Consider the following 72,089-nt stretch of genomic DNA (forward strand, 5'->3'; position numbering starts at 1 on the left):
GTCATACATCTAGGCTTACTACCAGACAAGAAACAGGAAGTGGGCTGTATAGTGGCAGAAGAAAATGTTTTATTAACCAAAGTTAAAACAAGGGCAGAAGATTTAATAGATGGAAAGATGAAAAAAATGACTGAAGTTCCACTTTAAATATCTAAAAATATCCCATAGTTTGTAGATGCTATAACTTTTGCGTAAACCAATCAATATACGCTTATTGGGATTTTTCTTACCAAAAGCATGTAGCAGAATACATATTGGCCTAAACGTATGAAGATTTTTTTTTTTTAATTGTATTGTATATGGATATGTTTTATAGCAGAAAGTAAAAAAAAAAAAAATATTTTTTTTTCAAAGTTGTCGGCCTTTTTTTGTTTATAGCGCAAAGAAATAAAAACCGCAGAGGTGATCAAATACCACCAAAAGCTCTATTTGTGGGAAAAAAATTACATCAATTTTGTTTGGGTGCAACGTTGCACGGCCAACCAGTTGTCAGTTAAAGGAACGCAGTCCCGTATCGCAAAAAAGTAGCCTGGTCATGAAGGGGGTCATCTTCTGGAGGTCATGTGGTTAAAGCGAAACTTCCCCTTTTGGGTGGCGCTCTCCTTGAAAGTAGCGCAGTGCTGAATAACAACAATGGTCTGGTCGTGAAGGGGGTAAAACCTTTCTGAGTGCAAGTAGTTAATATTTATATTAGTCTTACTATACTTTAGAAAGAGGGACAGAGAAAACAGCCAGAGAAGTTTGGTTGTAAAAGAGGGGCAGTTGGAAGTTAGAGATTTAGGTTATACACACATTATTCTAAACTATTTCTAAATTATTCTAAATCTATTTGAACTAAAAGATCACATTTCTCCTGGAATTTATACAGAATACTGGCAAATACTAAACTGTCACTTGTATGGGTCCTCGGTTTCAGTGTGAGCACCAGACTAGTACTTGTAGAATAACTTGCCCCCGGAAATAGCTGATGAGTAAAAGTGCCGTTCAGCATGCGGAACCCAGGCTTGGCGGCTGTTTTCCGGCGGAATATTTAGTTGGCGCACAGTTTCCGGAAGTGCTCAGGGGACGTCCTGTCCTAAGATGGCGGCGCTGACAGGTAAGAAGGTTATGGGATTGTTGTGTTTGGGTTATGAAGGACGTCAGTGCGGTGTGTATTGGTGGGCAGTACGAGGATGACTGCTGTTCGGCGTCTCCTTATTCCTCGCTTGTCTGGTGCTATAAACGAGTATATAGGTGACAATGGTTTCTGTGTGTTCCAGCTCCCCGACTGTCTCTGCTCTCCTTCCAAGCTTTTCGGTGAGTATTATGCTCGGATATTTCTCATTTGTGATCTATGGAACTGTGCACACTAATAGTATACTTCTCTATCTACATCATACAGATCGGCCTGCCTGGCAGCTCTTCATACTCGGGTCTGGCAACCAACAGCAGACAATGAAAATAGCATCAGGTGACTACTCTATATCTATTATAGCTAGCTATATATATATATATATATATAAATATATAAATTTATTTGGGCACACAGCAACAGACGTATGTTACCTTTTTAAAGCTGCATTCATGTGTTACTGTCACAGGGGTGTACAGGTATTGCATGCATCCCCCTGCAGGCAGTCCTATTCATGTTTATTGGGACATAGAGGCTGCATGCATACAGCTGCTGTGTCCCAAAATGACATTCGTGTGGGTGCAGGGCCCTGAACGCACCCTTGGTGCAATTTGGAGCATGTACCCACACGGATGTCATATTGGAACTAGGGATGAGCTTCGAGTTCGACTCGAACATCGGCTTTTCGCCCGTTCGCCGAACAGCGAACAATTTGGGGTGTTCGTGGCAAATTCGTGGAACACCCTTTAAAAGTCTATGGGAGAAATCAAAAGTGCTAATTTTAAAGGCTTATATTCATGGTATCTGGGTCCTGCCCCAGGGGACATGTATCAATGCAAAAGAAGTTTTAAAAACGGCTGTTTTTTCAGGAGCAGTGATTTTAATAATGCTTAAAGTGAAACAATAAAAGTGTAATATCCCTTTTAAATTTCATACCTGGGGGGGTGTCTATAGTATGCCTGTAAATGGGCGCATGTTTCCCGTGTTTAGAACAGTCTGACAGCAAAATGACATTTCAAAGGAAAAAAAAAGTCATTTAAAACTACTCGCGGCTAATAATGAATTGTCGGTCCGACAATACACATAAAAGTTCATTGATAAAAACGGCATGGGAATTCCCCTCAGGGGAACCCCGAACCAAAATGTAAAAAAAAAAAATGGCGTGGGGTTCCCCCTAAATTCCATACCAGGCCCTTCCGGTCTGGTATGGATATTAAGGGGAACCCCGCGCCAAAATAAAAAAAAAAAAAAATGGCGTGGGGTCCCGCCAAAAATCCATACCAGACCCTTATCCGAGCACGCAACCTGGCAGGCCGCAGGAAAAGGGGGTGGGGGGGCGAGAGAGCGCCCCCCCTCCTGGACCGTACCAGGTCACATGCCCTCAACATTGGGAGGGTGCTTTGGGTTGCCCCCCAAAGCACCTTGTCCCCATGTTGATGGGAAGAAGGGCCTCATCCCCACAACCCTTGCCCGGTGGTTGTTGGGGTCTGCGGGTGGGGGGCTTATCGGGAATCTGGAAGCCCCCTTTAACAAGGGGACCCCTAGATCCCGCCCCCCCGTGTGAATTGGTAATGGGGTACAAATGTACCCCTACCATTTCACAAAAAAAGTGTCAGGTTAAAAAACACGAGACGGTTTTTGACAAGTCCTTTATTAATTTCTTCTTCTTTCGGCTTCTTCTTTCATCATCTGTTCTTTTGGTGTTGTTCTTCTTCCTTCATCTTTTTCTTCGTCCGCTCTTCTCATCCCGCATCTTCCTCCAGGCTTCTTCTCCGCTCCGCCCGCACGATCCGCCTCAGTGTGACGCTTCGCTTCTTCTGACACTTCTTATCTAATGGAGGGCGGGGTCACGTAACCGCACCCCGGCTCATCCCTAATTGGGACACAGCAGCTGTAGCCATGGATCCCTATAAACATAAATAGGACTGCCTGCACGGGGATGCATGCAACACCTGTACATCCCTGTGACGTAAAACACAGCCCTGTATGGGGCACAGATGTAATCGCTCTGTGTGAACAAGTCCAAATAAAGCAAATGTTACTTTAACCTCTTCAGCCCCAGAAGAATTTACCCCCTTCCTGACCAGAGTGTTTTTTTTGTGATTCGGCACTGCGTTGCTTTAACTGACAATTGCGTGGTCATGCGACATTGTACCCAAACGAAATTGACGTCCTTTTTTTTTTTTCCCCACAAATAGAGCTTTCTTTTGGTGGTATTTGATCGCCTCTGTATTTTTTTACTTTTTGCTATTATAAATATCCCCCAAAAATATAGAAAAAAAACATTTTTTTTCCTCAGTTTAGGCCGATACGTATTCTTCTACATATTTTTGGTAAAAAAAAATCGCAATAAAATTTATTGATTGGTTTGCGCAAAAGCGTCTACAAAATAGGGGATAGATTTATAGCATTTTTATTATTGTGGGTTTTTTTTTTTTAACTAGTAATGGTGGCGATCTGCGATTTTTATCATGACTGTGACATTATGGCGGACACATAGGACAAATATGACACATTTTTGGAACCATTGGCAATAATACAGCGATCAGTGCGATTAAAAATGTAAAAAGGCAAAAATGTCATTGGCAGTGAAGGGGTTAACACTAGGGGGCAGTGAAGGGGTTAAATGTGTTTCCTGGGAGGTGATTCCAACTGAAGGGGGAGGGACTAACTACAGGAAGTTACAGATCGTGGTTCCTAGCTAATAGGAGCACACAATCTGTCACTCCTGTCAGAACAGGAACGTGTGTGTGTTTACACACACACACTCGTCCCTGTTCTGTGTCTCCTGGTTACGATCGCTCGTGGCCGGCGGTCATCGCGATCGTCGGCCACGAGCATCGGCACCCCCGCTGTACAGCGCGCTCCTGCTATCCGGACCCCGCAAGATCGTGTACAGTAACGTGATTTCGCACAGGGGAGCCAGCCTGCTGCAGTAAAACTGCGGCGGATGGTCTGGAAGCGTTTAAAGCAGAACTAAACCCATCAGTTTAAAATGGAAATTCTCGAAATAAACTGTGAACTGCTTAAATTTCAATAAAAATTGGGATGTTCTAAAACTTTTGACAGGTAGTGTACCTGCTCACTGTCTTCTTGACAATGTGCACAGAGCTGCCCGTGAGCACAGGTCTTGTATGCCTGGATGACTAAACTCCTGCACGTGCGCAGGTGTGACATCATCCTATGCTGGCTGATGAAGTCACAGCCCAGTACCCGGAAGAACCTCGGACCATTGGAGAGGTAAGCATTGCAGACTTTAGTTTCCACGTTACCTGTTGCAGGGATGAGCTCAGGCATGTTCGTTTCCTTCTCCAAACCCACCTGAGCTATCCCATCAGGAAGCTGTCGCTGCACAACGCCAGTCATAAGCAGCCGAGACATTCCCCACCCCAAACATGCCTGAATTTATCCATAAACTGTTTTCCAAAATGGTTACATTCAAAGCATGCTGTGAATAACTGTCGCAGTTGCTTGTGCTCTCAGCCAAACACAAGCTAAACAGGCACAGATGTAAAAAAAAAAAAAAAGAGGGCCATCTGTTTCGTTTGGCACCAATTCAGCAGGGGATCTGCTCAGGGATCCCCTGCTTATCAGAGTGGCCTGTACTCTATCAGAAAGTGTCCTAATAAGTTTTGAGGTAGCATTTGTAAGGGGAATATTTAATTCAAGAATTCTGATCCCCATTGAATAGACAAATACTTCGTTTTTATAATGATTAAAAAAAAAAAAAAAAAAAAAGCAGAAAGCAATATCTTGTAATGTGATGTGTAGTTCTAGTGCAGGGGTAGGCAACTTTTCAGTGGCTGAGATCTACCGGTGGGAGGGGCGTTGGCGGTGTCCTTTTAAAAAAAAAAAAAAAAAAAGGCATTCAATAAAAACACTAAGGGCCGGTTCCCACTGCTGCGATGTCAGACATCGCATGTGATTCGAACTGCACTGCTGTGCAAATCACATGTGATGTCTGTGCGATGCAAATTCCGCCATACAAATTGTATGGCTGCATTCAAACCAAACCTGTGCAGGACCCTTTTTTTGGTCCGCACCAGAATCTGATTGCAAAAGTGTTCACACCCATGTGATCCGATTCCTGTCTGAATTGACAGTTTGCACCGCGATATTCGACCCGATCGGGGGTGTCATGGTTCGCATAGGGCAGTGTAAACCGCCAGCGAGAGACATGCGTGAACCGAGCTATAGAGTGTCACAGTAGTGTCTTCTGCCCCACTTCAAATCACTCACTCCACCACAGTAGTATCCTCTGCCATCCCCTCCTCCACAGCGGTATCCTCTGCCTCCTTTCACATCACCCCCCTCCCCCAGTGATATACTATGCCATCCCTCCCCACGCACAGTGTCTTCTGACCCCCCCCCCCCCAACAGTAGTGTCCTTCCCCCCCCCCCGATAGCAGTGCCATCCCCCTCCACTGTAGTGCCCTCTTCCCCTCTTCCCGCCTATAGTAGTGTCCTCTGCACCCCATAGCAATGTCCTCTGTACCAACCCCCCCCCCCTTCTGTAGTAACCTCCCCCAGTTTCAGGTAGCTTGAGATCGACAGGTTGCCGACCCCGGGTCTAGTGTATCCAAAAGAGGGAGTAATGCATGAAGTCTGATTGCTTTGGGCATCAGTTTTATTTTTGTTTAACTTTTATCAGCCAACCATTTCCTATGTGTCAGGATAGTTTGACATGGACCTCTGTGTGAACCCTCAAGCATATCTGTCATGAAGTATCGATTGGGAAAACTGCTGCTCCAAATGAACTCTGTTAACTGGATCAATGTAAATCTAGCATTCGTATATGAAAGTGTCATAGTTTAAAGCTGAACTTCAGGCTGATATAAAAAAAAAAAAAAAAAAAGATTATTGCAGTTACATACATACATACATACATACACATTCAGTAAAAGGTCATGATGAGTATTTTTATATGCAACCAATGTAAGTACCTGCATATGTCTTGGTGTCAGCTTCTTGCAGTTCCTTGTATAGTAGAAGTCAGAGAGGGAGAGGAAGGGGTATCGCTATGAATCAATCAAGCATGCTGCATTCACGTTTTGACAAAGGAAGTAAAGGGCAGTGGAGAGGGTTTGTCAGTGTGCTGCTGCTCTTCATTGTCCAGTTACACACACTGGGATGGGAGGTAACCAAGCTGTGTTGCTCACTGTGATGGAGAAAAATTTGGGTCACCAACCTGTCTCTGTTGTCTGGCAGGGCAGTCATTTTAAGACTGGGTGTACAGAACTGCACATCCTATTGCAGGTAAAATGGCTCCAATAAATGCAATTCAGCTGTGTATTTTAAATATTTGCCTTGGGTTCATTTTTAGCTTGACAATTTTTAAAGATTTATTTTTTTATTTCATAATACATTTATCGGCTGATATATATTATGTTTTTGTCTGTTACAGCGCTTCACTAGTGAGACAGAAAAGTAGCGCTGTCCCTGCAACAAAATCGTCAGTACCAAGTGGCAAAGGGGAATTTATCGTAACCAAACTCGATGATCTGGTGAACTGGGCTCGAAGGGTAGTATTGTGTGTGTGTGTGTGGTGTGGTTTTTTTTTGTAATTCTCTATCTCGTTTATTTTTGAGGATACGCTTTCTGTTTAACATTTTGAAATAGTGAGGGGGGATGGTTGAAAACGTTATGTGACAGCTCTCTGAGGCTCAAAGGAGCAGCAGGAAATTGAAGAAAAGGGGGAGTATGTGCAGCTGGGGGGGGGGGGGGGGACATTAGAGCAAGCCTGTTGCTTTCTTTGTCTTATACTTTAAAGCAAACCTGTGCTTTGACTATATAAGTGTAGGCAGACAGAAAAACACACTTTTAAAATACACTACCTGAGCTTTCTTACCTAGCAAAAAAATTGTAATTATGTTAGGGCTTTTTTTTTTTTTTTTTAAACCCAGACACCATAGTCATAGTTACTGACAACTGATATTTCTCCACTGCTGCCAAAGTAATAAGTTTGAGAGAGGTTGTGATAAAGAGCAGCAGTTCACCAATAAGTTTATCCCTCTAGTCAGCGTTATCCATTTACAAGACTGTGCAATGCAGCAAAGCCTGAATGGCTTACTATTCTGTACTTTCCTTTTTCCGCTGTAAATGCTGATTTACAGACTGTTACAGGAGTTGGGTGTATATACAGTTTTTCTATCTGTCTACTCTACGTGGTAAAACCATAGGTTTTCCATGTTGGGTGTTTGCAGTGACATTTACTGTGTGATCAACAGGCAGGGAGAGTGTATATAAACATAAGATTGTTCTTTAGAAATGTTCATTGGAGACACACTATTTATAATAAATGAACTGTAACTGTTTTATTTTACATTTTGGCTAATGCTGAGGGGCAAATTCCTGGTTGAAATATCATTGCTGTCTGTAACCCAGAGATATTGCTTCACTTGCTGTCCCGTTGACCACTGCCACTTTGACAGGGATTTTGGGGAGTCTCCTTGCATTGGGAAAGGTGTCACGGACAACATTAAAACAGTTCTAACCCATCACCACCAAGAAAAAATGTATTTTTCCCTGTTGGGGAGGAAAATGCAAATAAAATATCGGTACACAAGACAACTGGCAAGTAATGAAGACTTTCTTTGTTGACTTGAAAACCACAGATAACTAAGAAGTTTTAGTTGGAGTTGAATTTTAAAGTTATTTAAAATAGGAAACAGATTTTAAGACTGGCTCCCTGCATTAAGTAAAAGCTGCATTTGGTCAACCTTAGAGGTCTCCCTCTGGACTAGACAGGCCCTTTCATTTCTCTCTACTTTCTGCGTTCTCAATGTCCTGAAAGTGGGAGAAACCGAGGTACTGATCTGTGTTTGGGGAGAATTGGGGTAGGCAGAGAGAATTTGTCATTTTACAAATATACACCTGTTACACTGCTTTATGAACTGTGTAGCCGATATAATGGTGTGAAGTGATGTGGATGAACATCTAATGTAAATGCTTCCTTTTGTTTTTTTTTTTCTCCCCATAGAGTTCTCTGTGGCCCATGACCTTTGGGTTGGCATGCTGTGCTGTAGAAATGATGCACATGGCTGCTCCACGTTATGACATGGACAGGTTTGGAGTGGTTTTTCGTGCTAGTCCGAGGCAAGCGGATGTTATGATTGTAGCTGGAACACTTACAAATAAAATGGCTCCTGCGCTAAGAAAGGTGATAATACTCTCTGTAGACCAAGCAGTGTTTTCAACTATGTATGTTTCTGAAAAGCAAATTACACTGGTTAATAGTTGAAGAAAATGTTGGTGTATGCTGTGAATATTGAGTTTTTAGATGCTACTGGATAAGGGCTAAATGGCTTGGCTATAGATGACCGATTCTTTTATGTATCTGGGATGTATACTGTCATGTCTAGGGTATGTGGGACAGTATATGGGTTTTCTGTAGATGGACGTTCAAAACAGACCTGACCAGTCAAGGTATGGAAGCCACTAGACCTCCTGAAGGTATGCTGCGGTAACTGGCACCAAGCTATCAGTAGCCCTTTTAAGTTGCGAGTTGGGGCCTCCATGGTTCGGATTTCCTGCACATCCCACAGATGCTTGCTTGTATTGAGATCTGGAGAATTTAAAGGTATTGGAGTCGCTACAAACTGTCATCTGATCTGCCGGATGGGGAACCGATCCCCATCCGTCTGTTTTTAGCAGATCAGACCGAATGCTGGCAGGTGTCGGATACATTTCGGCTGACATCCGCCTTTCTTTAGAGTGCAATGGATGGTCCAATCGGGTTCACCTAAAAAACTGACAGGCAGACCCAATTGGTCTGTCAGTGTGAAAGGGGCCTTAGAGATAAATGGGTCATGGAGCTCTTGTGAGTGCATGCATGATGTGGAACACTGGGAGAGCACTTTACTGATTGAATCTGGACATTGAGCATTGGATAATTAAGGATTGGAGATATTATCATTAAAGTTAACCCCAATACTAAAATCTCTGAATCTACTGGCATCAATAATCTAAGACTAACCTATCTAGCCCTGTAAAGAAGGAATTGCTGATTGTTTATGCCAGGTTTTTTTTTTTTTTTGTTTTTTTTTTTAACCAATTTGTTTATATACATACTTGATAAAATGTAGTCAATGACACTATTATAGATGGAGATGATGGAGGAGGGAGATAGTCTTACTCGATGACTGTTGTTCCAGAAAGTTTGTAGGATGACTTTGGTCTTATAACCACTTTAGGAACAAGTTTTTGTATCAAAAAAGAACCTACCTGCCACCATGCATATCCTTCCCCTTTAAATTCTAAAAAGGTAACAAAAAAACAAAATGCTCTGGAATCCCACAGCAGCCATGACCAACTATAAGAATTTGCCCATGTGAACTCTGCCTCAAATCTGATTTTTCTGATTTCCCTTTAAGTTGAGATCAAGTATCAAAAAATGAGACCCTTTGTTATATGGTTGGCTGACTTGGGTTCTCAGGGCAGTTTCTCCTTGCAAGGCAAGTGGAAGGTAATAGTGTTACCACTATTTATTGGAGCAGGGAATCTTATTTTGATAGGTCCACGTTATAAAGTTCTTGTTTTGTTTCCTGATTGGTGGGGTGGGGGGTGTGACTAATCCTGCTATGCTGTTCTGGTAGTTTCTTGAATATGGTCATCGGCTAAAACTAAGTCATCCTTGCTGTCTTCGGGAACAGGTAGCTTAGAACTATTACTCTTATGATTTATGATATGCACAACACTAAACTATGATATGTTGTAAGAATTGATTTTTGTATCGAATTGTATTTGGCAGCAATATAAAGGGTAACCTCTGATTGAAAATACCTAAGTTTGAGCTTGACTGAAGTTGTTCGGAGTGTGAATGAATATGTATTCTAAGTCATATATTTACTCTTGCAGTGCTCCTGTTTGCTCTAAATTTAATTCATAAATAAAATCATGGCAATGGAGACATTATGGATTATTATTATTATACAGGATTACAGGATTTATATAATACCAACAGTTTACGCAGTGCTTTACAATATAAAAGGGAGACAATACAGTTATAATACAAGAGGATTAAGAGGGCCCTGCTCAGAAGAGCTTACAATCTAAAAAGGTTGGGGCAGGTGGTACAAAAGGTTGTAACTGTGGGGAATGAGCTGATGGAAGTGGTAAAAGATTAGTTGGAGACATGATGGGCTTCCCTGAAGAGATGAGTTTTCAGGGATCGCCTGCAGGTAGCCAGAGTAGGAGATAGCCGGACAGGTTGAGGTAGCGAGTTCCAAAGGATGGGAAAGGCTCTGGAGAAATCGTGGAGATGAGCACGGGAGGAGGGCTTGAGAAGAGCGGAGAGGACCATTTGGGTGATATTTGGAGACAAGATTGGTGATGTAGCTCGGGGCAGAGTTGTGAATGGCTTTGTATGTTGTGGTTAGTATTTTGAATTTGATTCGCTGGGTGATTGGGAGCCAGTGTAGGGATTGGAGGAGAGGGTTGGCAGACACTGAGCGGTTGGTAAGGTGGATAAGTCTGGCAGCAGCATTCATGATAGACTGAAGAGGGGATAGCCTATGGAGAGGCAGGCCAATGAGAAGGGAGTTGAAATAGTCAAGGCGAGAGATAACAGGGGAGTGAATGAGGAAGCTTGGTGGTTTAATTTGTTAAAAAGGGGCGAATTTTATAGATGTTACGGAGGTGAATTCTACAAACTTTTGACAACGATTGGATTTGAGGCTGAAATGACAGTCTGGGATTACACCTAGTACCCTGGCGTGAGGGGAGGGACTGATGGTTGCATTGTTGATTTTGATGGAGAAGTCAGGGAGGGGGGCACGTGCGGGGGGAATATTAATAGCTCAGTTTTGGAGAGATTTAGTTTAAGGAAGTGGTGTGACATCCATGCTGATATGTAAGTTAGTAATGCAAGAGGAGACTGAAGGAGTGAGGTGAGGAGTAGACAGATTTGGGTGTCATCGGTGTATAAGTGGTGTTGGAAGCTGTGGGCAGTAATCAAGTGACCAAGGTAGGAGGTGTAGAAAGAAGGGGTCCAAGAACAGAGCCTTGGGGGACCCCCACAGAAAGAGGCAATGGAGAGGAGGAGACAGAGTTGTAGGTAACGCTGAAGGAGCGCTATGATGGGAAGGCAGAGAACCAGGATAGAGCAGAATCTTGGAGGCCAAGGGAATGGAGTTTAAGAAGGAGCAGGTGGTCAACAGTATCAAAGATAATTAGTTCTAATACAAGTTCCTCATTCTCTTAAGTGTAAATCTGTTATCTTTGTATACATTGTTGACAAAGTTGGTTTTCAGATTGTAATCTGTATGTCTTCTACTGTCCACAGGTTTATGATCAGATGCCTGAGCCACGTTATGTAGTATCCATGGGCAGGTATATTTCCTTCACTACTTTTTTCTCTCTGCCCTCTGTATTTTACTGTACTCTAATGTTCTGGGACCCCCTACTCCTCATTTTACCATGGTCTTGGCAGATGATGCAGAATGCTTTCAGCTCCTGTACTCTGCCACTATCTCATGTTTCTGACTGTCTGCAGAATCTGCTTTCTTGTCCTGTCATTTCTGTTAACAGTAGCTCAGCTCTACAAGCTTATATTGGGGTTTATGTAACAGAGCATTTAAGTTTATTAATTGCAGCATTGTGAAAAGCATGTTATACCATGGGTTACGGCAACGTATGCATTAGGGTGCCATTAGTTCTGAATGCTGTTACAGTATAAGGGAATTCACTCACAAACTGCAGCACAGCAGAATGATCTATTGTTGGCTGGAATTGCATTCCTTTTATACAGGCTGGTATGAGAGGGAGGATACAGTGGTAGTACACAGGCGAGCGGAAGGGCCCCTGAGGAAGGAGCTTCCTAGAAGGAGGGCTGTCCCTGTGGTATGCATGTCTTTACTAGTTTTATTACTATATTTATGGCTGTCGCCTAATATTTATGAATCTAAAATTGTAAATGGGTTGATATAAATGCGTCTCTGGATACAAATATTTAAGTTGAACACTACTGCTTTGATTAAAATTCATGTTGACTGGGTGCTCTGTTTTATTATTATTATTATTATACAATATTTATATAGCGCCAACAGTTTACGTAGCGCTTTACAACTTGAGGGTAGACAGTACAAATACAATACAATTTGATACAGTAGGAATCAGAGGGCCCTGCTCCTTGGAGCTTACAATCTAAGAGGGAAGGTCAAGAGATACAAGAGGTAATAACTGTGGGTGATGTGCTGATTGAGAAGATAAATGTACAGTTGTTAGGTGGGGGCCAGATAGGCTTCTCTGAAGAGATGAGTTTTCAGGGATCGTCTGAAAGTGGATAAGGTAGGAGAAAATCGGACGGATTGGGGAAGAGCATTCCAGAGGATGGGGGAGGCTCTGGAGAAGTCCTGAAGGCGAGCATGGGATGAGGTGACAAGGGAGTTTGAGAGCAGGAGGTCTTGGGAGGAGCGAAGAGAACGATTTGGTTGGTATTTTGTGACTAGGTTAGAGATGTAGCTAGGGGCCAGGTTGTGGATGGCTTTGTAAGTTATAGTTAGTATCTTGAATTTAATTCGGTGACTGAGTGGCAGCCAATGGAGGGATTGGCAGAGGGGTGTAGCAGACGCTGAGCGGTTTGTGTGGTGGATGAGCCTGGCCGCAGCGTTCATGATGGACTGAAGTGGGGATAGCCTATTTAGAGGTAAACCAATGAGGAGGGAGTTGCAGTAGTCAAGGCGGGAGATGACCAGGGAGTGGATTAGAAGCTTTGTGGTGTCATTGGTTAGGAAGGGGCGTATCTTGGAGATGTTGCGAAGACAGAGGCGGCAAGCTTTGGATAGTGATAGAATGTGGGGTCGAAAGGTTAGTTCAGAGTCCAGGATTACACCTAGGACCTTGGCGTGGGGAGATGGGTTGATAGTTGAGCCGTTGATCTTGACAGGGAGATCAGGGGAAGTGGCACCTGAGGGAGGAAATATCATGAGCTCGGTTTTGGATAGGTTGAGTTTGAGAAAGTGATGTGACATCCAGGCTGATATGTCTGCTAATAAGTTGGTAATGCGTGAGGAGACAGATGGAGAGAGCTGGGGGGTGGAGAGATAGATTTGTGTGTCATCAGCGTAGAGATGATATTTAAAGCCGTGGGAGGCAATCAACTGACCCAAGGAGGTGGTGTAGATTGAGAAAAGGAGAGGTCCGAGAACAGAACCTTGGGGGACCCCGACGGAAAAAGGAAGAGGAGAGGAGGAAGTAGAGTTGTAAGTGACACTGAAGGAGCGGTGGGATAGGTAGGATGAGAACCAGCGAAGAGTACAGTCACGGAGACCAAAGGAGTGGAGTTTTTTGAGGAGGAGGGGGTGGTCCACTGTGTCAAAGGCAGCAGAGAGATCCAGGAGAAGTAGTACAGAATAGTGTCCATTGGCTTTAGCCATTAGTAGGTCATTTGAGAGTTTAAGGAGAGCAGTTTCCGTGGAGTGTTGAGGGCGAAAACCGGACTGAAGGGGATCAAGAAGTTTATTCATGGTCAGATGGTCGCTTAGTCGGTTGTAGACCAGTCTTTCAAGAAGTTTGGAGGAGAAGGAGAGTAAGGAGATGGGACGTAAGTTGTTGAGATTGGTGGGATCCAGTGAGGGCTTTTTTAGTATGGGGGTGACTAGCGCATGTTTTAGAGCATTTGGGAAGATGCCACAAGAGAGGGAGAGGTTGAAAATGTGAGTTAGAGAGCGTAGAATCGAGTCAGAGGGTGAGCGTAGCATTTGCGAGGGAACAGGATCCAGGGGGCAAGTGGTTAGATGAGTGCTAGATAAAAGTTTAGCAACCTCAGTAGTAGTAGCAGGGTTGAATGAGGGAAGTAATGATTGTATCTGTGGACATGGGGTGTTGCATGGGGGAGGTTTTTGCGCATTGGCGATCTCCTCATGAATTGTATCAATCTTAGTTTTGAAGTGATTGGCAATCTCCTGGGCAGTGAGTGAGTTGGTGGGTGGAGGCAGTGGAGGACAGAGTAGAGTGTTGAAGGTAGAGAAGAGTTGACGTGGACTGGATGAGTAGGTGTTGATGAGTGTGATAAAGTAGGTCTGTTTGGCAGTGTGAAGGCAGGAGTAGTATTTTAGGAGGGCAGATTTATATTGTGTGAAGTCTTCCTGGGTCTTAGTCTTATGCCACAGGCGCTCAAGAGCGCGGCTACGTTTTCTGAGACTTCTGGTGTCATCTGTTTGCCAGGGTTGTAGCAGTCGGGGCCTAATTCTGCGTGTAGTGAGGGGGGCGAGCTTGTCTAGGGAGGAAGATAGTGAGCTGTTGTAAACGAAGGTAGCTAGGTTGGGGCAGGACAGGGGGGAGATTTTGTCATAGAGGTGATCAGTAGCAGAGTAGAGAAGAGAAGGGTTGAGGTGGCGAAGGTTTCTGCGTGTAACTGTTAGGCGGTTGGAGGGAGAAGAGGTGGAAGACAAGGAGAGAGCAAAACTAATAAGGTGGTGATCAGAGAGTGGGAGTGGATTGTTGGAAAGGTTGCACGGAGTGCACAGATAGGAGAAGGCAAGGTCAAGGGTGTTGCCATTGGAGTGGGTAGGAGCCTGTATCCATTGCTTCAGGTCAAGCGATGAGGTTAGACTGAGAAGTTTAGAAGTAATAGTAGTGTTAGTGTTGACAGGGATGTTGAAGTCCCCAAGAATAATTGTGGGGATTTCAGAAGAGAGAAAGTAGGGTAGCCAGGCAGAGAAGTCGTCAAGAAAGGCTGATACCGGTCCAGGGGGCCGGTAGATGACAGCAATTCTTAGAGAAATGGGAGAGAAAAGACGAATGCAGTGTGCCTCAAAAGAGGAGAGTATCAGAGAGGGAGGTGGGTGAAGAACCTGATAGGTGCTGCATGGAGCTAGAAGGATTCCCACTCCACCTCCCTTCCGTCCACTTGGTCTGGGGGAGTGAGTCCAGAGAAGGCCCCCATGGGAGAGGGAAGCAGGAGAAATAGTATCCGATTCATGAAGCCAGGTTTCAGTAATGGCAAGTAGGTTAAAGGAATTTGCGATGAAGAGGTCGTGGAGGGCGGTGAGTTTGTTGCAGACAGAACGTGCATTCCACAGGGCACAGGAAAAGGGGGGGCTGGTATTGGAAAGAGGAATAGAGACCAAGTTCTGTGGGTTGCGGCTCCTGCCAGAGGGTGTGGGGGGATGGGAGCATTGGGCAAGGACAGATGATGGTGGCCCAGGGTTTGGGGATATGTCACCAGAGATTAGGAGAAGCAGGAGGGTGAGGGAGGTAATGTGGGACTGTGATTTATGTGAAGGGGCATGTCTCAGAGTACTGGAGGTTTTATCAGTGTATGGATGTAGAATGAGCGAGAGTTGGTAAGAGCAGTAGTAGGGGGAAGACAGAAGGCAGGGTGATATGTATAAGCAGGCGGGTGGAGAGGGGGGCTGAAGGTAAGAGAGTTTGAGGAGAGAGGACAGGAGTGTCAGAAGTAGTGGTAGAGAGTGCATGTTACAGAGTGGAAAGAGAGCTTAATAGAGAGACAGGGTCACCTGCAGTCTGTTAGCAGCTTTCCAGTGCAGATTGCTGTATTTGTTTGCTTCGTGCAATCGCTGAAGTGCAGAGATTGAAGTGCATATCACTTGTAGAAAGAATCACTTAGAGATAGAAGCCCCTGCAATGTGCACCCCCCAGCAATGTGCTGACCCCTTAAGGATGCTCAAATATATACTGTTATAAGGGTGGGGTTGAAGTTCGTTAATTAATCATGAGTGACTATAAGAGTGCCTAGCAATCAAAGTGAACTTTTTGCTTCAAAAGTCAGAATAGCAAGAGGCCAAGACAAGATCAACACATAAAACTTTGGTAAGACAGTTCAGAAAAACAAATAATGTCATGGTTGTTCGCACAGGGCAGCAGATAGAGAAGGCCACATACCAGAGACACACACACAGAGACAGCAGGCAGATCCCAATTGCAGTTAACGGTGGAGGATGTGGATGAGCTGACACATACCAGAGACACACACACAGAGACAGCAGGCAGATCCCAATTGCAGTTAACGGTGGAAGATGTGGATGAGCTGACACATACCAGAGACACACACACAGAGACAGCAGGCAGATCCCAATTGCAGTTAACGGTGGAAGATGTGGATGAGCTGACACATACCAGAGACACACACACAGAGACAGCAGGCAGATCCCAATTGCAGTTAACGGTGGAAGATGTGGATGAGCTGACACATACCAGAGACACACACACGGAGACAGCAGGCAGATCCCAATTGCAGTTAACGGTGGAAGATGTGGATGAGCTGACACATACCAGAGACACACACACAGAGACAGCAGGCAGATCCCAATTGCAGTTAACGGTGGAAGATGTGGATGAGCTGACACATACCAGAGACACACACACAGAGACAGTTTTATTCTTCTTATTGCCCTGTTTTGCTAAACCACTGTGTGTACGATAATGTGGGATATTTTGAATTAACAGTAGAACACCATCTTTGCATGCGTGGTCATATCGGGGAAAACATCCTCTAGTTGTTGCTTCTGCAGACATGAACATGTTCAACTGGATGGATGCTGAGTTGGCTCTCATTCACACAACCATTATTGCAGACTGTCTGCTTTTTTAGATATCCTTGTATCAACTATTCAGCCCTGATTTCCACTTCTAAGATGTTTTTGGATATAGGAGAGACCAAGAAGTTAATTTTTTTTTTTTTTTTTGTTATAGAAGTTTGCTTGTTTTGTAATGGGAATGTTTTAAGTGTAATAGAAACTTTGGTTATTATATGGTGAATATTTGGTGATTTGAAATTCAGGGAGGTATGCAAACTCGATAAAAGATATAATCAAATCACTTTGTCTCTCCCACAGCTGTGCCAATGGAGGAGGCTACTATCATTATTCATATTCAGTGGTCAGAGGCTGTGACAGAATTGTTCCTGTCGATATCTATGTTCCAGGTGACTACATCCTATCAGACCCCCACTTCCCCCTATTGGCTAAAAATCGGGTTATCGGTATTTTGCCGATAGAAGGGGGTGAAAATAATGGCAAGCTGCGTCTCGGTGCCGACCATAATGGCAAGCTGCGTCCCATCTCCTTTAATGGCGAAACGCCAGCCACATTAAAGTTGTTGTTTGTGTTTTTTTTTTTTTTTGTTTTTTTTTTAACTGTCCATTTCGGTTTTCAGCCAAGTTCATCCTGAATTCTGTTTTGGCACAGGGATTTTCATTTTGGTGCACCACTAAGCACAGCCCTTGAAGATTTCCAATTAGTATTAGTAAGGTACCTTTTTATCCTTAAAGTGGTTGTTACCTCAACAATGGAATTCACTGCCAGCCCTTGTATTATATCTAGGCATACCACACTGTATAACTGTTTTAATAAAACGTAGCATGTAAATACCTTTTACAGCAATCTTCAGACCGATCACGTGACTCCCAGTCCGTCTCCTACTCCGATCCAGGACTACAGGGGGAGGGGCCGGGATCTCCCTCTGATGTCAGGTGGGGAGGTCACATGGCCGCACAGCCCCTCCCGCTGTAGCCCTGGGTCAGAGTAGGAGACAGGCCGGGAGTCACGTGACCGGCCTGAAGAAGCTTAGTTTTAATAAAACGCTTATATAGTATGGTATGCTTGGATATAATAGAGGGGCTACCAATGATAATTTGTAACCTTTTATAGTGGCGGGGGGTGGTTGGAGACACAGATCTGACTGGCAGGGATGGGTGAGGGTGACAAGAGAGCTGCGGATGACAGAGGGACGTAAACTGACCACGTTAGTCAGGGCTCAGCAGCCATGATTATCGTGGTCAGGTCACAGGAAGTGGCAGGGTCAGCCAGGTTTTTTACAGCTTAGAGAGGGGCAGATTAGACAGCATACACACTGTGCTTTTTATTCTGCTACAAGGAAACAGGATCCATTATTTTTTATGGGTTACTTTTAAAAAGCAATTGTTTAGCCTCAGTCAAGTGACCGTGCCCCAGGCATGAGAGGAAAATCTTGGAAGGATGATATAATTATTAAAAGTAGGGGGAGCTTTTCCTAAAGCTAGCCATACACCTGTAGACTTTTTCTGTTCAGCCTGCAAGCTACACAGTGTGGATGGACAAATCTCCCGCTGTGGCTATTGTATTTTGAAAGCCAGCCCCACCAGCTGTCAAAATACCTGAACAGTGTCTCCATCTGATTAGGCACAGGCACTGTTCAGTTGACAATATTCCACCCAGCTTGATTCTAGAGATGTTGAGCAAGACATGGCCAACAGGGCCACCCACAGGGGGAATTTTGGATGGTTCATCAAGAACTGGACAAAACTAGCTATGAATATGGCCAGATTTAGGCCTCCTCTCCCCAGTGATAATTTGCTGGAACTTCAGTAAAACTAAAAAATTTTGGCATGTAGCATAGATAGCATGGGGCTGATATGTGTAAGAAATAAGTAATCAAAGTCTGGATACTGCACAGTCACTTGAGTGTGCATGGTTCTTATCTATAGGCAAGCATATTGGTCCACAAGTTGGATGCTTAAACAAAGCCAGCTTTCTGGGGAGAAGAGTCGAGGTGTAAAAGTTTCTAAAAGTGCAGTGTACACATTTCTTAGCATGCCTGTATTTAACAGAAAAAAAATGAGGCTAGATATTTTCACGCTCAGTGATCTGTCACTTTTTTTTTATTGCTTATTTAGAAAAAAGCGAATGTAGAGATGGTTATATCGGTGTGAAAATCTTTTGGAATGTATTAATAGATCTAATAAGCCTCATTTAGAGCTCCACATTCAATATTGAAAATTACTTTTACTTCACACAGATATAATTTAAGACAACATCATGATTTATAGATCATAGCATGATGACTGTTGGGAAGTTGCAATTCTCCTTCTCGCCCTTTTTTTTTTTCTCTCTTTAAAAATGCTGCAAGTGCAGAAAAATATCTGTAGGTCTGCCAGAAATCCAGATTGCCAGTCCTGTCCATTTTCCCCTTCTGGTCTACAGAACAGTGTCCTGTCTCCTCATCTCCATAAGATAAGTAGGTGGGGCTCTTAAAGAAAAAACTCCATGGCTTTCAATCAATGATGCTTAGGCCCCTTTCACACGGGCCAGATCCGGTTTTGCTCAGAAGGGGGATCTGTCCACTGATCCTCTGCTGAGCTGAGTGGCTGCATGACAGGTCTGGTGCAGAACAGACACAGCCCGCTCTGCTCTATGGGCAGCTGTTTACACTCGACTGTCCTCCGATCCGGCCAGACAGCTGGGAATGGATCCCCCTTCCGTTTGCTTTTGCCAGATAGGAGGTAGCCACGTGTAAATGGACACAAGTTGCACATGAAGGGTCCGATCAGGTCTGCCTGAAAAACATATGTGCACCTGATCGTATGGCCAATGTGAAAGGAGCCTTAGGATTTTAGTGCAGCAAGGAAAGTTGTCAGCTGAAAAAGATTAGGACCTTACCAGATTTCTGGCAGGATCAGCAGGTATTTTTCTGTACTTCCAGTGTTTTAAAAAAAAAAAAAAAAAAAAGACAAAACATGGGTATATGATGTACTGAATGTTTGTGGGCGCCCCCCCCCCCCCCCCCCCCAATTTAGTTTAGACATATATACAGTGAAGGGTAAAAAGTATTTGATCCCCTGCTGATTTTCTACATTTGCCCACTGACAAATGATTGGTCTATAATTTTAATGGTAGGTTTATTTTAACAGTGATACAGAATAACAAAAATATCCAGAAAAACGCATTTCAAAAAAGTTGTATAAATTGATGTGCATTTTAACCACTTACCTACCAGCTCCTGTACATATACGTCGGCAGTTTGAAGATGGATATCTCGGTAACGGCAGCAGCTGCTGCCACAACCAAGGTATCCATCTTTAGAGCTGGTGGTTCTGTTTACGATAATGGTGGTCTCTGCGGTGGATTCACCGCGAGATCACCATTATCTGCGCCGGGAGAGGTGCCACCCCCCTCCCGATGCTCTCCCTTACCCTCCGCCGCTTACTGGAGCCGTTGGTAGCAGTGGAGGCGATCGGGTTCTTTCACGTCTGTGGTATGGAGATGAGTGAGGCTAAGATGGCCCCCACCTGTCTCCATACCATAGGAGGGCGGAAGCGACGTCAAAATGTCACTTCCGCCCATACGTCTTAAAGGCACATTTTTCTGTTGTCATTTTTTCAAATGACTTTTTTTTTTTTTTTGCGCATTTTAGTCCAAATATGAGATCTGAGGTCTTTTTGACCCCAGATCTCATATTTAAGAGGTCCTGTCATGCTTTTTTTTCTATTACAAGGGATGTTTACATTCCTTGTAATAGGAATAAAAATTACCCAATATTATTTTTTTTTAATTTTTTTTTTTATAACAAAAACAGTGAAAAAATTAAAATCAAGTAAAAATAAGAAAAAAAAAAAATTTTCTTTAACCACTTGAGCCCCGGACCATTATGCTGCCTAAGGACCAGAGGTCTTTTTCCAATTCGGCACTGCGTCGCTTTAACTGCTAATTGCGCAGTCATGCAATGCTGTACCCAAACGAAATTTGCATCCTTTTCTTCCCACAAATAGAGCTTTCTTTTGATGGTATTTGATCACCTCTGCAGTTTTTATTTTTTGCGCTATATACGGAAAAAGACCGAAAATTTTGAAAAAAAATGATATTTTCTACTTTTTGTTATAAAAAAAATCCAATAAACTAAATTTTAGTCATACATTTAGGCCAAAATGTATTCGGCCACATGTCTTTGGTAAAAAAAATGTCAATAAGCATATATTTATTGGTTTGCGCAAAAGTTATAGCGTCTACAAACTAGGGTATATTTTCTGTAATTTACACAGCTTTTAGTTTATGACTGCCTATGTCATTTCTTGAGGTGCTAAAATGGCAGGGCAGTACAAAACCCCCCCAAATGACCCCATTTTGGAAAGTAGACACCCCAAGGAAATTGCTGAGAGGCATGTTGAACCCATTGAATATTTATTTTTTTTGTCCCAAGTGATTGAATAATGACAAAAAAAAAAAAAAAATTTACAAAAAGTTGTCACTAAATGATATATTGCTCACACAGGCCATGGGCATATGTGGAATTGCACCCCAAAATACATTCAGCTGCTTCTCCTGAGTACGGGGATACCACATGTGTGGGACTTTTTGGGAGCTTAGCCGCGTACGGGGCCCCGAAAACCAAGCACCGCCTTCAGGATTTCTAAGGGTGTAAATTTTTTATTTCACTCTTCACTGCCTATCACAGTTTCGGAGGCCATGGAATGCCCAGGTGGCACAAAACCCCCCCAAATGACCCCATTTTGGAAAGTAGACACCCCAAGCTATTTGCTGAGAGGCATGGTGAGTATTTTGCAGCTCTCATTTGTTTTTGAAAATGAAGAAAGACAATTTTCAAAACTTTGTGACAAAAAGTGAGGTCTGCAAAATACTCACTATACCTCTCAGCAAATAGCTTGGGGTGTCTACTTTCCAAAATGGGGTCATTTGGGGGGGGGGGGGGTTTGTGCCACCTGGGCTTTCCATGGCCTCCGAAACTGTGATAGGCAGTGAAGAGTGAAATCAAAAATTTACACCCTTAGAAAGCCTGAAGGCAGTGCTTGGTTTTCGGGGTCCCGTACGCGGCTAGGCTCCCAAAAAGTCTCACACATGTGGTATCCCCGTACTCAGGAGAAGCAGCAGAATGTATTTTGGGGTGTAATTTCACATATTCCCATGGCATGTTTGAGCAATATATCATTTAGTGACAACTTTGTGCAAAAAAAAAAAATTTGTCTCTCTTTCCCGCAACTTGTGTCGCAATATAAAATATTCCATGGACTCGACATGCCTCTCAGCAAATAGCTTGGGGTGTCTACTTTCCAAAATGGGGTCATTTGGGGGGGTTTTGAACTGTCCTGGCATTTTATGCACAACATTTAGAAGCTTATGTCACACATCACCAACTCTTCTAACCACTTGAATACAAAGCCCTTTCTGACACTCATTGTTTACATGAAAAAGTTATTTTTTTTTGCAAAAAAATTACTTTGAACCCCCAAACATTATATATTTTTTTAAAGCAAATGCCCTACAGATTAAAATGGTGGGTGTTTCATTTTTTTTTTTTTCACACAGTATTTGCGCAGCGATTTTTCAAACGCATTTTTTGGGGAAAAAACACACTTTTTTAAATTTTAATGCACTAAAACACACTATATTGCCCAAATGTTTGATGAAATAAAAAAGATGATCTTAGGCCGAGTACATGGATACCAAACATGACATGCTTTAAAATTGCGCACAAACGTGCAGTGGCAACAAAATAAATACATTTTTAAAAGCCTTTACAGGTTACCACTTTAGATTTACAGAGGAGGTCTACTGCAAAAATTACTGCCCTCGATCTGACCTTCGCGGCGATACCTCACATGCATGGTGCAATTGCTGTTTACGTTTGACGACAGACCGCCGCTTGCGTTCGCCTTAGCGCGAGAGCAGGGGGCGACGGGTGCTTTTTTTTTTTTTTTTTTTTTTTTTTTTCTTTATTATTTTTTTTGCTTTTTTATCTTAATTTTAAACTGTTCCTTTTTCACATTTTTTTTTTTTTTTTTTTAATCATTTTTATTGTTATCTCGGGGAATGTAAATATCCCCTATGATAGCAATAGGTAGTGACAGGTACTCTTTTTTTTGAAAAAATTGGGGTCTATTGGACCCTAGATCTCTCCTCTGCCCTCAAAGCATCTGATGACACCAAGATCAGTGTGATAAAATGCTTCCCCAATTTCCCAATGGCGCTATTTACATCCGGCGAAATCTAAGTCATAAAATGCTCGTAGCTTCCGGTTTCTTAGGCCATAGAGATGTTTGGAGCCACTCTGGTCTCTGATCAGCTCTATGGTCAGCTGGCTGAATCACCGGCTGCATTCTCAGGTTCCCTGTTGAGACAGGAGAGCCAGAAAAAAACACGGAAGACGGTGGGGGGGGGGGGGGGGGGGGCTTTCCCTCCCACGGCTTGTAAAAGCAGTCTAGAGGCTAATTAGCCACTAGGATTGCTTTTACATGAAAGCCGACCGCTGGCTGAAAAGAATGATACCAAGATGATACCTAAACCTGCAGGCATCATTCTGGTATAACCATTCAAAGTTGTGAATGGCGTACCTGAAGACAAAAAAATGGTTAACAATAAAGCACAGTAAACGGTAAAGTATAAAAAATTGCATACCTGAAAAGCAAACATGATAAAACATAATAACAATAAAACATTGCAGAATAGAATACAGTAAAAAAGAGCAGAACAAGAGAGAGAGAATAGAGAGAGAGAGAACAATAAAACGACAACTATTTTTTTTTTATTTTATATATATTTTTTTTTTTTTTACACTTTTTTTGTAACTAACTTTTATAACGGTAACCGGTTCCAGGTTCGGGTCTCTCAAAATGCGATGGCATCTTGGGAGACCCTGTGAAAGTGTGTCTAGTCTGTGCAATGCTGTACCCTACGCTAATACTCAACTAGTGAATGGTAGCGTTCAAAACATTCACCAATGCAAAGACCAGGATTGTCAGGACAGGAGGGACAATAATAGCGGGTGTCACGCCTATATCCGCGCTTGCTGCAGACATGACATCTTTTTTGGGGGGTTCGCTGGGTAGGGGTACTCGGGAGGACATAAAGAAAATGCCTCTCATGCAGCCGACTGCATTTGGTTGGGGATGTGAATGGGGGAAGTACGGGCGCTGCAGAAGCGGTGGGTTCCCAATTAGGATTGGAGAATGCAGCAGGAAGGGCACTATGGGCACGACGGGCCTGTGTTTGTCTTCTTGGTGGCAGCGGGACACTACTTGTGCTTGCCACCTCACCAGCTTGAACTGCACTTATGGGACTCGCCACGTCACCAAGTGTTACTGCAGTGCTGGTTTGACTACAACCGGGGTGTACTAGGCTGCTGGTGCTTGCCAGTTCAATAAAAAGCTACCAAAAAAACTGTTAGCGATCGCAGAGATCAGGCCTGACTCTGCGAATGCTGCAGTTATGCGTTAAGTGTTTTGTAAGTGACAGTGATCGATCGATACTGCACTTGGGTGGGCTGGGCCGGGCGGAGGGGCAAAATGCAGGTGCTAGCAGGTATCTGGGCTGATCCCACTAACACTGCGTTTTTGGGAACCCTAAACTGCTGGGGACGCCAGTATAGATCTGATCGGATCAGATATTGATCCGTTCAGATACTATACCACTAAGGGAGGTGTACGGTGCGTGCGTGGGTGTTAGCGCTACTGGCGCTAACCTGACGCTGCCTGGGGCTGGTGCTTGCCAGTTCACCAAAATGCTACCAAAAAAACTGTTAGCGATCGCAGGGATCAGGCCTGACTCTGCGAACGCTGCAGTTATGCGTTTAGTGTTTTGTAAGTGACAGTGATCGATCGATACTGCACTTGGGCTGGGCCGGGCGGAGGGGCAAAACGCAGGTGCTAGCAGGTATCTGGGCTGATCCCGCTAACACTGTTTTTGGGAACCCTAAACTGCTGGGGACGCTAGTATAGATCTGATCGGATCAGATATTGATCCGATCAGATACTATACCACTAAGGGAGGCGTATGCTGCGTGCGTGGGTGTTAGCAGTACTGGCGCTAATCTGACGCTGCCTGGGGCGACGCACATCACCTCCGGGCGATCAGGGGGCTAAACCTTTATTAGGTAATAAACGGCGGGTGCCCTGACACTATAAAAAATAAACAAACTAACCAGCGTCACCCGTAACAGTTATACGGTGATTAGTGGTGAAAGGGTTAACTAGGGGGCAATCAAGGGGTTAAAACATTTATTAGGTAGTATATGGGGGTCCCTGTCGCTATAAAACGCTGACGGCGAACCTAAATATTTAGGTCCCTAACTAGCGTCACCAGCGACACTAATACAGCGATCAGAAAAATGATCGCTTAGCGACACTGGTGACGGGGTGATCAAGGGGTTAAAACTTTATTAGGGGGGGTTAGGGGGGTATCCTAGACCTAAAGGGGGGTAATACTAACTGTCCCAACACTGTAACTGTCACAAACTGACACCAATGCAGTAATCAGAAAAAAAAAAAAAAAAAAACTGCTGGTGTCAGTTTGTGACAGGGGGGGGGGGTGATTGGGGGGGAATCGGGGGCCGATCGGGGGGGGGATCGGGGTGTAATGTGTGCCTGGCATGTTCTACTCTGTGTGTGTGTGTGTTGTGCACTCACATACCTGTCTTCTCTCCTCGGGCCGGAACGGAAATTACCGAGCCGAGGAGAGATGACATCATTTCCTTTGCTGCTGTTTAGCATACAGCAGCAAAGGAATGATGTGATTGGCCGGCGGCGATCGCGAGGGGGGGGCCACGAACGGATGGCCTCCCCCTCGCCTCTGATCGCCGCTGGACAAAAGACGACTGCCTCGGGCACCGGGGGGGGGTCCGATCAGACCCCCCACCCGCGGAAGGCAAATCACGTATATGTACGTGATTTTGCCTGTCCGTGCCACCTTGCCGACGTAAATCGGCGTGAGGCGGTCGTCAAGTGGTTAAAGTGCCCCGTCCCGATGAGCTCGTGCGCAGAAGCGAACGCATACGTGAGTAGCGCCCACATATGAAAACGGTGGTCAAACCACACATGTGAGTTATCGCTGCGATCGGTAGAGCGAGAGCAATAATTTTAGCCCTAGACCTCCTCTCTAACGCAAAACATGCAACCTGCAGAATTTAAACATCGCCTATGGAGATTTTTGAGAGTAAAAGTTCCACGAGCGGGCGCAATTTCGAAGCGTGACATGTTGGGTATCAATTTACTCGGCGTAACATTATCTTTCACAATATAAAAAAAATTGGACTAACTTTTACTGTTGTCATTATTTTTTTTTTTTTATTCAAAAAAGTGAATTTTTTTCCAAAAAAAGTGCGCTTGTAAAACCGCTGCACAAATGCGTTGCGAAAAAAAGTATTGCAATGACCGCCATTTTATTCTCTAGGGTGTTAGAAAAAAAAAAAACAATATATAATGGTTGGGGGTTCCAAGTGATTTTCTAGCAAAAAATTTTTTTTTAAACATGTAAACACCAAAATGTCAAAACGAGGCTATTCCTTAAGTGGTTAATGAGTGAAATAAGTATTTGATCCCCTATCAATCAGCAGGATTTCTGGCTCCCAGATGTCTTCTATGCAGGAAACAAGCTAAAATTAGAAGCAGTCTCTTGAAGGGAGTGTTCATAATCTCAGCTTGTTACCTGTATAAAAGACGCCTGTCCACAAAAGCAATCAAATTCCAATCTGTCCATCATGGCCAAGACCAAAGAGCTGTCCAAGGATATCAGGGACAAGACTTGGAGAGGATATACAAAGAGGAGTGGGACAAAACCCCTCCTGAGATGTGGGCAAACCTGGTGGCCAACTACAAGAAACGTCTGACCTCTGTGATTGCCACCAAGTCATGTTTTGTGAAGGGGTCAAATACGGTACTTAGTTCACTCAATAAAATGCAAATCAGTTTATAACGTTTTTGAAATACGTTTTTTAGGATTTTTTTGCTCTCTCACTGTTAAAATAAACCTACCATTTAAAATTATAGACTGATTATTTCTTGGTCATTTGGCAAACGTACAAAATCAGAGGGGATCAAATACTTTTTTCCCTCACTGTACTTTTACCTTTTCATTGAACATCTGTAGGGTAGAATTTTTTTTTTTTTTTCTTCTGTGAAAGATACACCATTGTGTTCACAAAAATAATAGCACATAACCCCTAGCTTCCCACTTTCTTTGGTAAACATTATTAGTATAAGATCCTGTATAAGGCAGGCCATAAACGGCGCAAATTTCTTTCCTGCAACCACAGGTTGCAGGAAAGAAATTTGGCCAATTCCCCCATCAACACACAGTGCTGACAGGAATCCCTAGTGCCAAGCAATAGTCTGCTCCTGGTGGTGGGGGGCGGGAGACAAGCATGTTTATCGCTAGCGGCTATAGCAGCCACTAGTGATCATCACAAGAGCATTCAGCAGGCTGGTTGTACCCAAGTTTATCGATCAACATGGTACATTTAGCCTGCCCATTAACGGTTCGAATCCGAGATTCGAATCGTGTATGGCTGGCCTAATGCTTGTGACTGTGCTTACCACCTTCATGTGTTTTCTCTCTAGGCTGCCCACCCACCGCTGAGGCTCTCCTGTATGGTATCCTGCAACTCCAAAAGAAGATTAAAAGAGAAAAGAAAATTCGACTCTGGTATCGAAAATAAATGTTTTTTTAAGCTTATTTAAAAGTGGTGGTTCAGATGGGTTTCTAAATCCTTGATGCAGTGGTAATTGTGCTCCTACTTCTGCCACAAAGCAACGTTTGCTCTGAAATAGCTACATTATGATGGAACCTAAATCACTGGCTTGTGTATATATCATACATTTAATAAAGCATTAAAGCTGTTATACACTGTAGTGTTTTTCCATTTCTTTCATGGCTCACATTCCTTGTAGTATATTTGTACACCTGCACCGATTCACATGCCATATTAAGAACAGAAAGCACCACAGGTGAAAAAAAAAAAAAAACTTGAAACACCTGTTTCTCTGTGTCGCTAGTATAACCATTTTGCAAGTGCTTTATGCCCCAAGCGTTGGGGTTTTGTTTTCTCATCTGCTCTACTTTACCATCTGTTAAAGAGCAGTGTAAGCTTGGGATGCATGCCAGTGGTAGTACCTGTGGTGTGTGGGTGGAATGTTGCCTCAGGAGTTAAAGTGATTTCATACTTTCCTCTACTGTGCAGCTCGTTTTGCACAGAGTGGCCCCGAACACCGAATTCTGGGGTCCCTCAGTGGCTCTCGCGGCTCTTCCCCACATCATATAACCCCCTAGGAGAAGCGCTCTCCCAGGGGGTTACCTTGCGGGCGTGCTCCCGAGTCCATCATTCGGGGTCCATAGCCGACAAATGACGGGGCCTGCGTCATTTGAATGACAGCAATAGGAGCCAATGGCTGTGCTGCTATCAATCTATCCAATCAACAGCCGAGATAACCCCGGGCAGAATAAGAGCATGTCCCCACCGGATGAAAAATGGGGGGCTAGTCACTGCCAGGTGTTTTTTCACCTTAATGCATAGGATGCATTAAGGTGAAAAAACACAAGGGTTTACAACCCCTTTAAAATCCTATCAATATGAACACTTTTTTGTTCTACGGTTTAAAACAACTTGTTCCCTCTAGTATTTAACAGCTGTAACTGTGGCAGAACATTCTAGTTATTGCAGTTTTCACTTCCCTTTTTTTATTTTTTTTGTATTGACTGCTAGATCCTGAATGGCTTTAAAATGATCTGTCAGTTTTGAGCAGATCTTGTCAGATCGGATGGCAGGCAATTGTCAGCAGACACCTCTCCACTGACATCCATCTGCCCATTAGAAGTCAATGGGTGGCACGCTCGGATCTGCCTGAAAAACGGACAGGCGGATCTGAGTGGGCCGATCATGTGAAAGGGGCCTTAGTGAATTGGGTAAAAAAAAAATATGATGTAAGAATGTGATTACTTTACGTCTGTCTGCTGTAACTCAACAGCTGGATGGTGCCCTTCCTAGGATGGGCGGATGTATTTATACATATTTGTTTACCACTGTGTACATGCCTGGTGTGTACACACAGCCTATGTTCCTGCTGTCATTAGACAGGGGAGAATACCATAATGCATCACTCGCGAAATGTAGCGGGTTAGTTCTCTCTTTAGATGTGTTTAAAAGCTTTTGACACTGTGCGTTGGTCCTTTTTACATTTGAAAAAAAAACTGGCACGAATGGTTTTTGGTCCACACTTTGTCCAGTGGGTTCAGTTGCTATATGCTGATCCACGGGCCAGAGTCCGCACCAATAGGGATATCTCCATGTCATCCTCCTTGAAGAGGGGTACAAGTCAGTCTCTCTCTCTCTCTCTCTCTCTCTCTCTCTCTCTCTCTCTCTCTCTCTCTCTCTCTCTCTCGTCAGCGATAGGGGGGTATCTGCTGTAGTCCAGTGGAGAAGATCTCTCTCTACGTGGACGATGCCCTTACATACTTGGAGGGTAGAGAGAGTTCCTTTACCAAGCTGATGCAGGTGGTTTGACAGCGGTTATGTCTGCAATTAACATCATCCTTTAAATACCTGGGCATTCAAATACACAGTGATCTCTCTAGATATGAAGAACTTAATATTACTCCCATAGTCAAGTGGACAGGCTTCATCCATTGCCCCTTAATATAATTGGTCGTATAAATCTCTATAAGATCTTCTTTCCAAAATTTTTATATTGTTTTAAAGTTGCCCCAGTTTTTCTCCCAAAGAGACTCTTGTACTGGTGAAAGCTACTCTCCTCTTTTCTTTGGAATGACAATTGGGCCCTGTATAGCCAAGTCCTCATTACGGGTGGCTAAAGCCATGGGAGGGCTGGCATGCCCAAATCTACGGAATTACTTTATTGCTTCCCAACTCACCTATGTTTATGCTTGGTTACACTCTGACTCCCTCCACTGTGCTTTTGTCGGCTATCTTTGAACTTTCCACTTCTCTCAAGGATGAGCTCCATAGATCAAAAAAGTCTGGGGGCTCACGATTCTCTCCTGTTGATGTTGGTTTTATGGCTTGGTGGGGGGATTCTGACGCAGTCATCTCTGGGTATGTCGCCACAGACCCCTTTGTGAAGGAATCCTAATATCCCTGAGCTCTTTGGTCACCCGGACTCGCCCTGGTGGGGTCAGTTTGGTGTTCCTCACTTCCCTCATAGTTGAGGATAATAATTTTGTGACCTTTGACACCAAGATGTAAACATTGCATTGAAAATTAAGTTCTTCTTTGAGTATGTCTTGATTTCAGCATGCCATTCGAGTGCAGTTTGGGTTATTGACCATTGAGCTCACGGAATCATCCATTGAAGATCTCTTGTCGTATCCAGAAATCTCCAAACTGGTGATGACCTTTTATGGTCGCCTCCAGTTGATGGGGGCTGATCCTTTTTGGAACTCTCATCGCAAATGGCTATTGCTGATGCCTGAGCTTTCTGAGAAGGACTGGGAAGAGGCTACTGAGGTATGCTTTCAGGATATAATCAGCACTGCTGATCAGTTGATTCAGTTTTGAGTTTGTACATCAGTTACACTACACCCCAGCCAAGCTGGTTCGTATGGGATTGGGTTCAGATATTGCTTGTTCTAGATGTGACTTGATTGCTGCAAATTTTTTTTCATATGTTTTGGAACTGTCTTGAGCTCTTGTCCTTCTGGAAGGATTTATTTGCTTTTTTCGAAACACAAGCTTCCCCTGCCAATACCTTTCACTCTGGAAGTCGGACTTTTAGGTGTTCTCAATTATTTTGTTTCTTGTACACATGCTAGGACTCTGTTTATATATACTGTTATTTTACGCATGTAAAACTATTTTATTGCATTGGAAGGATGCTGGCCCCCTTTCGACTCATGCTTTTCTTTTGTATTATTCATGGTGTTCTATGCAAATTTAAGTTGCTATATAAAAGTAAGGCATACCCTAAGAAATTTACCAAAATATGGCAGCCATGGTTGGATGTCTGAGGCCTTCTGGGGGGGATGTCCTATCATAACAGCTTATTCAATGTGTTTTTTTTTTTTTTTCCCCACTACTGTAACTTAGGAATACTGGTCTGACGGACAAGAGCTAATTGGTCAAGTATTGGTTCGTGCGGAATTCCCCGCCAAGTAGGGGGCCTCTGGAAATGTGCTGACTTGGGATCGTATGTGGTGCCGGTACGAATGTGTATGTTGGTTGGGGTTTTCTAGCACGATGTATTCTCCATATTCTGGCTTTCGACAATCCCATATGTTCATTGAATGTTTGAGAATCAGTCGGTACCTGAATGTGTATTTTCTTATGTGCCAGTATTGTTTTTAATAATTTAATAAATACCTTTAAGAAAAAAAAAAAAAGACAGCAGAGAGTATTGGCTAATGGCACAGAGCCGATTGGACTGGTTCTTCGACATCTGACCACTGTGATGAGTGATCACAGTTGTAACCCATATAGTAGTAGTTTTAAATCCCTTAATTACCACGTGTGTGTGTGTGTGTGTGTATGTATAACATATGTTTGTTTATTTCAAAAAAAATTATGGTTAATGAGGTTACTTTGAAGTCTTTACTATCATATAAAATTGAGTACAGTGTTGCATGACTAAGTATTTGTCAGTCAAGCTACAGTGGTTAAACAGACCATGCCACTTTGCCTATTTAACCTCCCTGGAGGTATGATTATTTCGTATTTTAGGTGCTGAAAGCGGTACAATTATTTTGCATGGAAATTTGGCGTTTTATATTGTAGGTTTGTAATTCTTAACAATAACACACTTAAATCTGTCCAAACAAGAGTCTAGTAGATATCCCGGGTATGATAAAGTTTGGAACACAAAAACATAAATTATAATATAATAAATAATTAAAATAAATTTCCCCACGATTCACTATCGTCCAATTCTGCAAGTGTTCTAATTTACTATCGCTGTTTTCTAGCTGGTCTAAAGCCACTTTTGATGTAAAGGGACACTTTTTGGTTGCTATGGACAATCTCCAGTTTCCATGCAGAAAGAACAGTATATATAATATAAAACTGCATGTAGGGCATGGGCCAAAGCACTGGGGACAAAAGGGATGTGAAATCATTTCATACAGTACTGTAATCTGTAAGATTACAGTACTGTATGTGTTATGATTTTTACAATTTTTTGAATTTGCCGCCAGGCTCTGCCCCCGTGCGTCGCGACGCTCGCAGGGAACAGAGCCTGGCAAGGAGAGGCTTCGGAGGAGGACGGAGCCCACGGAGACAGCGGGGGACATCGCAGGATCCCGGGGACAAGGTAAGTGAAGCCACACCAGGATCCTGCGATGTAATCCCGAGTGTGGCTCGGGGTTACCGCTAATGGTCCTGAATTTTAACCCCGAGCCACACTCGGGAAAACCGCCAGGGAGGTTAAAGAAGTATAGCCAAGCTATTTTGGCTGTACTCTTATTGATCACAGGAGTGCATTTAGGTCTGCACTCCTGTTTGTCGTTTTCAGCTGATGTCGCAAATGACTGAGCTGGTCCAGGCTCTGAAAAGATCCTGACTATATGGTTGCAATCCACCCAGAACTGGAAAGCGGAGCAGAGAGCCGGAGACTGACAGTCCCTGGCTCTCTGCTCACAGAGTGCTGAGAGATTAGCAGTGTTTGATCACTCAGTTCTGAGTGCAGAGCCGAAGGGGGAGGATGGTGTCCCCCCCCCCGGAACTTCTTTTATAAAGCAAATTGACAGGGTCTGTGCAAAGCCATCGTGTGACCTTCTCTTATGCAGTGATTGCCCAGAAGGTATGAGCATTGTTGTATGAAGGCTTTGACATCAGGTATTTTTGTGGCGGCTGCAATGGAAGGAGTGAGGTTAGATTACTGGAAAGCAACTTGAGAGTGGAAACTGAGTGTTTTATATGGGCACTGCATGGCCAAAGTCACGTAGACTCTCCTTTTTAATGTTATTGTAGAAGTAATGACTTTATTTTTTCGAAATGGGCAATCTTGTTGCTAGAGACAGTTCTGCTTTTGGGTCTCTTTTAACACTTTATATTCTACAAACTTCTTATAGTACATTTTAAGATATGGAAGTTACTTTTAACATAAAGCACATGGACTCTGATGAATTAAGCTGTACTAACATACTGCAAGGGGATATATATGTGACACTTTTTTTTTTTTTTAATAGTAAAGCAGAGTGAGCCATTGGACAAGCTTCATTTGTTAAAATCTCAAATTGTAAAAGCCTGGTACTGCTGGACTTCTATCCATGCTAATATCGGCCTATATCACCTTAAGCATTGGTGGTGCTTGAGAACAAGCGTGCCACTGAAAGCCCTGGCAATTAGTGCTGACACACACATACCAGAGTTTTACACAATGACAGCATACAGACATCTGTGTTGGACACGAGCTACAGTTTGTGCAAAGGAGGCTGCTGTACCTTGTTCATGACTGAGTTTTCAAAGTGAACACAGCTTCACCGTTACAAAAGCAGTAAAAATTGACATGCTCTAGTTAAGCAACCACATGGTGTTCACAGCTAATTCTGTATAATTGAAGAGCCTTATTGTTAACCTCCTTAATACTGCCATACATATATACACACACACCAGGGGTAGGCAACCTTAAAGAGGTGAAAATCTACCTGAATAACATGGGAGAAGTCAAAGCTCACAGAGCAGTTCACCTCCTCACACCTGATTTAAACCTCTAATTGCTGTAATCGTATGCATTGCACAGCAATCATGGGTTTAAATCAGGTGGTGAGACGGCAACATATTGTTTCCTCAGATCCTGTCAAGCACACTGGGATCTCTTTTGTGAGAGGAGCAGCAGTGCCTGCGGTACTTGTGAATGAGTGGTTTTCAGAAAGTACACCGAATCCGCAGGAATTAATAGACTATGGCTAAACAGCAAGCCCGTAGGTGCACTGCACCTGCGATGTGGGTAAACTGCAGCACATCAGTGTGAAAACAGACCTATACTATTATGCCCAGTGTATTGCTTTACACTGACCTGAAGAGCTCTTTCCTGCTGCTGGCACCACTCTGGAGGCTGCTAACTGGGATAAGAGGTGAAGTGCAATTGGTATCACTCTGCATGGGACAGGAGCCACCATTACAGAGAAAGCATTGGCTTATGCTCCCTACTACAGTTCCAACTTTACAAGTAGTCCCTCTGCATTGCATTCTATTTGATGCACTAGAATGGCGGATCAGTAAGCCCAGACCGTGATCTACAGATTACTGACACACAGCCCTGTATTGCAGTGGTTATACCAGGATCATGGTTGAGGCTAAGACTATGGTCCCAGTACCGTTTTGTTAAGCTGGAAATTCCCTATCTTGTAAAAGTTATCTGATCAGCTCAACAACTGCTCAATCACTTTTACAGGTAGCAGAAGGGGGTCCTCCCACCCCACCAGGGTGCCCAGGACTGATCCACCTGCTGGCATCAGGTGCACTGAGAAGAGTGGAAGGAAGAGATATTCCATCCCCCTTTCTGTGACATCAGAAACTGAAGTGACAAGAGATGTCACTTCCAGCTTGTAAAGCATCTGATCTTGGCTTAAGCCTCTAAAATGGTAACCTGTAAATCAAGGGTGCCTAACCTCTGGCCTGCGGACCACATGTGGCCCACCACCTCCTGCCCTGGGCTGGTGGGTCGGCAAGCCCAGATCACCGGTTTCCGACTCGCCATTCCAGAGCATCATTATCAGTGTGAAGAATGGAGCCGGCTTTAGAGGAAGCAGAGCTGGCTATTCCTGTCATTAGGTGGAGCGATACCAAATATACTCTGTCTGACAGGAGCGAGCGATACAGGAAGTATCAGCTCTGTTGTCTACTGCAGCCGCATGATTCCTCCAGCGCCAGGTCCTGTCACACTGATACTCAGGGATGGTGCATTGGGAACCAGCCAGCAGTACAAGCCCTGGAGGACAACCAGCAGCAGCCAGCGATACCTGCAGGAATCCTGAGGGAAAGTGAAGATTGAGGTGCAGGTAAACTGCAGTATGATAGCAGCCTTATGCCCCTTTCATGCGATAGGTCCGATCAGGTTCACCTGTCAGTTTTTCAGGTGGACACAATAGGACCCTCCATTCACTTCTATAGAATAGCAGAAGTAAATGGACTTGTCTTTTTACACCCGCCTATCTCCAATCCAATCTACTTCTGTCTAGGTAGATTGATTCCAAGAGGGTCCATTGTAGAGTGGGCCGTGTCCGTGTTTGCCCTGCACGTGCAGAGCGGACACAAACCTGTCATCCGCCCGATCCGCTCATTGTGGTCCGTGACCAGTTAGCAAGTCACTAAAGTGGCCTTCGCTTCTCAAAAGGTTGGGCACCCCTGCTGTAAAAGCGTTGCTTATAGCGATATTAAAAAAGGTATTTGTAGTTTGTCCCTGCTCCACAGGTGTACACAAAACTTAAAGCATACCATGTTAGGCATCTATTTACTTTAGTGTATTATCTTTTATATATTTTACCAAAAAAAAAATTATATATGAATAGGGTATTGCGTTTTCGTGCACTAAAATGCATGAAAATGTGCATTTCATAAGCCTTTGTACAAATACCGTGCAAAAAAAAAAAAAAGAATGCAACAACCATTCTATTCTCCAGGGTTTCAGAAACATGAAAGCAGAACTTTACCCCTAAGAACTTGATATATATTTTCTTTGGCAAAGCACATACATTCCACTTTAATTATGCTACCAAAATGAGCGTGTGCTGTAAATTGCCTCCAGCACTGTGCCTGTTTGTTCTCGCTGGAGGCTGCCATTTTTGCTGAAGCCTAGTACAGCTGTAAATTTATCAGCAAATCTGCCTCTATGCCTCTAGTGGCTCTGGATTTTCAGCACAATGCCAAAAGCAACTAAGCATGTGCAGAACAGGGTGTATCACTGCAGTATAGGCACTTTTTAATGTTTTACATAGCTATACCCGCAAAAAGGGGGCAGCCTGAAGTGATGTAGCAGGACTTCCTTTTCTGACTAAAGTTTCACTTTAAATAATGCTTCTAAATAGTTCTCTAACAAATTTTTTACATGTATGTGAGAAATAAAAGGATTGGCCTAGGGGGAAGGATCAATGGTTAGAGGTAGTTTGCACATAAACCTCTGCTGCTTTCCAATACTTACTTCTGAACACTGGTGGTGAGAAAACAGACTAGTGCTTGGTGTGATCTTTCTGGGGAAAGTGGTGAACAAATATGTGCTTTGAAAATACTAACATTTCAAAAGTCTTGTTTAAGCTTTGGTCATCAAAAGAAGCTATAAAAAACAAAAAAAAAAAAAAAAACAAAAACACAATTGCATAACAAAGGACAACCTAGAATTTAAAGCAAAAAAAACTTTATTGTGCATTCATGCCACAAAAAAATTCACATTATGATAAGATAGCTAGAGTGCAAAAAGTCTGCTTGCAAACAGTAAGATGCACTGTAGTGTCATTGTAGGTCTTTTAATACTGGGTGTAAATCCAGGGGCTGTCAACTCACTAATAACTACTGGACTGACACCTATGGTTAAAAGGGGACACTTCCATTCTAAAATGTTGAATCCTAGTTTGTCAGCGAGTGCAACTGGCTGGCAGTGTGGGGTAGAGAGGAGGTCTTCTCAGGCCTTTAGAATGGTGGGTGTGATCATCTTGGGGAAGGCGTAGTATCTACATTCTTCAGGGGGGATTAGGACCATTACTGTGGTGCTGATATTTTCAGTCTTGAATCCAGCCTCCAGAAGCTGAGGTATTTGTGTTTCCTATATCCATAACAGGTAGTAAAACCGAAGGGTTATGAGAGAAGCAAAAAGGAACAAACATTTTATGTGGTATATAAAACTAATGAATTAGAAACGTATTAGGAATCTATGCGCATAAGTATGTAACTTAGTTCAAGCAACAGAACTGGGTTCACACATTTGCATTTCTGTTTTCATGCACTTGTAATGCATTTCAGGGTGTGTTGAGGTGCATTTTGCAAATGCATTTAATGCGTTTTTCCTATTTTACAATAAAATATTTAGGCTTCTAGCCATATTCCCAGGGGCTTTAAACACTTTAGGCATTCTACACCCATCATACATGCATTTTCATGTGTCATCATTGACTTCTGTGGGCTTAAAGCATGAAAGCAGGACAAACGAATCTGAGCATTTTTTTCAAAGAAATGCTGTAGCACAGCCAGGGCTGCTGTTAGAAAGAATGGGGCCCTGTACAGCCTTCCGGATGGGCCCAACTCCACTCCCCGGGGTGCAGTGGAACAGCGGCACTGACTTTATCCGCCTACACCCCAAAAAAGAAAAAGTCCATCTTCTGTTCCCACCACATGGGCCCCTCTGTTGACCTCATGGGACCAAGAGAAATGTAATTTAAGCTCTGGTAAACAAGTAGGAGTGGGGGTGTGGCCTAGTAAAATCAATTGAACAATAAGGCTCACACTGGAGCTGATAAACTTCAGTTTATTGGAGTTTGGGCGTTTTTTTTAAAAGCCCATAAACTCCACACACACGGACGGTTTTTAGCTTTAATGAGCAGTGGAGTTTATGGGCTTTTTTCTGAACGCCAGAAATTTGCGTTCAAAGTGCCATTTTTGACCGCCAAAAAATGCAGATAAACCCACGTTAATTAGCGTTCGGCGTTCTATTCAATGCATTGTGGGATTTTTGGAATGTCCCCTGTGTATTTTTATTAACCGCTTCAGCCCTGGAAGAATTTACCCCCTTCCTGACCAGAGCACTTTTTGCGATTCGGCACTGCGTCGTTTTAACTGACAATTGCGCGGTCGTGCGACGTGGCTCCCAAACAAAATTGACGTCCTTTTTTTTCCCCCACAAATAGAGCTTTCTTTTGGTGGTATTTGATCACCTCTGCGGTTTTTATTTTTTGCGCTATAAACAAAAAAAAGCGACAATTTTGAAAAAAAAAAAAAAAAGCATTGTTTTTTACTATAATAAATATGCCCAAAAAAATGATTAAAAAAAAAAAAAAAAAACATTTTTTTTCCTCAGTTTAGGCCGATACGTATGCTTCTACATATTTTTGGTAAAAAAAAATAAAAATCGCAATAAGCGATTGATTTGCGCAAAAGTTATAGCGTTTACAAAATAGGGGATAGTTTTATGGCATTTTTATTAATAATTTTTGTTTTTTTTTACTAGTAATGGCGGCGATCAGCGATTTTTATTGTGACTGCGACATTATGGCAGACACATCGGACACTTGACACATTTTTGGGACCATTGTCAATTATACAGCAATCAGTGCTATACAAATGCAACGATTACTGTGTAAATGACACTGATAGTGAAGGGGTTAACCACTAGGGGGCGGGGAGGGGTTAAGTCAGTACTAGGGATGTGTTTTCTAACTGTAGGGGGGGATGGGCTAGCTGTGACACGTCACTGATCTCTGCTCCCGATGACAGGGAGCAGAGATCAGTGACACTGTCACTAGGCAGAACGGGGAGATGCTTGTTTACATCAGCATCTCCCCGTTCATCCTCTCCGTGAGGCGATCTCGGGTATCCCCGCGGCGATTGAGTCTGCGGGACCCGCGACCCGACTCACGGAGCTCCCGGCCGGCGCACGCAATGGCATGGCGGGGAATTCAAATGGGACTTACAGGTACACCCATTTGCCCAGCCGTGCCATTCTGCCGACGTGCATCGGCGAGCGCTGGTCGGGAAGTGGTTAAAAACACCCATAAAACGCAAAAAAAAAAAAAAAAAAAAAAAAAAAGGCTCAAACGCTAGTACAAACCGCTGTTAAAAGCATGTTTTTAAACCAGAGTTTTCTGCCAGCAATCTGGCGTCCAGAAAAAGCTTTTTTGAGCTTCAGTGTACATGGAGCCTAAAGCTGCCCTGGGCCCCCTGTTAAGCTGATGGGGTCTGGGGCCCAGTAAAACAGGATTGGTTGTACTGCCTTATCAGCTGCCCTAAGCAAAGTACACAATTGTGACCCGGCTCCATATGATATGCATTTTAAATCCAGACATGTCAGCATTTGAGGTTACACAGTTCTATAATAGTGTTGCTTTACCTGGAACATTTTTTCAATGTCTGTGTATTTGGTCTTCAGTAACTCTCCCCAAGACGTCAGATTACAGTATGTGAGGACACCTCCTGGCTTGAGAAGGCGATGTGCATGACCCTGCAGGAATTCATAAATTGGCCAAGCTAGTAAATATATAGTAAAGCAATGACTAGAACCAAGCTCTAAGAGCAGCACTGTAAATCAGATCAGCATCTTGAACAAAGGAGGTGTCCAACTGTATGAAAATCTACAAACAGAATGAGAACTCTCGTACATTAAAGTGGAGCTACACACTCAAAACATTAACAAATATATATATAACACTTTTCTTCGGTTGCTTCCTGGTTTCGGTCTTAGGCCAAAATGATGTCATACATCCCAGGAGTCTTCATGGGCTTTTTTGTTTTCATCTAGAGGGGCTTTCTCAGCCAAGTATGCACTCCTGCCTGCATGCCTAGGCTAAGGAAAGATGGATGCTAGAAGGTACCATGAATCATCTACCCTTACTCAAGATGGCTATACAGCCATCTTGAGTAAGGGTAGACTTACACAAGGATTGGAAGGGGGCTCCCCTCCCACCACCGTGCACTGCTATTTCCAGGCTCTCCTGTCTTACCGGGGAGCCCAGGGCCACTGTTGGCAGTCACACCAGCTGATCATAGAGAATAAGTAGTAACATCCATCTCCCAATCTTATCTATGGTGTATGAAACTGGAAGCGATGAGGATTTAGTCACTTCCGTTTGTTTGTTTACCAGCTGTCACCAGTTTGTAAAGCAGTCGAGCAAACCAATCTTGGTTTCACCAGCTGCATTGGAGGACAGAGAGATCAGGGGTTTAATAGACCCCTGATCTCTCACTAAAGAGTACCTGTTGCTGACCAGGTATCACAAGGGATGTTGTGAATCCCTTGCGATAGAAAAAAAAATGCAAATGCATACATAGGTCACGCACACTTACCTGCTCTGTGCAATGGTTTTGCACAGAACAGCCCTGATCCTCCTTGGGTCCCTTGCTGGCACTCTGGGCTCCACCCCCCTGCTGAGTGTCCCCATAGCAAGTGCTTCAACCACTGACATACAGAATGGGTCCAGAGTGCCGGCAAGGGACCCAAGGAAAATGGGGCCTGCTTTTGTGTTTTCCCACAACACACACACACACACACCATGGGATTCAGCAAAATCCTATCTGTGTTTGCCTGAAGTGGTGTGCCTTAAAGTGGAGTTCCACCCATTTTAGTTTATTAAAAAGTCAGCATCTACAAAATGCATAGCTGCTGACTTAATAAACCGACACTTACCTGCCCCACGGTCCAGCAATGTGGCTGCCCGGAGGCTAGCTTCTCTCCCCCTCCTCTCCTCGGCGCCGTCATGGTAACTGGGCACCCGGCCGTGACAGCTTACAGCTTCACGGCCAGGCGCACACAGCGCGAGTCGCGCTGCGCTCTCCTATTGGCCAGCTGATCTTCTGGGACCAGAGTTGTGTCCCAGAAGATTGCTGGCAGGGAGGGGCCGCCTAGGGCGAGAGGAGGAGTTGCCTAGGCAGCCGAAGATAGGAAGCCCCATGAAAAAATAAAAAAGGGTACACACTCCCCCTCCCCCCAAAAAAATGACATGCCAAAATTTGGTATGTCAGGGGGCGAGGAGTGCTTAAAGCGGAAGTTCCATTTTTTGATGGAACGCCGCTTTAAGAGGTGAAAACAATTCAAAATTTCACCTTGTAAGGACTTACATACAAGTCATTATGCTCATTGTACATCTTCCGTGTAATGCATTCAAAACATAAGAAAAAGAGTAAAATGTCAGTAGTTTAAAATCTATAATGTAATCATTTACCCTTAGAATGTACATAAAATTACCTTAATAAAGTTGAACTGATGTGTATGCCAGGTCTCTTCAGAGAGAGGGTATGTGTCATAGAGAATTCCTGAACAGAGAAACACCAATAAAAAAAAAAATTAATTGAATTTTGAACAGAATAAAAGTGACACTAAAAGACAAAAAAAAAAAAAATTAAATAATAATTCTATTCAAGTATTCAAAGTATGTTTTCCTAACTCATTACCTTCTATTGCTGCAAGCCTCCTCCAAAGTTTTTTTTTTTTTTTTTTTGCTGCGGTGATCCAACTTCTCATTAGAGGGTGGCTACATTCATGCTCCATGGTCCCATTGTATGTGGGAGCAGAGACACCCCTCTCTTGCTCACACCCAAGGTAGACTATGGATTATGGGATTTGTAGTGTGCATAGAGCAGTGCACATGACTGCATTTAATGAGCACTGCTCTCCCCAAAGGATGGGAAAAATAGCTCAGAGGAGGCAGAAAAACCCAGTAAGAAACAATTTAATGAAAAACAGATTACAGGGCCATTAAACCATGGCAATGTATGGATCATTTTGAAGAATAAGGATATTGTTTTGGAACCACTTGCTGACCGCTGGCTGGTCACAGAGGCGATAAAAGACTAGATCGTCCGATTACCTCTATGGCCTTGGAGGACCGGAGCAACATCATGGCAATTACTTCCGGTCCCAGGTGAAAGTAAATAATTACATTTTATTTTTTTTTAGCAAAAGATCAAAAAGTTTCTTTTTAACCGGTTCCCGACCGGCGCACGCCCATGTACGTTGGCAAAACGGCACGGCTGGGCAAATGGGCATACCCGTACATCCCTTTGAATTTGCTGCCGTGCCATTGCGTGCGCGCCAGCAGGGAGCTCCGTGAGTCCAGTCGTGGGTCCCGCTGACTCGATCGCCGTGGGGATACCCGCGATCGCCTCACGGAGAGGACGAACGGGGAGATGCTAATGTAAACAAGCATCTCCCCGTTCTGCCTAGTCACAGTGTCACTGATCTCTGCTCCCTGTGATTGGGAGCAGAGATCAGTGACGTGTCAAGCGTAGCCACGCTCCCCCAGTTAGTAACACTCCCCAGGACATACTTAACCCCTTCCTAGCCCTCCTAGTGGTTAACCCCTTCACTGCCAGTGTCATTTACACAGGAATCAGTGCATTTGTATAGCACTGATTGCTGTATAAATGACAATGGTCCAAAAATGTCCGATGTGTCCGCCATAATGGCGCAGTCACGAGAAAAAAAAAAAAAAAATTATATAAAAATGCCATAAAACTATCCCCTATTTTGTAAACGCTATAACTTTTGCGCAAACCAATCAAAGGCTTATTGCGATATTTTTTTGTACCAAAAATATGTAGAAGAATACGTATTGGCCTAAACTGAGGAAAAAAAAAAAAATAATAATTTTTTTAATATTTTTGGGGATATTTATTATAGCAAAAAGTAAAAAATGCATTTTTTCCAAAATGGATGCTTTTTTTGGTTAATAGCGCAAAAAATAAAAACCGCAGAGATGATCGAATACCACCAAAAGAAAGCTTTATTTGCGTTTCTGGTGCAGATCCATTGAAATTTATTAGCCGCAAATCGCAGGAAGAAAAAAAGAAAAAAAGAAAAAAAGAAAAAAAAAAAAAAAGTCCCAGACCCTTTCCAAAAGGACACTGGCCACAAAACGCATAGATGTGAACTAGTACCATAGGAAACCATTTTAAATGGACTGTACTGCGTTTCAGATAGATAGATACTGTTTTAAACAAAAAGTGCCAGAAAAGGCTTTTGTCTTCAAGTGGTTGGCTGTCAACGTGAACACATACTGTATGTCACCCAGTAAAAAGTTTTCAAAGTAACTTACCATCAAAGTGTCCATCTGGTAATGTTGGCACTACATCTTCCCAAAGCCCTTTCAGTGGGACAATCTAAAAAATAAGACCTAAAAAGTTAGCTGTGCATTTTTTACTAAACAGTAAGACTTGGAGGAGAGGGAGGGACGATAGAGCATATGAGCTGATAAGGATTTTGCTGACAGTAGGAGAGAGCAGAGGGCCAAGCTTTTTAGGTTGCAGCTGCTCTTTTATTATTCAAACACAGGCTGGAAGCAGGAAGGTGATCAAATTGTATTGCTTAACCACGGTACAGAAGAGTCAGGTCAACTGCAGCAGAGAAAAATCAAGTCCCTTGCCCTGCCAGACAAGGCTGTGCTGTGTAGCAGAAGCAGAATTCATCTAAAATTTCTTTTACACATTATCCTTTATGTGTGCCCACTTTGAGGGCACTTCCAAAAAAAAAAAAAAAAAAAAAAAAAAAACCCACACACACACACAAACACGCCACACTGGTGCTCTTTAACCATTCTTTATTCTATTCAAAAATGAAAATAAAATGCATTTATTTTTTTTTTTTACCAAAAAAGGACGTAAAATTATTTATTTTTTTTTTTTAAATAACAAACATGTCATACTTACCTGCTCTGTGCAATGGTAGCCCCGATCTGCTCTGATCCCGTGCCGACGCTACTGGCCCCTCCCCCCGTCAAGTACCCACCATAGCAAGCCACTTGCTATAGGGGCACTCGTGCACGCTTGCTCTCAAGCCAGCTGTGTGTCCATTGACACACAGAGCACGGTTCTGCCCCACCCCACACTTCCTCCTCACTGGCTGTAATTGACAGTCATCACGACTATAGAGTCAGGATCCGCCAAGATCCCTGGACCGCTTGCTGAGAGGCAGAGGCAGCCCTCCACACTGCGTGGAGGGAGCAGTGTTGAGAGCCGCTGACAGTCAGCAGCTCTCTGCTCACTGAGCTGAGAGAACCAAGCCATCGGCGATGTTTGATCGCTCGGTTCTCAGTGTTGGAGACGCCGTGGGACAGATGCAGCATCCACCTAGGCAAGTAGGGTACAAAATAAATAAAATAACTCACACACCAGCCCAAAACACCTTTTAATTGGAGAAAAAAAACAAAAAAACCCTTCCGCCTTTACAACAACTTTAAGCCTGTAATAATACTTTTCCACTGCATGCAATATATATTTTTTCTTTGCTGATAGTGCATTTTCCCACTCAGCAGCTTAGCTCACTCTACACCTACTGTTAGTGCCCTTTGGTCGTATTCTGTTGACTCTAGATACAAACATGATCCTGTAAGCATTTCCTATTTATACCTGCATCCATGAACCCAGTTTTCACTTATTTCTACACTTTTACAGTCTCACTCCATAAACATGTGAGCCTACCATATGCACGCTGGCTTGCTGAGCTTATCTTCAGTCCTTTTAATAATCACACTGCGTTTAAAGCTTGCCATACACCGCTCAAATTTTTTGGCCGATTCAGCAGGAATTTAAGCTGTGGGTGACCCCGTCATTATTCACCCCCTGCTCGACAAAAGTAAATTTTTCAATTGACTTATCAAAGGAGCCACTTCAGCAGATAGATAGCACTGTTCAAGGATTCAGCAGCCATTGAATAAAATAGCCAACAGCTGACATTACTCCACCAGCGCTGCTTAATGGGGAGGGGGCTCCATTTCTCTTGTTCAGCCCACAAGTCTGAATGAGGGAAATTCAAAGCATGTATAGCTAGCTTGTACCTCATGGGATTCTGGGGTTTTAGCCGACAGCTGCTGTAGCAGGACAGGGCTGAATGGTATACCACGTGAGACAAATGCCCACAATGCAAGAGGACTATATTAGAGGCATTCATCCTTGGGCACATATTACCCTAAAGGTTGGTAAAACTTGGTGGATGGTTCACCTGTGCCTTACACCTGCACCTAAACTCTGGATCTTCGTGCATCAGGGCTAAACTCTCGGTGTGCCAATATAAGTAGTGGCACACCGCGCACCCGGCATTAGAGCAGTAGAGAGTGTCGAGTCAACATCGGAAGAAGAACAGAGGGAGAAGACCAGGCAAAAAGAGCGAGAAGACAGCAGAGGAGACCCGGCAGAAGACAGCGGACAGAGTGAGAAGAACCAGAGAGGGGAGAAGAACCTACAGAGGCAGAAGATGTCAGCGGAGAAGAGATTGGAAGAGACGACGGAGCTGCCTTAATAAAAATTACTTTAAAAAGAGAAGAGGCCCTTGTCCTCATCAACATGGGGACAAGGTGCTTTGGGGTGGGCGCAGGGCCCCCCTGCCCCAAAGCACCCACCCCCCCCCCCCCCCCATGTTGAAGGCATGCGGCCTGGTACGGTTCAGAGGGGGGGGGGGGGGGGGCGCCCCTCCCCACCCCTTTTCCTGATCTGCCGGGCTGTGTGCTCGAATAAGGGTCTGGTATAGATTTGGGGGGGTCCCCTGAAAATCCATACCAGACCGAAGAGCCTGGTATGCTCTTGGAGGGGGAACCCATGCTGGTTTTTTTTTTTTTTTTTTTTTTTTTTTTTTTTTTAACATTGGTATGAATCTTTAGGGGGAACTCCACGCACAGACAGTGTCTGGTATTGTTGGGGATCAAAGGTGGATCCCTGTTCATTGAAGTCGGACTTCTAGCCACAGGGAAAAGTCGGATCCAAAGTGGTATGACTGCTGTGTCGTACCAGTGTGAACCCAGCCTGAGTCAAAGCTGCGCATCTGCCTATCCCTTCACAAGGGAATGTACTTGTAGGGAGCATGCGAGTACAGACAAATGGGGCCTACTGCAATCCTCTTCAATATTAGTCGAAGGGTGGGGTTGGGGCACAATCTTGCTACCTTGCCTAAGGCTCCATTCTGCCTAATCTGTCTCTGCCTACATTTGTTTAAATCACCTCCTGTTCTTAGACCGTTTATAAATGGTCTAAGCTTGAAGTGGTTAGGCTACAACCATGATCCATGGGGTATCGTTTTTCTCAGCAGACATTTCCCCACAATGTAAAAGTAATCAGAGGGACTATATTGCTGCTGGATTACGGTTTCAGGCGCCTTTATCGGGCTCTCTGTCAGGGAGCCCAGTAAGGATGCGAGTGGCTGCATCTGGTCCCAGATGTTGCTCCTCCTACTGTGGGATGTCAGGAACCAGAAGTGATGAGGATTTAGTCAATTCTGGTTTCAGTCTAATGTAATCCCAAGCCATTACCAGCTTGTAAAAGCATCAGATCAAAATCGATCTTGGTTTGATCAGATGCTTTGGAGGCCCAGAGAGATCTCGGGTCTCAGACCCCAGATCCCTTCATAAAGAAGACCTATCACAAGGGGTGGCGTTCATCAATAAAGTTGATAAAAAAAAAAATTTAAATGCAGAGAACTATTGATTCCTTTATATACCTGTAGCAGCATCCCAGACATTCTGGTCACATCTAAATTAATATTTCAAGAGGCAATGCTTCAGCCTTTACAATTCATGCCAAAACTTGCCTGCTCCTTGCTGCCTCTTGCTAGGGACCCGGGGGTAACCAAGTTTCCCCATGGGACTTGTCAACCCCTACAATCATCCCTCCTGTTCCTTGCTGTATTGGTCTTCCAGGATAAGGGGATACAGAATTTTTTGGCTGGCTTTGTTTATTTTTCAGGTCCTGGAACATAAGCTTCCAGCTTTCTGGTTTTGTTTGCCATCATGATTGGTCAGATGGTTAGGGAGTGGGTGGAATCAGGTTAGTTGGTTGTGGGGTCATAAAGTCCCATGTGCATTTCTACCAATCAGTATGGCTGCCTGCAATAGTGATGAACCTATAGGAATGTGTGGAAACTGTCACTGCCCAGGAGGGTCAGAACACTGGCATTTAACTGTAACAAGCTTTCGAGTGTTGCTCGAGTCTCCTTAAAGTGTTTGTTACCCCAACACTTCATATTCCTGATATGTGCCTGCTGTACCATGTACTTGTATGATGATAAAGTATCCTGTTCTCTTTGTATTGCTTCCTTTGTGTGAAATCCCTGGTATTCCTGCCAGTCCCTCTGCTTTCCTATTAAAAACTGACCACACCAAGCAGGAAAGCACACTGTGGTCAGTTCTATAGCTATGCTAGGAACTCCGTGTACTCTGCTCTAATGATCAGACTTGTCCTAAAATGCCCCCACTGCACAGTCATTCACTGGGAAGCTCAGTGTGCTACCACTTCTCCTCCCCCAGCTCTTATGCAGCTAAAAACAGAGGGAATGTGATCACTTTTAAAAAAAGGGGGAAGAAAATATAATAAAGAAAAGAAAAAATAATTCCTTTTTTTGTTTTTTTTAAATGTTTTGCCTTTCATTTCCATTTTAACCCCTTCCCGCCGACCGAACGCACATATGCGTACTCGGCTTTCCGGGGTTATACCGGGATGATGCCCGCAGCTGCAGGCATCATCGCGGTACCGTTGTTTTCAGCGGGCGATCGGCTACCTGTGTATAACAACCGATGCGGCTAAAAGCCGCTCGGCTGTTATACCGGAGGAGCGGGAGGGGACATCCCCCCCCCCCCTCCCGCCGCCTCCCGCCGCTGTTACCGGGCCTCCCGTGCGATCGGGAGGCCCGGTGTCCAGTCGGGAATCTCCGGCAGCTGGGGGCGGGCTGGAACGAAGCTGTGAGCGGCTTCGTTCCAGCCTTCTAATTGTAAACGCGGAAGCGACGTCATGACGTCACTTCCCGTTTACTCGGCTGCCAATGGCGCCGAATTTAAAAAAAAGTATACAGTATTCAGAATCGCCGTTTTTGGCGATCTGAATACTTTGAAGTGTAAAGGAGTACCTGTCACCACCTATTACTGTCACAAGGGATGTTTACATTGCTTGTGACAGCAATGAAAGTAAAAAAAAAAAAAATTTAAACACAATTTATAAAAGTACAAAAATAAATAAAAAAAAAAAAATTTTAAAGCGCCCCCGTCCCCGCGAGCTCGCGCAGCGAAGAAAACGCATACGGAAGTCGCGCCCGCATATGTAAACGGTGTTCAAACCACACATGTGAGGTATCGCCGCGATCGTCAGAGCGAGAGCAATAATTCTAGCCCTAGACCTCCTCTGTAGCTCAAACCTGGTAACCGTAAAAAATTTTTAAAGCGTCGCCTATGGAAATTCATAGGTACCGTAGTTCGTCGCCATTCCACGAGTGCGTGCAATTATAAAGGGTGACATGTTTGGTATCTATTTACTCGGCGTAACATCATCTTTCACATTATACAAAAAAAATTGGGGTAACTTTACTGTTTGGATTTTTTAAAATTCATGAAAGTGTCACTTTTCCAAAAATTTGCGTTTAAAACACCGCTGCACAAATACCGTGTGATAAAAAATATTGCAACAATCGCCATTTTATTCTCTAGACTCTCTTCTAAAAAAATATATATAATGTTTGGGGGTTCTAAGTAATTTTCTAGCAAAAAATACGGATTTTAACTTGTAAACACCAAATTTCAAAAATAGGCTTAGTCATGAAAGGGTTAAACTAAATGGGTTGTTTTACAAGGTGACCATTTACAACCACTTTAAGCTGGCCACACAACTCAATCACTTTATACTACCTACAAAATGCAGGCTAAATAGTACAAAATTTTATTATATTCTAATCAAAATAATTTTTTCTAAAATGACTTAGGGCTCATTCACACTTAAAGCACTCTGTTGCGGTGCATAATGCACACACTTTAACTGACATTATGGCACGCATTAAAGTATATATATGTGAACCCTTACATTGTAAAACAATAAATAAGAGAGGCAAAACATTTGTGTGAAAAATTAAATAAAAAACAACCCACACACACACACACACACACACACACACACTTTCACCCTCTTCCTGCCCAGGCCAATTTTCAGTGCTGTCACACTATGAATGACAATTACTCAATCATGCAACACTGCACTCATATGACATTTTTATCATTTTTTGAGACAGAGCTTTCTTTTGGTATTTAATCATCACTGAGGCTTTTATTTGTTGCTAAAACAAAAAAAGACCATCATTTTGAAAAAAAAAAAAAAAAAAAAAAAAAGTTTTAGTTATAAAATGTTGCAAAGTAGTAGAACAGGATACTTTTTGATACACATACATGGTAACGCAGACACATGCCGGAAATAAGAAATGTTGGAGCAACATACAGTTTAGAATGCATCGCATTAAAGCATTCTATTAATTATGAATGGGTTGGCAACACACAACAATGGATGGAAAAAAAAAAAAAAAAAAAAAAAAAAAAAAAAAGTACATGACCCAATGCAGCGCACCACCATGCATGACATATGCAACATGTTGGACTCTAGTATACAATGCGTTGGGACGCTATTCACAATGAATGGCACAGCAACACTACACAGAGCAGGTGCATTGCCATGCACTGTGTAATGTGTGTCTTTTGGAGCGCAGATCCCATTAATGATTTTCCGATGTATGCAATTCATTTCTTTTTGTAATACTAGCATTGTCTAAACGAACAAAGACCTAATATGAATTACTGTATATACTCCTCGAGTATAAGCCGAGTTTTTCAGCACATTTTTTTGTGCTGAAAATGCCCTCCTCGGCTTATATTTGAGTCAAGCATTTTTCCGCAGCAGGGAATGACATTTTCCAAACCGACTTTGGGGCCACTTGGTGCTAGGAAACCCAAATTTGGTGTGCAAACCCAGTGGAACTGGCAATAAACATATCCAAAGCTGGGGTTCCTAGAACCAAGTGGCCCCCAGATACGGGGCCCCAAATTCGGCTCGGAAAATGTCAAGCACTTTTCTGCAGCAGAGAATGACATTTTCCAAACCGACTTTGGGGCCCGTATCTCGGGGCCACTTGGTGCTAGGAACCCCAGCTTTGATGTGCTAGTGGCACTGGGTTTGCACACCAAATTTGGGTTTCCTAGCACCAAGTGGCCCCGAGATACGGGGCCCCAAAGTCGGTCAACTGTGTCCATCTGCAGCAATGTCATTTCGGGACCCTTTGGATCCAGAGACCCCAAAATTTGGCTGCAGCTAGGGGGCATCTAGGGACCCTTTACTACCGAGTTTGGAGTTCGGGGGACCTATGGCTGCAAATGGGCACAGTGAGGCTGCAAATGGGCATTGTTGACCCTCTTTTCCACTTACAGTAGCTGTGCATTTCTCACCCTAGGCTTATACTAGAGTCAATAAGTTTTCCCAGTTTTTTGTGGTAAAATTAGGTGCTTCAGCTTATATGCGAGTATATACGGTAAGTGGCCACAATTCCTACTTGCTCATAGAAGGCATATTTCTATGACTTTACCTTATGTTTTTGGTGTTTGGCCCATTCCTGTAACCGCTGGAATACCCCATCATTGCATTCTACAATCCAGTGTTCTTCTATATTATACTCTTCCACCTTAGTGGCTGCTATTGCCATGCCAAAGCCAATCTCTAGCACTCGTCCTCCTAAATTGAAGACACAGGTCAATCAATTAACAATCAATTTACAACCAAAAGTAATACACTACTTACTACAGCAGGCAATCCAGTTTTTCTTTATAGAGTGGTGACAGTAAAGCAAAATATTTCAGAGGAATTTAAAATTTACCCCATTCATACATGAACATAAAATTAGGAGATAAGAGAATGAAAACAAAAACAAAAAACTGGGAATTACAATCCTCTATATATTATCGATTGTGATTTATTGGCTGACAGCTGATCACGTTGTAAGGGGCCAGGATAGGCCCCTTACTTCAATCAGCAGAGTCTCATTGATGCGGTGATCACAGGGCGCGCAGGCAGCTTATGCACCGCCATGCTACATTTTACTTGTAAAATGTAGCATGTTGCAGTCACTCATAGATGGCTTGGACATGAAAAGGACCATCTGAAAACAAGTTCAAAAACCACAGAGTGAGACATTGAAGAGAGCCAACTGAAGCAGGTCCTGTCACTGCTGCCATAATCGCTTTTTAAAAAAAAAAAAAAAAAGCTACTTGTTTAGGAGTTTCGGCATCGCTCTCCTCCACAGGCATGAAAACATAGCAGCAGATGTGAAGATTGCCTAGCAATGCAGGAGATATAACTAAGGCTGTACAATTACTTGTTCCATACTTGGAGTCATGACACCAAAAGTTATTCAGCTACAGAAAGACTAAAAAAAGCATGCAGGCCTAGTGCCTCTCCTAGCATCCAGCTGTCACCAAATGTAACATACAAAACAGCTATTCTGAGACACCCAACACATTGCTGGAGAGCAAGCCTGTCTAGAGGACTGTCCGTCTAGGATACCATCTCTTTTGATTGTACCACTTTGTTTTTCTTGAAATTTAAATAAACTTTCTCTGTTAAAAAGGATACCATCTCTTATCCTTTTATTATGAAGGAATCCTTGAAAAAAAAAGCCAATGAAAATGATTATGTCGGCATCTTACACACATTAGCACCATTAGTAGGTTATTGATAATTTTGTCTAAAAGATTAAGGTTTACTTAAAAGGGTTTTTTTTTTTTTTGTTTTTTTTATTAACATACATATCATACTTACCGTACCTCCACTGTGCAGTTCGTTTTGCACAGTGTGTCCCCGATCATCGTCTCCTGGGGTCCCCCGGCAGCTACTCCTCACCTTGGTAAATCCCCTGGGAGAAGCGCTCTCCCGATGGGGGTTACCTTGTGGCGTTCTCCCAAGCCTAGCATTTGCATCCATAGACACAGAATGCCGCCCTCCGCATCATTGGATTCTATTGATAGCAGTGCAGCCACTGGCTCCCGCTGCTGTCAATCTATCCAATCAAGAGCCGAGAACCCCGGGCAGAGAGGTAGAGTGAGTCTCCGCCGGGGGAACGAACGGGCTCAGGGGCATTAAGTTTTCACACCTTAATGCATAGGATGCATTAAGGTGAAAAAACCATGAGTGTTTACAACCCCTTTAAAGCCCACTTCCAGAAAGGAAACACTAAAAATTGTACGATAGCTTGCATTTGTGACCAGGATGAAGGCGAGCCCTCGCGTTGGTGACCATTGTTACACTGCCATACATAACTGTATGAGGGACCAGTCTTCCATTGTTCTCTTAAAGAACCCAGTGGAGGGAGGAAGATTTTCATTTTTTTCTTGATATTTAATGTTGGTAATATATTCAGAAAATATGTGCAATGGCATTACAGCCAATAGAGTTTTTTTTTTTTTTTTTTAATATATATTTTAAAATTGCACTTCTGTTTGTCAAAAAGCAATATTTGTTTGTTTATGAAACTTGGTTTTATTTATAAAGGCGTTCTAACAAATCTGTGCCTGTAGTGCATGTTCAAACCTTAAAGCGATTGTAAAGTCTAGTTTTTTTTTTTTTTTTATAAGAATAACAAACATGTCATACTTACCTGCTGTGTGCAGTTGGTTTTGCACAGAGCAGCCCCGATCCTCCTCTTCTGTGCTCCTGGCTCCTCCCTCTTGTCCAGTGCCCCCACAGCAAGCAGCTTGCTATGGGGCAGCGTTGCAAGCTGAGCTGCAGCCCCCTGTGTCCATTCAGACACGGAGCTGCAGTTTGGCACACCCCCTCTTTCTCCTGACTGGCTGACTTTCATTGACAGCAGCGGGAGTCAATGGCACTGCTTCAGACAATCAGGAGGGACCTGGACCACTTAGACATCGCTAGATAGAGAGGGGCTGCTGCGCACAGAAGGCTTTTTATCTTAATACATAGAGTGCATTAAGATTAAAAAAACCTTCTGACTTTACAACCCCTTTAGACCCCTTTCACATGTGTGGACTGTTCAGATCCGCCTGTCAGTTTTTTCAGATGGACTCGAACGGTCGCGCCATACATCTCTATGGAGCAACGGATGTCAGCGGTGACATGTCCGCTGACATCCAATCCGCTAAATCCAGATGGATGGAAACCCTATTTTCCATCCGCCTGGCAGATCAGATGAAAACGGACAGGCGGTCCGTTTTCATCCGATCCCCCCATAGAGCAGAGACCTGACAGGTCTGTCTCTGCACAGTGTGCAGTCCAGATCTATCCGGATGTCTGAAAACGGATCCACACATGTGGGCCTTAATATCATAAAAAACAGGTGATTAGATTTTTACTCCAGGGAGTATATAATGAGTTTGGCAATTCTAGAGAAATGCATTACAATTTAACTAAACCCATGAGGCTCCATTCAGACCTAAGCATTGTGCAGCGACAGCACCATGTTTTTTGGAGTGGCACCATTCAGTTGAATGGGCTTCCCTCCAAAGAAGCTCATACACCAAATCTTGGCACAGAGTCGGAAGCGTTTGGCGTTGCGATTTTTTGCCGCAATTTTGTTGCTGGACAATTGTGGCAAAAATTACACCACGTTTGAGATGCAATTAAGAAATAATGGCATCGCAAACACAGCCATGTTTTGCCACGAATTGGAATCGTGCATTTCCGCCCACAATTCCAGTAGCTCAGGTGTGAACCGCGCCTTTGATTTTTAGTCGGGGAGAAAAAAAAAAAAAAAAAATTATGTATGTATGTATGTATGTATGTATGTATGTATGTATGTATATATTCTAAAACAATTTAGATGACAAAAAAAAAAAAAAGAGGAAGGGGCATTTAAGTCAAAAGACTAGGATTCAAACTGAATAGAAATTGGAGGACAAAATGAACACTGCCCCCAGATCTATTACACAGCTGAGACAGACAGTGCCCTTGCACAGTACATGCCAACCTACAGATTGATAATGCAAGTTCTATTACTAGAAGACACAATAATAATAAGAATACATGAAATCCTTTCCATTAGGAGGTGTGCAGTGATCAGACATGAGAAAACACAAGTACCTACCTTTACTAGCAGCTACCCCAGCCAGGCTGTGCATATAGGGGGTCTCCCACCTTTCCATGACCGGTTTGCCCAGGATCTCCAGGTGGGTGTCAGCCTCATTGTACCCTGCAGATGCATGGTGCCAATCAGCCTTGCAGGTCTCCCCCTCTGTGAAGATCTTTTCTGAGGACATGGCTGGGAGATCAGACCTGGAGAACAGTGCAGGACGCAGAGACAGTCCTGCGGCTCGGCTCTTGGGGTTATACGACTCAGGGCAGTGGGCGTGGTTGGCAGCACATGGAGGAATAGGAGTCAGCGGGGGGGCGTGGTGACATGGGCGAGGGGCGTGGCTGGGGCGGCTCCTGCTGGATAATCAGGGAAAGTGACAGCTGTTGCCAGGGGGACGTGTAAAAGTTTAAAGTGGCCCTGAAGTCTGAACTGGAAAAGTTTGTGGGCTGGCATTCTGCCTAGAAAATAAATGTCCATTGTATTATAAAATATTTCTATATAGGTGAAAAGGGAAAAAGTGTATACCAGCAACGATTGTGCACTGGTCATATGAGGTATCTCCAAAACCAAAGAGGCACAAACGAATGGCGTGTTTGTTTTTAACCACTTCAATACGGGGCACTTATACACCTTCTTGCCCAGACCAATTTTCAGCTTTCAGCGCTGTCGCAGTTTGAATGACAATTGCGCGGTCATCCATCACTGTACCCAAACGAAATTTTTATCATTTTGTTCCCACAAATAGAGCTTTATTTTGGTGGTATTTAATCACCTCTGCGGTTTTTATTTTTTGCTAAGTAAATTAAAAAAGACCGAAAATTTTGAAAAAATTAAAAGTTTTGCTTTTGTTTCTGTTAAAAAATTTTGTAAATAAGTAAGCTTTCTCTTTCACTGATGGGCACTGATAAGGCGGCACTGATGGGCACTGGTAGGCGGCACTGATGGGTGGCACCGATATGCAGCACTGATGGGCATTGATAGGCAGCACACATGGGTGGCACTGATGGGTACTGAAAGGCTGCAAAGATGGGTTCTTATGGGTGGCACTGCTGGGCACTGATAGGCGGCACTGCTGGGCACTGATTGGCAATGATAGGCGGCACTGCTGGGCACTGATACGTGGCACTGATGGGCACTGATACGCGGCACTGATAGGCATCCCTGGTGGAACTGGCAGTGGTAGGCATTCTGAGTGGGCATTGATTGGCAGTAGAGTTGCCACCTCATCCCTTTAAACCCGAACAAAATATGAATTACACAGGTTCTGAGGCTAATTTAATGCAGATAAGGCACTAAGTGAGTTTAATTACCACCTTAATCAGTCACAGAACCTGTGTAATTATAATGTGTTCGGGGTTTAAAGGGATGAGGTGGCAACCCTAATTGGCAGCTGCCTGGGCACAGATTAGTATTTCCCTGGGGGTCTAATGGACATACCTGGTGGTCCAGTGTGGATGGCTTCCCTGGTGGTCCTGGGTGGCTTCCCTGGTGGTCCTGGGCAGGATCTGAGGGGGGGGCTGTGCTGATAATCAATCAGTACAGACCCCCTGACCCCCCCCCCGTCAGGAAAGCAGCCGATCGGCTCTCCTCTACTCACGTCTGTCAGACGCGAGTGAAGAAAAGCCGATCACCGGCTCTTCCTATTTACATCGTGATCAGCCGTGATTGGACACGGCTGATCACGTGATAAAGAATCTCCGTCAGAGACTCTTTACCTAGATCCGTGTTGCGGGGTGTCAGACTGACACACTGCAACAATGATCGCCGAGATGCGCGCCCCTGGGGGCACTGGAGTGCTGAGCTGTGGAGGGGCGGAGCGGCACGCTGAGAGGCTGAGACGGGTGTCAGTCCAGGCACCTGGCGGATCCAGACTCCATGGTCGGGATAACACGGTGCCTGGACTGACATTGGTGACATCAGCAGAGATGGACTTCAGTCCGCTCTCTGCTAAAAACAGGTCACAGGAGTGCAAAACAAATTGCACTCCTGTGATCCATAGGAGTACAGCCAAACGAGCTTTGGGTATACTTCTCCTTTAAATTAACAGGAAATGGGCAGTGTAAATTTTAATGAAAAGTAAAGCTGGGTTTCCTTTTTGAGTTTTTCATTGTAGTACTTTGCATTTCGAATGCTCCTTTTTTACTGTTTGTGTTTATGCTGTTAACATGATATATAGTTACATAAATAGTAGGTGAGGTTGAAAAAAGACACAAGTCCATCAAGTCCAACCTATGTGTGTGATTATATGTCAGTATTACATTGATTATCCCTGTATGTTGTGGTCATTCAGGTACTTATCTAATAGTTTTTGAAATTATTGATGTCCCCCGCTGAGACCACCGCCTGTGGAAGGGAATTCCACATCCTTGCCGCTCTTACAGTAAAGAACCCTCTACGCAGTTTAAGGTTAAACCTCTTTTCTTCTAATTTTAATGAGTGGCCACGTGTCTTATTAAATTCCCTTCCGCAAAAAAGTTTTATCCCTATTGTGGGGTCACCAGTACGGTATTTGTAAATTGAAATCATATGTGATTCATTTTGTAATTTCCCACAGAAAAGATACTAGAGATTCAGGAATATTCACAAAATACTGTAGGGGTTATAAATCACAACTGCCAGGGAAACTCCTTCCTTTAGAAATTGCATCACTGACCAGGTTAACGGAAGCCAGGGCTATTTACTCTTCATGAGTAAAAGGTTTGCAAATGATCAAATGAATGTTGAAGAGAATAATCCACACTTGGGTTAATGCAAGAATGTAGATATCTAGTTTTAAAGTATTGTAGCTATGCATGCTTACCCATTATACTTCAGCCTTTTAGCTTTACTTATTTTATCTGAGCATGACTCTTGGAGCCAGAAGTCAAAGGTGAGAGGCCTCATGAGGTCTGATAGTTGCTCTGCCAACTGCCTGGGCAGTGAGCACGTGCTGATTCCTGCTATTTGCAGTAACTATACATAATAGTGGTATTATATTTCCACTGACTTCACATATGATTTAATGCTGTAATGTTTACTAGAAAGTAATTTGTATTTCATATACAAATGTATAGCTACTTCCTTTAGTGTCTATAATTACAAACTGTACATAAGGCCAAGGTTTTTAATACATTACAGCACATTGATTACATTATCTGCTATAAAGTGTTTTTGTCACTTTAACTTTATTTTTTTATTTTTTTTTATTTAAGAAGCTGATAACATATATAAAGTTCAGGAACCAGCAGTTCCCCCTCTCTGATCCGGTGTCCTAATTGGGCACCCTGCACTTCTTGGTAGTGTGGAAGCTTGCCTCTTACACATTCCTGGTGGGCAGGGAGGCAAACAATAATATTGATGGGCCAATAGGTATGTGTTGGGAAGGTAGAAATAGGGGAAAGTTTCAACACTAGAATTTCCCAATTAGAACAGCCCTGGATTTGAGGTGCACTGGGGAGAATAAAAGGCATGTCAGCGGCTTTTTTTCTTGATCAAGTGACCGAGTCACTTTAGGCTGATACTCCTTATTGCCATCTCCCAGTGGTCCTTTATGTGGACTTTGATGCCCAGGAGGTAGTGCAGCTTTTAAATCATGTGACTGCTGCGATTGGCTTTCCCAGCTTCCACATGATCAGGAGCCTTTCCCATTGGCTCTTGAGTAGAAGCCTCTGTTGGTGGTAAATCTGTCAGTGTGCTGGGAGCACACAATGAGCGCACTCAGAACCTGCTGCATTTACTCATTATGTGGTTGGAAAGAGGTTAAAGCTAATGATAGGGGAAAAAATATGGTTCACAGAATACAAAGCTTTCTGTGAATGGACTAAGGGTATGACATTGGTGTTTCATTGTTTGAGAGCCTCATCTTAGATCAGCAATTAGTGGGTATTGTGCTACCACACTAACCATAAACTAAGTACATACTACCTCAGTCACATCAGTGAAGGCAGTGCATGGCCTGCCTTGTGTTCAGAGTCTTCAGCACTGCTTTTCTGAAAATGCATGCACAGTGCACTGTAGAAGGAAGGGGGAGCAGGCTCTATGACAGGGATATGCAATTAGCGGACCTCCAGCTGTTGCAGAACTACAAGTCCCATGAGGCATAGCAAGACTCTAACAGCCACAAGCATGACACCCAAAGGCAAAGGCATGATGGGACTTGTAGTTTTGCAACAGCTGGATGTCCGCTAATTGCATATCCCTGTCATAGAGCTGCTCCCCCTTCCTTCTACAGTGCACTGTGCATGATTTGCATGCTCTATGACTTATCACAAATATTTACGTGACCATACACTGTGCGAATTTTGGCCGCTTTTTTAATGACTTGTCCGAAATTCGCTACATGGGTGGCTCTGTCAAGGCCCTCCCACCTGACATCTTTTAATTGAAAAATCAAAGGAGCTGGGAGGAAATTGTTGGCTTAACAGTGGCTGCATCTTATTAACTGTTACCATGGATAGCGGAATCTGTTAGATAATTTTTGCTGAAGGTGCAGGCTGAAGGGAAAAATCTCTATGTGTATATTCTGCTTTAAGCTGCCCATCAAAACACTGAAAGAATGTTCCAAAAATGAAAACTTTCAATCAAAATTCTGCTAGTGTATGGCCAGCTTTAAACCCCGTACACACGGGCCGAATGCCGGGCGACATCAGCCAGTTCAATAAAAACTGGCCAATGACTGGCGAGTGTGAATGGCAGCCAGTCTGACAGAAGCCGGCCGAGCATGCTGGAAAACCAGCAACCCACCGGCTACCGATCAGCGCTCTCAGCCAATGGCTGAGAGCGCTGATCGGTGTGTTCTGGTGGGGGGCCAGCGGATCATTAGTACAGCGGCTCTGACAAGAGCTGACAGTTTTTTTCATTCAACCTGCTGGGTGTTGCATAGAGGTAGGGGGAACTCAAGTGAAGAATGGGAAGTGTCTTCTCAGCAGGAAAAACCATAGCGGTTAGAACAGATTTATTGACCTGTTAATGTAGTTGTTATCCCAAGGTGTTATGTGGAGGGGAGTTCAACAGTCAAGGTCAAACACAGTCAGATTAGGCAACTGTCGTCTTTAGTCTGTTGTCAGGCTAGCTTATAGTTAATGATAGCCAGGACAGAAGCATTTCAATACTGGAGAATTGGTTCTTCTCATCCAATCCTTCACTCAGCTGATCACATATGCATTATTTAGTGTATTTCATACAATGTAAATAGACTGTGTACCGTGGGCTTTGGTTTTATCTTTACTTCTCTTTGGACATCAACATGGAATCAGTTGACTATCCTCTAACTTTTTGTGTCTAAAAAAATCTGTTGCGATCATTTGTTGCCCATACACTTTTCAAATACCAGACTAATGTGTTTAAATCCTAGCATCAATTAACCTGGGCACAAATCAGTCATTATAATCATTGACATACATACGATTTATTGGGCAGCTTTGTTAAGGTACAATTTTATATCATCCAAGAGCTTTGACCTTTCTTGTCTGTGTATATATATGTATTTACAATAACATTTACCCTGTTAGAGATGACAGTCAACTGAAGAGTCAACGAGGGTGTTCTGTTATCAGGACAATGCTTTTTGCAAACATTTACAACCTTCACAGACATTTACACATTGTGTAGTTGAGTGTACATAACCACTGGTTATCTCTTACTTGTACTGTTCAAGGAGGCTGGCCAGAGATAGGCACAGGGGCAGACTGGGCCAGGAGGCAGGATGGCAATTCCCCCCCGGGCCGATCTGATTCTTCCCAGAAAAGCCCGCCACAGCAGCAGCTCCGCTGTCACAGTCGGGGCCAGAGCTACCTATATGCAAGGTAGGTGCCGGCCTAGAGAGCGCACATCAGTCGGGGGTGCCTCCAAAGGTGAAGGACTACAGATCCTAGCGTGAACCCCTCAGAACTTAGAATGTGTCACCCCCCCAACTAGTGAAGGGCTACAGTTCACAGCATTAACCCGTTAGATCTAAGGGGGGTCACATCCTTAGATCTCAGGGGTTCATGCTGGCACTTGTAGTCCTTCACTAGTTGGGAGGGGGTCACATCCTTAGATCTCAGGAGTTCATGCTGAGACTTGTAGTGGATGTGACCCCCAGAAGTGAAGGACTACAGGTCCCAACATGAACTCCTCATAACTCAGGATGTGTCACACTCCCCCGTCCCCGTCCCCCACCCAACTGGTGAAGAACTACAGGTCACAGCATGAACCCATGAGATTTAATGATCTAAGGGGGGGGTCACATCCTTAGATCTCAGGGGTTCATGCTGGGACTTGTAGGATTTGTAGTCCTTCACTAGTTGCTTCAATTGGTTGGTTCAATGGGCCACTTGACTGGACTTGCCCCCCAGGCCTAAGGCTGCCAGCCCTCTCCTGGATAGGCAGATAACTCTGCATCAGCAACATGTGGAGTGAAATCATCCATCCTCCCATGTGTAGCTCCAGCACATGCCATGATCCTTGCTTGACTTTAGCTATAATATTTTACCTTTTACTTTTCTCCTTATGCCCTGTACACACGATCGGACATTCCGACAACAAAATCCATGGATTTTTTCCGACGGATGTTGGCTCAAACTTGTCTTGCATACACACAGTCACACAAATCTTGTCGGAATTCCGAACGTCAAGAACGCAGTGACGTACAACACGTACGACAAGCTGAGAAAAAGGAAGTGCTGATGAGTCTGTAGGCTGGTGCAGTCAGCTGTCTCCACTGCAGATGGCGCTCAACCGCAGTGGCAATGCAAAGGGAGAGGAAGTCATAGGGTACAGGGTTCCACTATGATTTCTTGAGTCACTAGGGCAGTGATCCAATTGGATGCTGGCCACCCATGTGACTCTGGTGTGCATCTTAGGTGTGGCAGAGTCTATTTAAGACCCTGGCCCCTGGGTTTGGCGCGCTTTATGCGAGTGGGTAGAGTTGGGAAAGGTATCCTGTTTGTAAGGGACAGTACTAGCGATAGGGAAAGATTCCTGATGAGGAGGGAAAACGTAAGGTTGCATCTCTCTGGATATTCCTGATTGGGCACGAGACAGCCAGGCCGCATTCTGTCCCCGCTCAACAGATACAGATGCTGTCAGTGAGGCTGGAACCTGCTTCTTCACGTTATTGGAACTGACTTTTGGAATTATGGCCACCGCACCACGCTACACCCCACCTACACATGGTGGCAGTTGACAGGATATGTCCCTTGCAGGGGGTGTTGAAAGAGGACTGGGCTCCACCATGGCTCTGCTAGGATCTGCCATAGTCCTGATACAGTAGTTTAATGGCTCTAACATACCTCTGGCAGGACCCAACCTGGCTGGTGGCGGAGCTTGCTATTAACGCTTTCGAGAGCCATACCTGCCACATGGTGATGACGCTCCCAGAACATGAGCGGCCACCCTAGAACAGATTGTGTCACACTTAGAGAACTTGTTTGGGGAGAAGCTACTGCTGCCAGAGCTGTGACGAAGTTCTTTCTTAAGGAAGCAGCAGGAAGATGAGAGCCTCACCTACTATGCGGTGGCTTTGCAGAATCTCTGGAGAGAGATGTTCGTGGCTGTGGTGACATCACTGATTCAGATCACATACTGAGGGATCAATTTATAACTGGTCTGAAGGCAGGCCCAGCCCGGAGAGCCCTGCAGGAGAAAGTGCAACCCACCATTTCCTTTCACAGTTTGGTGGATGCGGTTGCACATGAACAAGAAGAGGCAGATGCATTAGTAGCAGTCACCAAGAAGTTTGAGCCTGCATACCTCAAGGAGGTGGCCTTGGCGCCGTTACACCTGTTGGCCATGCAAACAGCACTGATGAAGCTAGCTCAGGATCTGGCTGCCTTGAAGCAGGTGGTAGCCTCCTCTAAAAAGGACTCTCCCCCCCAAACCCATAGGGGCGACAAGCCATTGCACAAGGACCCGGAAGAAGACAGAAAATGTTAGCGGTATGGTCGCTATGGACACATATCCAAGAACTGTGGGCGCTCTGGGTCCAAGAACCCTTCCAGGCCATTGATAAACTGCTAACTTCCGGGGCAGCGGGACGACCCCTGGGACATTAAACCCAGTATCCCAACAAGTCTGAAGGCATGATGGTCGCTCCGAGCTCAGTGGTGTCACACAAGAATCTACAAGGAGCTACAGTGATAGTAGAACCCCACAAAAGTCCTGTAACGCCAACAGAATGGTTGGTGGGATGTATCCTAAGGTTCACCATGGAAGAGTGTTGGTACAGCCCATCAACCTGGGAACAACACCAATCTCACTGCCCAGGCACGCTGCATTGGACGACATACACTATATTGCCAAAAGTATTTAGACGCCTGCCTTTACACACACATGAACTTTAATGCCATCCCAGTCTTAGTTGGTAGGGTTCACTATTGAGTTGGCCCACCCTTTGCAGTTATAACAGCTTCAAATGCTTAGGTCCAAACAACACCCCCAGTACACAGGCTGCATCCCAGGGGCACAACACTCTGAGCAGGTCTCCCAAACATTTATCACCTCTCCAGCCACCTTCTGGGCACTCTTTGCCTAGGGATTGGCTGGGTTCTGATAAATATTCATAAATCAGTGGTTGGTCCTCCCATTATATGTTCTGGAAGCTTATTCCAGAGGCAGATAGGAACAAACAACCACTAACCTTAGGAAGACCTGACCAGACCAAATGTACACCACTGAGTACAGTTAACCACTTAAGGATCACCCGCTCCAGTTGTGCGTCGGCTATTTGAAGTGGAATACCGTTGTTATGGCAGTAGCTAGCTGCCATAACCCTGGTATCCTCTTAAACAGTGGGCGGTCAGCTTTCAGATAAAAGTGGTTTCCGTGGTGGATTCGGTAGCGGCGGAGATAATTGGGTCCTCTCCCCTCACAGGCTGGATGCCGTGTGAGGGAAAGATGGCCCCCACTCGGTTCCACACCATTGGATGGTGGAAGCGACATCAAATGTCGGTTCTGCCCAATGGTCTTAAAGGGGAAACATTTTTTTGCAAAAAAAAAAAAAAAAGACATTTAATGTTTATTTATTTATTTTTTTTTTTTTAAATTGGATTTTAGTGTAAATGTTAGATCTGAGGTCTTTTTGACCCCAGATCTCACATTTAAGTGGTCCTGTCATGCTTTTTTTCTATTACAAGGGATTTTTACATTCCTTGTAATAGGAATAAAAGTGACCCAAAATTTTTTTTTTAAAAGGACAAAATAAAAAATAAAAAGTAAAATAAATGTAAAAAAAAATTTTTTAAAGCGCCCTGTCCTGCCGAGCTCGTGCGCAGAAGCGAACACATACTTAAGTCGCGCCGGCATATGAAAACTATGTTCAAACCACACATGTGAGGAATCGCCGCGATCGTTAGAGCAAGAGCAATAATTCTAGCACTAGAAATTTTTAAGCGTCGCCTATGGAGATTTTCAAGGGTCAAAGTTTGTCGCCATTACACAAGCAGGCGCAATTTTAAAACGTGGTGTGTTGGGTATTTACTCGGTGCAACATTATCTTTCACAATATAAAAAAAATTGGGCTAACTTTACTGTTGTCTTATTTTTTAATTAAAAAATTGCGCTTCTAAGGACGCTGAACAAATACGGTGTGACATAAATTATTGCAACGACCGCCTTTTTATTCTCTAGGGTGTCTGAAAAAAATATATATAATGTTCGGGGGTTGTAAGTCATTTTCTAGCAAAAAAAAAAATGGATTTTAACTTGTAAACACCAAGTCTGAAAAATAGGCCTGGTCCTTAAGTAGTTAAGCCAAAAACTAAATTTAGCCTGATTAGGGCAGGGCCCTACATGAACATAAGTTAGCAGAGTTGCACAGTGGTTTTATATAAAGATTCCTGCAGACTTTAGATGGCAACCAGCCATGCATGCCTTATCCAGCAGGCAAACCTCCATGTTTGTGCCTATAGTAATCGGTATAGAAGATTTCTGCAAGCACCAGATGCCTCCTGGATGATTACAACACAGGCAAGGACAGTAGAAAGACCTGTAAAGTCTACAGATCTCACCATGAGCAGCCTCATCAGATAAACATTTTCTTATGTCTTCCAAAACACAAAAGAAAAAAAAAGGTTTAAAGTGCAATAACAAGTAATGTTTATTAGCACTAAACCCTTTAGATTAAGTAGACATCTACTTGTGAGATCTGACAACAATTTTTGAAAATTGATCCTAGCAGCTCTTGATCAGGGAGGCTAAATTGGTAAAATACAAAGACATAATCTACAACTCTGTATATCCTATTCTATATCCTCTATATAGTAAAAATCATCTTTGTATATTGGCTGTTTCTTTTTTAAGGAAACAGCCAATATACAGTGTTTTATCTAAGACTGTATTTCCACTTTGAGCACCCACCGAATCCCTTAAGTAAGTCCATATCGCCTCTCTCCATTACCCCATACCTCTTGTCTGAGATCAGAGGAACCAGAGCACCAAAATCATGACCCTACCTGCTGCCAATTCTAAGTAGCTCACAGGGGTCGTACCCTCTGCACTCCTCTCCTGCACATACTGCCTCGGGTTACCACCTCATCCCTTTAACCCCGAACACATATGAATTACACAGGTTCTGAGGCTAATTTAATGCAGATAAGGCACCAAGTGAGTTTAATTACCACCTTAATCAGCCACAGAACCCGTGTAATTAATATGTATTTGGTTGGGGTGAGGGATGAGGTGGCAACCCTAATACTGCCTGATGTCATACCCTCTGCACTCCTTTCCTCTACATACTGCCTGATGTAATACCCTCTGTATTCTTCTCCTGCAGAAGCTGCCCAACGTCATACCCATTTGCACTCCTCTTCTGTAAATAGGCCCTACTATCATAACCTCTGCACTCCTTTTCTGCATATAATACCGCCTTGTCATATCCTTGGCATACAGTACCTCTTCTACACATACTGCCTGCTGTCATACCATCTGCAATTCTCTCCCATACATACTGGCCACTTTCATACCCTCCATACTCCACACCTACCGGCTGTTGTCATATCCTCCAAATGCCTCTTTTGCACCTGTTGTCCACTATCATGCTCTCCATAATTCCCCTCTGCCTGGGTGCTGGCAAGGTGAGTTGGACTTCCGCTTTAAGGGGTGGTGACCCCCTGACATGCCACAGTTGGCATGTCATTTTTTTGGGGGGGAGGGGAGCAGGTACCCTGTTTTTACAGGCACCCAGCTCCCACTTCCTCCCCTGGCGCCACGGCGCTGGAAGGAAGATCACTTCTCCCCCCTGCCTCCCTGCAATCTTCTGGGACACGTCACATGTCCCAGAAGATTGCTCCGCCATTCACAGCGCGCGGCTCGCGCATGCGCAGTGTGCGCCCGACTGTGAAGCCACAGCCGGGTGCCCACAGTTAGAATGCCGGCGCCACGGAGTGGTGGAGCAGAGAAGCGAGGCTTCGTGCGCCCGCATCGCTGGACAGTGGGACAGGCGAGTGTCTGATTATTAAAAGTCAGCAGCTACACTTTTTGTAGCTGCTGACTTTTAAATGGGTGGAACTCCGCTTTAATTAGTTAGCTGACTCCTTTGCTGATCACAGGCCCTGTACAATTGTTTCTTTGTCAATGCCTTATTTTTATGGTTGCCATACCATAGTGAGATATAGATATTAGGACCTGTTCTCACCTCTGCGTATTAGGTGCAGTGCGCTAAAAAAAAAAGTCCTGAATGCTGCATTTTTGCTGTGCTTTCATCAAAATGCACATTCTATAGAGTTTAATGGTAGCAAACCTAAAACATGTGTAAAATGTGTCTAAAATGCAACGCTCCAAAAAAGCACCACACAGAACCAACACTAATGCCTCGTACACACGATCAGAAATTCAGCAAGCAAAAGACCGATGGGAGCTTTTGGTCAGAAAATGCGACCGTGTGTATGCTCCATCGGACTTTTGCTGGCGGAATTCCAGCCAGCAAAAGATTGAGAGCATGTTCTCAATTTTTCGGTCAGAAAAAGTTCCGATCGGAAATTCCGATCGTCTGTACCAATTCCGATGCGCAAAATTCTCAGAAACAATTCGACGCATGTTCGGAAGCATTGAACTAATTTTCTCGGCTCGTCATAGTGTTGTACATCACGGCGTTCTTGACGGTCGAAAGTTCAGCGAACTTTTGTGTCACCATGTGTATGCAAGGCAAGCTTGAGCGGAATTTCGTCGGAACAACCATCGAAGATTTTTCCAACGGAAATTCTGCTCTTGCATTAGTCTAAGAACACTAAAAAGTTGCAGTGGAATTTCTTCAGCTTATCCTATATGTCATATATTTTAAGTCACTAAAAGCAATATTACTATAAAGTGTATATAATATTCTTTATGTATAATGATCACATTTTGCCCACAGGCCAGTTCTTCTGTGTGAGTTTTAGCTCACATTGCTCTTTCCCCTCATTTACAATGCAGAATCAGCAGCTGCATTCTTAGTATAGTTAAAACAGAACGTGCCATTTTAACTTTTTCCTTATCAATACTAGTATACAAAGTCCTCTCAGAAAGCTATGTGCTCAGGAGCAAAGTGCAAGACACAGGGGAGGGGGCTAAATGAAATTGAAATTTAGGAAAAGTTTGCATTTTATGGTACAATTTAAACTTTGTTCTAAACAAATAATAAGTATTGGCATTTCCATATTGTTTACAGCCCCCCTCCCACAAAAAATAAACACCAGCCACCACTGGTTTAGTGGTACTATACAAAACCTGACCATAGGCAAATGCATTCATGAGCTGGCCATCTAATGTCATTTTTTAGCCCAAATTTCGTGGTCTTGTTCACATAGGCGCTGAGGCCTGTAGACCATGAATGGGCTGTTTTTTTCTGCATCCTAGGACGCAGCAGCTGTGCACACTGTTTGCGTTCGGGGCCACGAATCCACACCTGTGCACCAGGGTGCATTCTGGGATTTAAAACAAAGCAGGAGGATATAAAACTAGAAGTTTATGCATTTAAACGCATATGCATCTTTATGCGTTTAATCTAGGTTCACATCTATGAGGCTGTGGTTGATGCGTCTTTCAGGCACGTTTTTTCTATGCATTTTTGCATGTATTTGTCATTTTTCATGCATTTTGAGTTTATTCTTTTAGGTCCCTTTAAAAACACTGTATATAGCTGGTGCTAAGGAGTGGGCCAGGAACAACCTATGAGTCATCAGCACTCAGGGGGAAAAAACAGCATGCCCCCCCCCCAAATCCATACCAGGCCCATACATAGTACCCCTATCCATTCATCAAAACAGTGGAAATGTGAATAAAGACAGTACAAGTGTTTTTGACAATTAACTTATTAAAAATTTAAAAAATGTCCCCCGATGTAGATCCATCGTCAACCACAACACTGATGCCACTGCAGGAATCAAAGGACGGGGAAAAAAAAGTTCCGCTCGCCACAAATTCTCCCTCCCTCTGCCTTCCCCCCCTTTAATATCTAAAAAGCTGGGCCACCGACGTCACAGGGTTATGTGACATTGTAGGGTGGCTCTAACCCATAGATATTTAAGAATTATCACATGGCGGGGCAGGCAGACCGTGGGAGCGGAGCTTTTTTCTCCCCGTTTTTCGGGTCTGGCGGTGGCGTGGTGATTGACGATAGATCTACATCGGGGGGACATTGTTTTTTATTTTTTAACAAAGGAAGTGTCAAAAACTCTTGTACTGTCTTTATTCACTTTTACACTCTTTTTGGTAAATGGGTAGGGGTAGGTACTATGTACCCCATACTCATTCACATGGGGGGGCAGGATCTGGGGGCCCCCTTGTTAGGGGGGCTTTCAGATTCTGATAAGCCCCCTGCAGGCAGACCCCCACAACCACAGCCCAGGGTTGTGGGGAAGAGGCCCTTGTCCCCATTAACAGGGAGAAAAGGTGCTTTGGAGTGGGGGAGGGCAGTACCCCCCTGCCCCATGGCACCCCTCCCTATGTTGAGGGCATGTGGCCTGCTAAATTTTAGGAGGGGGCGCTCGCTCATCCACCTCCCTTTCCTAACCTGCCTGCCTGCATGCTCGGATAAGGGAGTGGTATGGATGGGGGGGAGTGGTATGGATGGGGGGGCGGGGGGGGGGGCGGCATGCTGTTTTTTCAGAACTACTTTAATAAAAAGCGTTGGAGACCAACTTTGTTTTAACTGGTGTGCAGCCAATCAGTCTTCAATTTTTTAATTTTCTGAGCTGATTGGTTGCTATGAGCAAATGCACCAGTTGAGATCTGGTCTGAGATACTTTTTTAAATGAATTCGTAGAAGGATGCATGTCACTAGAGCAAAGGGCCGAAAATGTAATACTCTCTTTAGTGAATGGATAATTTGCAGTTGGAGACAACTTTCCAAACATTCCTTGAAATTCACAGACAATTACTACCCTGTAAACAAACTGATGGATTAAAGAGCGGCTCCAGGCAACAAGTGAAACAGTGGAGTGGTAAAATGCTAATACAATCAGGTAAACACTACAGCTGTTTTTAAATTCTAGGGCTCGTTTACACTGGTCATGAGATCCTGCATTTCACAACATAGTTGAAACCATGGGTAATACATTAAGCAAAGCTTCCAAATGGAGCTCTGTCTCACGCATGCTCATTTGCATACAGTTAAAAAAAATCATTGTGCTCAGTTTTTGCATACACTGACCTGCAGGTCCCACTCAAGTTACATATACGTGTCCCTTTAAAGGTCCTGGCCAACAGGCTGAAGTCTGTCATCGGACAGATCATCCACCCGGATCAGACTTGCGGCATTCCTGGTCGCAGGATTGCGGACAGCCTTGCGCTTGTCCCGGACACGGTCCAGTACATCCATGGCCGCCGTGTGCACGCGGCCCTGGTCAGCCTTGACCAGGAGAAGGCCTTTGACCGTGTCTCCCGTGAGTTTATGTGCAGAGCTCTGCGCAGGTTTGGTCTTGGGGAAATGTTTTGTTCGTACGTAAATGTAATGTACACTGACATTTCTAGTTTGGTGCTGGTAAATGGCTGGAAAACTGACCCCTTTCCAATTTTGTCTGGGGTCAGACAAGGCTGCCCTCTCTCACCTCTGCTTTTTGTTTGTTGTATAGAGCTCTTCGCCCGAAGCATCAAACGGAACCCAGAGATCAGAGGGATCACCGCACCAGGACCGGACAGACGGGAGGTCAAGTGCTCACTCTACATGGACGACGTGACGGTGTTCTGTGCTGATCGGCGCTCCATCGTCACACTCGCCCAGACCTGTGAGGACTTCGGCCAAGCTTCAGGGGCAAAGGACAACTGCGGGAAGTCAGAAGTCATGCTCTTCGGAAAGTGGTTCCTGCCTTCTTCTGCACCAATTCCTTTCAGCATCAAGACGGACTTCATCAAAATTCTTGGGGTCTGGTTTGGAGCTGAGGGCGCAGCCCTGAAGTCCTGGGAGGAAAGACTGTCAAAGATGCGACAGAAGTTTGGACTTTGGAGCCTCAGAGAACTCACCATCGAAGGAAAAATACTGGTACTCCGCAGCGAGATCCTCCCTGTGTTGCAGTACCTCGCCCAGGCCTGGCCCCCTCGGGTTAACACCTGTAAGGCCATCACCAGGGCGGTGTTTCACTTCATCTGGAGCTCCAAAATGGACAGAGTGAAGCGGGCGGTTATGTTCAAGGAACCCCTCAAGGGCGGTAAGGGCGTACCCGACATCGCTACCCTGTTGAGGGTGTGCTTTGCTTGTAACTGCATCCGCAGGACATTGGTGGACAGAACTGTGGACTCTGGCGGTAACTTCATGTCCCGTTTTTTCCTCCTGCCCCTTTGGAGGACCCTTGGATGGGACAAATGGGACAGCTCCATCCCCTACAACTGGGACACCCCTTGGTACTACTTGGACACCTTCAAGTTTATTAAGGAGCTGGGGCTACATGGAGTGAAGCCCGACTTGTGGAAGCCAAAAACTATCCACAAGTTGATCAGAGCATCGGACATTGTTGAGACTGTTCCAGGCCTCCCTTCAGCCACTTGTAAAGTGGTCTGGAGGAATGTTTCTTCAAAGAGACTCACCAACAGGCACAAAGATCTGGCATGGATGGCAATCCAAGGGGGGTTGCCACTCAGGACATTCATGCATGCCAGAAACCTGTGCAGATACAGGCACTGCCCCTTTTGCATCATCCAGGAGGAAACTGCTCTGCATGTTTTCTGGGAGTGCCCCTTTGCACAGGACCTGTTGAGGGCCTTGGAACCTGAACTCAAAGACTTTGTGCCAAAGACTGCAATCACACACTTTGGTGTGTTGAACGGACTCTTCTGTGGAACTCATTCACAGGAGGACATTGACGGTACCTGGCGGGTGCTGTGTTGCTTTAAGAACGCTTTATGGTGCGCCAGAAAGCGCCTCATCCACCAGCGGGAGAGGATGTCCATCGAGGACTGTCGCAGACTGGTTCACAGTCTGCTCAGAGACTATCACCTGATGGACTTCAAGGAGGAAGAGGAGGTCTGACGATTTCCCCATCCCCCCCCCCCTCTCCCCCGTGTATCCTTTGGCAGTTCAAATAAAGCTTCGGGCCTGTGAACTCTTTACTCCCTCCCCTGCCCCACCTTCTCCACCCCCCCCCCCCCCATCACACCCGTTGCCCATTTGAATGTTATTTGACTGTATGACTGGACTTTTTGTGAAATGTTTTTTAAGTACTGCTTTCAGGGTAATGCGGCGTCATGCATGATGTGATGTTTCGGGGTATTACTACTCTGCACAACACATTAGGCATCATACCGCAGGATGAATGTAATTTATTTGTATGCTTGGCAATGTATTGTTATGTAGTGTATTTATGCGCTGCGTCGCAGTACAGAATGTACCCTGTTTAAGTATTTGGTTTTTGTATATTTTCTTGCAAAATAAAGTATACATTTTCAATCAAAAAATACGTGTCCCTTTAAAAATGCAGTGCATTGCATTTGAAACCACGTGCCAACTTGTTATACATGTTGCTAAATTGAATGCATGTTCCTGTATAAAATATCAATGTTCCCAGACAATCCATTAATTTTATAGTAATCTGATTTAGATCATTTTCCAGATTCCCGGGAAGTTCTCACAAGTTGACTGGGCAATTAATTCAGATCTATTCATCTTGTCCTTTGCCACACTTAGAAGCGCTTTGCCAAGCCAGATCACCGGACCTAAGGAGTGCTTCCTGATAGGCCGAAGAAGCGAATGAGGGGTATAGCAGTTTAATGATCTGTTAATCATCAGTTTACCTCTATCACACCATTTTATTGCACTGCTTCTCTTCTCTGTCCCTTTCATTCATCTCCAGTGTTTCCTGAACACTCTCTCATCTTTAGCACACCACAGTACTTCTTATCTCATCTATCTCTATCAACCCAAGTTTGCTGCCCTCTCCTCTGTCTCTTCTGCCCCCTGTTTTGCACCTCTCATTTACCTTTAGCACCCATGTGCTTTTCCTCTTGTCCACCTACAGTGCCTCCCTACACTCCTCCCCTAGTGATTTTCCAGTGGTCCCCTGTACTGATTCAGTGAACCCCCTGTTCTGGACCTCTTCCTTTCATCTAGCATACCTTTGTACTGCTCCTCTCCTTTGCCATCATCACTTCCCCTGTACTGTGACCCTCCTTTCAGCATCCTCCCCTTAATGCTCCTCAACCACACCTCCAACATCCTCTTAGTACTACTCCTTTTCTGCCCTTTAAAGTGGTTGTAATCAGTGGCGTCTCCAGCTTTCAAATTTAAATTCCTTTATTTTATTGTCAATAATGCATGTTACAGTTTGATGTACATGTTATCAAGATCTATAACATTTAATGGATAATATAAAACAGAGGTAGGGAGAGGACTTTAACAGAAACTACCGTCGACTAAAGATGTAACACATATACATTCCTCTTGTTTACACAATCTGTATGGTGAAGGCGGAGCCTGAGTGCATGGGAGAGTCTAATGTAATGATTATCATAGTGTCCATTTGCAAGCAGTTCCCTGAAATATGCCTTGTGTAAACTGATGACTCGTGTAATTATCCTTTATCGACAGGTATAGGAGTAAACCAAAATAACAAAGAGAGAAGCTCTCCACTGACCGGGGGTGGAGATATTCCTTGCCGATCAGTAGAGTCCGGCAAGGGGCAACTAACGTAAAGTAATGTAGACCATGATATTCAATATATCTGATCAGATCTTCCCTTAGCCGGATGAGTATAGGGGGTTGTGTGAGAACCTAGGAATAATGGGGGGGGGGGGGGGGGGGGGGGGGGGGGGGAAAGCGTGAGACAATAGGGAGGGAGGGGCAAGAAAGATAGAGAGGAGAGGTGGAGGGGGAGGGGAAGTAGAAGAGAAAAGGGGGGAAGAGAGAGGTAAAGAGAAGAGGATGGTGGTGTCACCCTCCAGCTAGGCGGGGCCCTCGTGTCAAGGAGTGTCCACGCTAAGTCACCTCCCGGAGGTAGGCCTCGGAGTAGATGAAGTGTTGCCAGGGGCGCCAGGTCTCCCGAAAGGTTTCCTCCCTGTCATGCAGGGTGGCCGTAAGATCTTCCATGTCACGCAGTTCATTAACCCTGGCATACCACTGGGTCTTCGTTGGTGGGATTTCCGATCTCCAAAATAGAGGGATGCAGGCCTTAGCCGCATTAAGTAGTTGTATGGTGAGTGAAGCTTTATACTTCTTAATTGGACTTCTAGATAGGTGCAGCAAACAGGCCCCGGGATCTCCCTCCAGTGCGACACCCGTCAAACGCTCGACCGTGTCTGTCACCTCTTTCCAAAAAGGTTTAATCTTGGGACAGTCCCAGAAAATGTGCAACATTGTTCCCTCTCCTGCTCCACAACGCCAACATAGACTTGGTACCTGCGGGAGGAAGCTTTCAAATTTAGGGGGGGCACATGGGGGGACAGGGACAAAAGTAGGGGGGCAACTATAAAATGTATATATATATATATATATATATATATATATATATATATATCCTGGGGCCCTTTACTACGACCCCACAATGGGCCCTTTCACATGTTCTGCAGTGAGCTCCCTTCCTACTGTATTGGGGTCCCCCAGGGTGGCAGAAAACAAGAGATATATGTCACCAGAATATCAAGAAAATATAAGGATCCAAAGCA

At 44.1% G+C, this 72,089-nt stretch overlaps 2 protein-coding genes across 2 annotated transcripts; one reads left to right on the top strand and one right to left on the bottom strand.

Annotated features, from left to right (window-relative positions):
* The first annotated feature begins 989 nt into the window (after positions 1-989).
* NDUFS7 (NADH:ubiquinone oxidoreductase core subunit S7) lies at positions 990-27,455 on the top strand. The gene is made up of 8 exons (XM_073596583.1): positions 990-1,096; positions 1,260-1,296; positions 1,382-1,450; positions 6,516-6,633; positions 8,091-8,270; positions 11,394-11,440; positions 16,909-16,997; positions 27,174-27,455. Exons 1-8 carry the CDS (start codon positions 1,081-1,083, stop codon positions 27,269-27,271), a joined length of 654 nt encoding a protein of 217 aa, XP_073452684.1. The 5' UTR covers positions 990-1,080; the 3' UTR covers positions 27,272-27,455.
* Positions 27,456-35,895: 8,440 nt separating this feature from the next.
* GAMT (guanidinoacetate N-methyltransferase) lies at positions 35,896-53,332 on the bottom strand. Its single transcript, XM_073596596.1, has 6 exons — positions 53,079-53,332; positions 49,572-49,717; positions 42,295-42,358; positions 40,446-40,513; positions 38,595-38,705; positions 35,896-36,317 (listed from the first exon to the last, which is right to left on the bottom strand). Exons 1-6 carry the CDS (start codon positions 53,248-53,250, stop codon positions 36,177-36,179), a joined length of 702 nt encoding a protein of 233 aa, XP_073452697.1. The 5' UTR covers positions 53,251-53,332; the 3' UTR covers positions 35,896-36,176.
* Between the last annotated feature and the right edge of the window lie 18,757 nt (positions 53,333-72,089).

The sequence above is a fragment of the Aquarana catesbeiana genome, linkage group LG01 (assembly GCF_042186555.1).
Source record: "Aquarana catesbeiana isolate 2022-GZ linkage group LG01, ASM4218655v1, whole genome shotgun sequence".
Lineage (NCBI taxonomy): Eukaryota > Metazoa > Chordata > Amphibia > Anura > Ranidae > Aquarana > Aquarana catesbeiana.

Excerpts from the sequence above, each read along its gene's own strand:
- NDUFS7 (XM_073596583.1), top strand. Across the intron at positions 6,634-8,090 it reads TGGTGAACTGGGCTCGAAGG|AGTTCTCTGTGGCCCATGAC; the intron begins GTAGTATTGTGT and ends TTCTCCCCATAG. Across the intron at positions 11,441-16,908 it reads TATGTAGTATCCATGGGCAG|CTGTGCCAATGGAGGAGGCT; the intron begins GTATATTTCCTT and ends TCTCTCCCACAG.
- GAMT (XM_073596596.1), bottom strand. The coding sequence starts at position 53,250 with ATGTCCTCAGAAAAGATCTTCACAGAGGGGGAGACCTGCAAGGCTGAT. Across the intron at positions 49,718-53,078 it reads TGGGGTAGCTGCTAGTAAAG|GAGGACGAGTGCTAGAGATT; the intron begins GTAGGTACTTGT and ends TCTTCAATTTAG. Across the intron at positions 42,359-49,571 it reads CCAAACACCAAAAACATAAG|ATTGTCCCACTGAAAGGGCT; the intron begins GTAAAGTCATAG and ends CTTATTTTTTAG.